The sequence below is a fragment of the Tenrec ecaudatus genome, chromosome 2, assembly GCF_050624435.1.
Source record: "Tenrec ecaudatus isolate mTenEca1 chromosome 2, mTenEca1.hap1, whole genome shotgun sequence".
NCBI lineage: Eukaryota > Metazoa > Chordata > Mammalia > Afrosoricida > Tenrecidae > Tenrec > Tenrec ecaudatus.
Window position 1 is genome coordinate 229742860 of NC_134531.1, and position 72089 is coordinate 229814948.

The following is a 72089-nucleotide window of genomic DNA, read 5'->3' on the forward strand; positions in this document are numbered from 1 at the left end:
ATATCCTTTGCCCATTTTGAGATTTAATGTCTGCACTCAGGTTTACACGTGAAAAGTTCTGTCATGAAATATGTTTATACGCAAATAGAAAACATGTATGTATTTTGCATATTAAATTATTTTTGAAAAGGTAAAATTAGTAATGTCTGTGAAAAAAAGGATGAACTCTGATGCATACTGATTAAGCTTTGGGTTTTTAGCCAAAAGGTGAGCAGTTCTAAATCAACAGTCCTCTCTACAGGAGAAAGATGAGGCTTTCTACTCCAGTAAAGTATTAAAGTCTTGGAAACCTACAGGGGCAGTTTAATCCTGTCCTTTAGGCTCATTGAGTTGGAGTCAAGTTGATGGCAGTGAGTTAATTTAATGAGTTAATGTATGTAAATAAAGTATCATAATGAGTGATTGACACTGCATACTGGTAACAAATATGCTTGCAATGAAGAAGTAAAATCCTAAATATGCAAAGCACTCCTACACATCTCTGAGAAAAAGACAAATAACTCAACACAAAATATATAATCTGTATAAACACACATTTCAATGAATAGTTCATAGCTGTATGAAAGGAATCTCAACATCTTTTGTAATTAGCAAAATTCCAATTAAAACCACAATGAGATATCATTTCACACCCACCAGTTGGGCAAAAATTAATAAGTCCACAAACAAGAAGTTTTGGCAAGGATGCAGAATAAAGGGAACTCATAAAAAATGGATAGATTGTGACCTATTGCAAAATTTTTGAAAACAACTTGACATTCCCTAATAAAGTTGAGAATGTGAACACTCAACAATTCTTAATTACATTCCTAAGAATAAATCTTGGACACTTTGACTATGTCCCGCCAAAGTTATATAATTTATAATGTATATCAAAGCAATAGCAGGGTTTTTACTTGTAAAACAAAGTGAGTCAAGCAGACAAAAAGACTAAACCACAATTTGCATTGGGAGGAAGAAAAGTGAATAGAATGTATACCAATATGGTGTTTTTAGGGGTCAATAATTTGGTTGCAATTCACAGCTAACCTATGTACAACAGAGGGAAACACTGTCCAACCCTGTACTAGTCTCACAATCCTCTCTGTCCAAGGCCGTTATTGCAACCACTCTGCCAACCATGTCCTTGAGGATATTCCTGTCTTTGGCTGACTATCTACTTTACCATGCATGATGCCTTTCTACAGAGACTACCCCTCCGAAACCACAACTTGTCAGACAGTTTGCCAGACTCTAGTGCTTGGGAGTTGTGATGATTCTGGTATCGATGTCACTGGTATTTCAAATGCCAGCAGTGTCACCCAGTGTGAAGAGAATTCAGTGGAGCTTCCAGACTAAGAGCAGACAATGGGCTAAGAGCAGACTTGTCTTCATATGGAACATATATGAACATTAATGGCTGAAGACTTGATGAGCTGTGCGAGGACATTAAGACCATCAATCATGAAGAAAGCTAAAGGTCATTCAAAAGATGGGTAAGAAAGAATCAAAGTTTATGTCAGAGGAGGTTAATACGTGCTCTTAATGTTGGTAAATAAGGCACATGGAAGAAATGATTATGTCAATGAGCTGAATTCAAAATTTCAAAGGGCAATTAAAGAAGACAAAGACAAATATTATAAGGAAATGTATGAAACCTAGAATTCGAGAACCAAAAGGGAAGAACACACTCAGCATATCTTAAACTGAAAGACCTCAAGAACAAACTCAAGCAGCCTCGAGTTGAAATCTTAAAGGTTGCTATGGCAATATTACTGAATGATGCAGAGAAAGAATACACAGTCACTGTTCCATAAACAGTCTACTATTTCAGGCGGTAGCATATGAACAAAAATCAGTGGTACTAAAGGAAGACATTCAAGCAACCCTGAGTGCATTAATGAAAAATAAGTTTCCAGGAATTGATGGAATATCAATTGAAACATTTCAACAAGTGGATGAAGCACTATGAGCACACATTCATCTATGCCAGGGAATTTGGAAGACCAACTGAATGGAAGGGATCCATATTTGTTCCCATTCCAAAGAATGTTGACCCAAAGAATGCTCAAACCATAGAACAATATCATTGATATTATATGCAAAATTTTGCTGAAGGTCCTCCAACAATGATTGCAGCAGTATCTTGACAGGGAGCTGCCCGAGGCTCAGGCTGACTTTAGAAGAGGATGTGGAACAAGGAATATCATTGCTCATGTCAGATGGATCTTGCGTGAAAGAAGAATATACAAGAAAGATGTTGACTTGTGTTTTATTAACAATGCCAAGGTATTCAACTGTGCGGACCATAATACACCACGGATAACCGCGAAAAGAATGAGAATTTCAAAATATCCCATTGTATTCCTGCAGAACGTGTACATGGATCATGAAGCAGTGAGAACAGAACAAAGGAATATTACATAGATTAAAATCAGGAAAGATGTGCATCAAAGTTATATCCTCTCATCAAATTCGTTCAATCTGTATGTTGAGCAAATCATTAGAGATGCTGAATTATATGAAGAAAATTAGACATCAGGATTGGAGGAAGGCTTATTTATAACATGCAGTATGCAAATGACAAAACCTTGCTTGCTGAAAGTGAGGAGGACTTGAAGCCCGTGCTGATGAAGATTAAACATTGCAGCCTTCAGTATGGATTGCAATCCAATGTAAAGACTAACATTCTCACAACTGGACAATAGGTAATTGGATGATACATAGAGAAAAGATTGAAGTTGTCAAGGATTTTGTTATACTTGGATCCACAATCAATACTCATGGAAGAAGCCATGAGACAAAGAGACAAAAAGGTTTCATTGCTTTAGGCAAATGTCCTGCTCAAGACATTTTAGAGTATTGCAAAGCAAGGACAATACTTTGAGTGCTCAAGTGCACCTCACTCCAAGCCATGGCGTTTTCATTAACTTCGTATGCATCTGAATGTTGAACTTTGAATAAGGTAGACAGAAGCAAAATCTATGTGTCTGAGTGGTGTTGCTGCGGAAAATAATGAAAATACCATGGACTGCTGAAAGGACAAATCGATCTGTCTTGGAAAAAGGACAGCCGAGTGCTTCTTGGAGGCAAGGGTGTCAAGACTGTTTCACATCGTGTGTGCATACTGTCAGGCAAGAGCATCCCCTGGAGGAGTCTATCTTCCACTGTGAAGTAGAGGGGCAATGTAGAAGGCCCTCTCCTCTCTTCAAGGAGAGCAGTTCACATTGTGGCTGCGACAATGGGATTACGCACAGGGGCAATTGTGAGGATGGCAAAGGACTGTGCAGTGTTTCGTTGTGTGGTGCATAGGGTTACTATGGTTCATGGCTGACTGTGCGGCACCTAATAACAACAGCCCTTTGTTATGTTTGGCAACATTACCATAGAATGTGGAATAAAGTCTCCCATCTTCCTCTCCAAGGAACACTCTGGTTGTAATTCTTCCACTAAAGATTTGTTAAATCTTCTGAAAGATTGTGGTGCATTAGTCTTTGTGAATATCATCATTTTAAATACCAACTATTTTTTGCTTTCTTAATTCATTGTTCAACTTTTGCATGCATATAAAGAGAGGGAAAATGTTATGGCTTATGTCAGAAGCATCCTCGCTTTCAAAGTAACATCTTTGCTTTATACGACTTTGAAATCTTTTGTGTAAATTTTCACTGTTAGATTCTTCCCTAGTTCTTTCATGAGTGCTGATGGTTGTTGTTTTTAGGTGCTATGTAGTCAATTCTGACTCATAGCGACCTATGTACCGCGAAACACAACCCAGTCCTGTACCAACCTCACAATCATTCTTTTGTTTGAGCCCTTTGACCCAGCCACTCTATTGATCCACCTTGTCCAAGGTCTTCCTCCTTTGTGATGAACCACTAACTATTGTCTTTTTTCCAAGCATGATAACTAAACGCAATGTCCTTCACCAGGGACTAGTCTTTCCTGACAACATTTGAAAAATATAGGAGACTAAGTCTCACCAAACTTGCCTCTAAGGAGCCTCTGGATGTACTTCTCCCGTGACTAACCTGTTTCTCCTTTTGGCAGCCCGTGGTACTTTCAATATTCTTGCCAGAACCATAATTTAATGTCATCCATTTTTCATTGGTCTACCTTATTCAATGACTAGCATTTCACATAGATATGAGATAACTGAGCATATCATTGTTTCGTACAGGTGCACATTAATCCTTAAAATACAATCCTTGCTTTTCAACATTCTAAAGAGGTCTTGAGCAGCAGATTTACCCAACACAATGCCTCTTTTAATCTCCCAACTGCTCGTTCAATGAACACTGATTGAAAGACCAATCCATAACAATTTTAATTTTTTTCTCTTTTACCTTATGTTAGCTACTGGTCCAGTTGTGAGGTTTTTGTTTTGTTTTACATTGAATTGTAATCCACACTGAAGGCTACAATCCTTGCTTTTCATCAGTAAGCACTTCAAGTCCTCTCACTTTCAACAAGGAAGGTTGCGTCATTTAAGCCCTCCTCCTATCCTGGTGTAATATTCTTCATATAATCCAGCTTCTCTGATTATTTTCTCAGCATACAGAACGAACACATGTGGTGAGAGGGTGCAATCCTGACACACACCGTTCCTGATTTTAGACCATGCAGGACTTCCTTATTCCACTCAATCCACTTCCTCTTGAACCATGTACAGGTTCCTCATGAGTCCCATGAAGTGTTCAGGAGTTACCATTCTTCTCAAGATTACCCGTAGCTTATTCTGGCCCATGCAGATGAATGCCTTAGCATAGTCAATAAAGCACAAGAAAATATCTTTCTGAAGCTAAGATCAATTTGATTTTAGCAGCAATATCCTGGTTTCACATCCTCTTCTGAATGTAGCCTGTAACTGGCAGCTCCCCTTTAAACATTCTGCTAAAACTGTTAATGGCTGATCTCCATTAAAATTTTACTTTTATGTGATATTTATGATGTCATTCTATAATTTGAACAATTTCCTGGCACATAAGAGTGAGTGCTTTCAGTGCTTCATAAGCTCATTAAAACATTTCAATTCTTGGATCCTTTTTATTTGGCTAGCGCTTTCAGTTCAGCTTAGCTTTCTGCCTTTAGTACCATAAGCAACTTCTTGAAATGATGAAATGTTGATCAGTTCTTTTTGGTACAGTGACTCTGTGAATTCTTTCCATCTTATTTCGTGGCTTTTTGCATCCTTTAATAATTGACCTATATAATCTTTCAAGATTGAAACTTGAGGCTTGATTTATTTCCTTTATTCATTTGTTTACAATATGCTGAGCATTTTTCCCTTGGTTTCTAACTCTAGACCTTTGCACATTTCATTATACCATTTCACTTTGTCGTTCCCAGCTGCCCTTTGACACCTCTTGTTCAGTTCTCTGACTTCATTAGCTCTTCTTGACCCTTAGCTACTCTCCTATGAAGACCAAGTGTTTAGTTTCTTCTGACATCCACTTTGAATTTTTGTTTCATTTTAGTATTTTTAATGACCCTTTGCTTTCTTCATGCATGATATTCTTGATATTGCCGCTTATCAGGTTTTCTGTCAATAGTTTGCAATGCATCAAATTTGATTTTGAGATATTCTCAAAATTTAGGTAGGATCTACTTAAATTTATTTATTTAGACTCTGTGAACTTCAACTTAGCCTTACATATAAATAATTGGTGGTCTGTTTTAGTCAGATCCAGAACTAGATTTATCTGCTGATATTGAACTTCTCCATTTTCTCTTCCCAGTGAGTTAGTCGATTTGATTTTGACATATTTCATCTGGAAATGTTCATGTGTTTTGTGTTGTTGAAAAAATGTCTACTATTAACAAGTTGGTGGTCTTGCAAAATTTTATCATTCTATCTCCAACTTTCTTTCTATAATTAAGAGTAGCCATTCCAACTACTGTTCCTTCTTTGTGTTTCCAACATTTGCGTTCCAATCAGTAATGATTATCAATGCATCTTGAATGACAGTTTAATCCATTTCATACTGAAGATATTGGCTGAATTCTTAAACTTCGCCATTGCTAGCTTTAGTGGTTGATGCATAAATTTGAATAATAGTTGTATTAATTGGATTTGCTTAAATTCAGATAAAGTCTATCTCAGACTTCAGCATAGATCTTGAGATGTCCTTTATGATGACGAACGCAAAGCCATTCCTCTTGATGCCGTGATTCCCACATAGTAAAATAAAAAGAGTTTGTGATTCAAAAATGGCTAATACCAATCCATGTCTGCCCACTGATGCCCACAACACTGATCTTCCTGCATTCGTTTAACTTTTGACAACTTCTCGTTTTGCTATATGTATATTTCCTACATTCCAATTTCTGAATATTAGTAGATTTTTGCAGCTGTTTCTTCTCATTTTGAGGTGCAACTTATCAGTAAATGAAAGTCCCAAAGATTTTACTAACACAGGCCTTACATCAGAAGGTCTCCTCCACTTTGAGAAGACAGCTATGCCTCAGTCTTAATTCCGATGACTCCTGCCTTTGGGCACTTTCTCTGACAATATTCTGCTTCTTTTCATTAAGCTTCAGTATATGACACTCTTTAGAGCAATTCATAAGGTTTTCAGTGACTAGTTCCTCTGAAGTTTACAAACTATGCCTTCCTCTTCACCTATTCTTCGTCTACAAACTTTGCTGAAACCTGCTCATTTTGGGTGGCCCACGGGCATTTGGAATACCAATGAATAGATGTGAGCATCATAGTAGCACACAGGAGGACAGCAAGACAGACAAGTGGTGGCTGACAGACAAGTGATGAACTGACAGATGAGTGTTGGTTGAGAGTGAAGTATATATATGCTACCCGTTAAAATCATTGTACTCTATTCCATGCATTTTCTATCTCTAAGTATATTTTTATATTCTTCATACCTCTCGTGCAAATATTCTTCCAGCCTGTCACCAGAATAATTCCAAGTTGCTCTTTAATCTTTGAATCAAAAGTAAGAAGGTTTTCCTGAGAGCTGCTTTTCTCAGGTAAATTTGTAACACTGTCCTTCTGTTGTCTACTAATGTGATATCCCAAAGGTAGTTGCTATTGACTCGGCTCCTGATGTATCATGACTCCATATGTGTCAAAGTGGACCATTGCTTCCTATGGTTCTGAATGGCTATGAGCTAACAGAAGTTATCAGTAGACTTTTGTTCCCAGGCACCTCTGACTGGATTTGTCCCTCCTCCATCATTTAGTGTACTAGTGGATGGCATGAACTGTTGGTGTCATTCAAGTAGTCCTGGTACGTTATCAAATATTATTTATCATTTCCACTAAGTTCAGAGTTCATTGAGAATTCTTCTTATATACCCAAGGTACAGTCAGCCAAATATATGTTCATTAAATATTCACTGAAAAAACTTAGAGTTAAATGAATGATCTTAATGGAATAGTATGTTTGTCATTTTAGTCCTCATTCTCAATTCCTACCCTTTAGTTACTCTTATTTTAAGACTTATAATCAGTATCATTTTCTTTCAGTGGCATTTTCAATACTATTATAGAGACGTGTGTTAATGTGAATATTCTTTTATGTGTTGGTAATAAATGTTTTGTAGTAAATTGTTTACTTAATTTTATTTTAAACATATGCTAATCATTTGTTACAGCGATATTTTTCAAGGACAAACAGATACATAACAGATACATAAATATATGTAATTATTGATTTATAATAATATTTTCCCAAACTTAGTCACTTCTGAAGCTGAATCTACACATCTAAAACATTAAATTGTTATAGACATGGTTAGCAGAAAATCTTCTGATAATACCTTGAAAAAATTACTGAAATTAAATTTGAAAGTTGTCAAATTTGACCCAGGGAGAAAATAAAATATGTCAGATATATTCCAAATGATATTTATTTTCACAAAGAGGGAATAAAAAATGATAGAGTAGTTTTAACTTGGTATACGTTAAACAATAATTCTCAAAATGAGATGTACATTAGAATGTCTGGACATTTCGCAAATGCTCTATCTAACCCTATCCCGAAATAACCTGATTGTCATGGTCTCAACTTGTGTCTTGGTGAAGCACTATCACATGGTATCTGTCTTTCCATGGATTATTTTTAAAAGCCTCCCAATTTGGTGGTCAGAGTTTGGAGTCAAACGTAAAGCTTACATGACTGTATTAGCTGACATTTTGTTCATTCAGGCTGATTCTTAAGTTTCCCAGATTATTCTGATGAAATATATCACAAGATAAACTTTTGAAAAATTCTGAAGTGACTATTTTTGAATACTTTATTGACACTTATGGAAGAAAGATGAGGCTTTCTACTTCTCTAAAAAGTTACAGTCTCTGATACCCACAGAGGCAGGTCTACCCTGTCCTATAAGATCCCCAGGAAGTGAAATCCACTCTGTAACAGTTAATTTTGATTTTGTTTTGACCCATTATAGGATATAATGATAAAGGATAAGTGTAAAAATGTATTTCTATTAGAATAAAAATTCACATGTAAATTGTTGTATTCCCAACCAAAAGAATTTAAACGTATCTCTTTGATCAGTTAATATTAGCTGACAAAGTCTATCAGTAATCCACTTGTCTAATTATTATTTCAGTGCCTTCGAACAAGACCCAATCAAAATAGTGGCTTCTGGTGAGATCTGCTAGGCTGGATAAATGCCAGAAATAAAAGATCGGCTCAGGAGCTTATAACACTGTTTCTGTTCTTTCAGTTCCAAAGGGATAATTGTAAAAGATTTTCTCAAAATACCTAGAACAATCTATGGGGATTATTATGAATATTTTAAGAAAATTGAAAACTGCCTGATGAGACGTCACCAAATATTATGCCAAGAGAAACAACAACACCAAAAAACGTTTTCCCCATCACAACCATGCAGCTGCTCATTCTTTGTTATTGAGGTCTGTCCTGCAGGAATTTCCTTAAGAAACCTTGCCACATCCACTCTAAATCTCTGATCTTGGCTCCTGCACTTCTTTATTCTCCACCATTTCAAACAATGTTCTGAAGATAATAGATTCCAGTCCCTTGAGGATGGCAAAACTGCCATTTTACATGGGGTACATTGAAGAAGACAGAATGATTCAGAGAATAGTGAGAAAAAAATGCCTTTGAAAGTGCATAGATCTAAAATGAAGGGCATGTTGGGAAATTATATCTTTAGATTTTACATTTTTATTTAATAAAGGCTTCCATGATTTTGTAATATTTTACACCCACCCTCATTCCATGTTAACAGTAATTGTATGATAATATAAAAATTAGAACATTGCATTCACAGAGCACTCACTAGGAGTCATTCAATAGAAATGATTTGGTTTCCTTAGTTATAAACCACTCAGCCCTTTATGTCTGGTTTTATGTAATGCCTTCATTTCTCTTCCTTTTAACTATGTGGTTGAGAATTAGAGATTAAGCAGAGTTATTATGGCTATACTGACCTCGCATATCCTTTGAGGGTATCTTATTTTATACCACCATATAGTCTGTATTCAACTTCAGTTAGCTATGGTAGATTTATTCCGAGCCATAACTACAAGTAATTGAAGCCATTGTGAAATGTACATATTCATTGAGATTGGCTCTGGAATCCTAATATCTGTGTTAACATCATAAATAATAGCACACCCTTCTGGTTCTAAGAAATTTTTTTAATAGTTTGACTTTTTAAGACAGGATATCCATAAACCATGATCATGAGTACTGACTAATAGATTTGTGATTCATGAGCTTCTTTATGTTAAAAATAAGTGAATCTCACATGATCAATACTTTTCCAGATTGTTCAATGCCAATAAAATTATAAGCTATTATTTTACTTTGTGAGTAGAATTAATTCAATTGTTCCTTTGATTAATTAAAATGTTATATATATATATTTAAAAGGAAACTCAGCAAACACAAATAACTCAGCAAACACAATGTAGCAAAAAAAAGAATTTAATGGACATTCTTTTCTAAAAATATTAATTAATTTAAATGTTTCCAGCTTGAAATATTATCAAAGGTTCAGGAAATGAATGTTGATATTTAGCTAGATTTTTGTTATTCAAATCAATTGTTACAAGTATCTGAGATACGTCAGGTTTCAACCTCTAGAAAATAATATTTTATCATTTCGTTCAGCTCTATTGGACAACTTCACTTATAGCTCTGGTTTAAAAAAATGATAATTAATTGTTCAAGCCCTCCTACCTTTGTAGAATCAGAGATTTTATTTGAGCTTTTCTTGTCCCTAGGTTCACAACAGAATATGCTAGTGGGTTGAAGTCTTTGCTACGGTTGGCACCTTTATTTCACCCTCATTCTGTGGAACTGCGTAATTGCCTCTTTCAGCTCAGAAAGGCTGTTCAAATCAGAGCCACTGCTTAGAAATCAATTTGTGATACCCCAACAGGCAGCTGTGCAAACCAACTAACCATTTCCAGAGCTGGAAGCCTCTGTTTCGACAGGCCTGTCTAAGCTCACTCCTACCTTCTCAATTTTGGCAGCTTAAAAATGGAGTAATACATGTCATGATTTCTCATGTGGATGGAATTCCTGTGATCACTGCCCTGTTCTGACCTCTGTGATCCATGCCCCAACCTGTCAGATTTGACCAGAGTTCACCTCTGCCCCCTGTGGCCCTGGGAAGAAAACTCCACTCTCCCTCCCCCCCCCCCCCATTCTGCCATAGAGCTCTCCTTTGTCCAGTTCTTGGCTGGCCACCAGCCCGACTGGCCTCTGGAGCTAAGTTTCTTGGCTTGGTTATTCTGGTGGTTGTATCAGCTCTAGTACTGATATTGAAAGAAGGAGAATTCTGGAATATTTCAATTTTCTGTTTGACTGTAAAATGCCATAGATGATCATCAGTTATTAGAGTATTGTAGACACTTTATTCCCTTATCACTAGGGAAAAGAGTGAGGGGTTTAATTCATAGAAGTTAGCATCAGTTCATCAAGGTTCAAATCCCCGCTCTTTTGGTTTGTACTATAAGATACTGGCAAGGTTCCTTTATCTCTCTATATGCCTAGTTTCCTTCTTTGTGAAATAAAATAGTAGGGGTTATATCATTGATGAAATAGATATAACGCAGTCAATCTATGTAAAGAACTTATAACTCTACTAGCAAAGTTAAGTGTCACATTTAATTTTGATTTTCACTGTTACTTTTTATGCATTTTTTCTATTTAGAATTGCTAATGATATCTTTTGCACACTGCATCAAATAGGCACTTTCATAACAGTAGTGAAGTTCAATTGTGCATGGTGAGTACCCATATGCTTTCTCTGCCAAGTGTTCACACACAGTATAGAATTTTGTAAAATTCAAAAGACTTTCACATATATACTTTGAGGAACAAACGTCTTCTCCATCATCTTTTTGTTTTCCTTTTTTTAAAAAAAGTACAATAAAAAATTTCAGACAACAACAACTTGCCTTTGGTAGCTGCACAGCAGTCAAGATGGCTGAAATGAAGCCTCCAGGATGAGAGTCTTGCTTCTAAGAGACTTGTGATCTGAGGAGATCCATTTAATTCAGCGCATTGGGGACTGGAAGTAAACAATACATGACTTTTTCAGTCAAGAACCAGGGTCTGATTTGCATTTTGTATATTCTTCTCAGAGATAAAATTGAAGATGATCAGAATCCCTGAGGCAAAAACAAACTCACTGGCATGGAGTGAAATCTGACCTACTATGACCCTATATGACAAAGCAGAACTGCCCTGGTAGAAGTCTGATACTGTGAATGGTTGTGGAGTAAAAAGCCTCCTTTTTCTCTGTTCTGGTGGCTGGTGGATTCCTATAGCTGACCTCACCGTAAGGTAGGAAACATTTTTTTTTTGTAATTGACATGAAACAATGACAGCTAGAAATAAGACAGGAAGTATGTCTGGCAGGAGTAATAATGAGGGAATGGGATCTAAAGATTTAGTCACTGATTTTCTTTCCCATGTTTGAAATGAACTTGTATGTCTTAAATACACTGAATCAACTTCAGTTATACTGTTCCTCCTTTTTTAGCCACTCAGACCAATATTAGATCTTAGGGGCAAGAAATCTGGAAGGTGTTTCCATTTTAATTTAAGTTTTATTGTGAAACACTCCTTTGTATTTTGGTCCCTGGTCCCCTTCCCTCCCCTGACACTGATCCCAGATTGTATGCTATTGCCAGGGATAGATGATAATGAGACTGTATCACTAAAATGGAGTTGAGGATCGCTCCTGGGTATGGAAGGAGTAGGGACAGTACTGAAAAGTTACTGCTCCGGCCTAAGTGGAGAGCAAATGGTTTGAGAATGATGAGGGCAATAAATGTACAAATGTGCTTTACACGATGGATGTATGTGTGGATTACGATGAGTTGTATGAGCCCCTCTGAAGACTGAGATGCACTGTGGCTATTTGGAGGCCAATGGGAAGACTTTGGGTTCAAGTCTCAGAAGTAGGCCAATCAGGAACTTTTCAAGATGAGCTGATTCCAAAAGCCCAAGTGGAAAGCACATATTTTGAGAATGATGAGGACAAGGAATTTTTAAGTGTGCTTTTCACAATTGACGTATGTATGGATTGTGATAAAGGTTGTATAAACCCCCAAGCAAAGGATTGAAAAAATATATATAATCGTTACAATGATCAGGCTGAGACAAAGCAGTTGGAAAAGACATGGGGATAGAGATTCCTTAGCATATTGAGGAAATATTGCAACAAGTGGCCAAATGAACATTTGACACAATCGTCCACCCTTGATCAGAAAGGATGAGACAAAGGTTAGGCATGACTACATTCAGATGAGTTTAAAGGCAAAACCTTGAACTTTAATCCCTGATTGTTTCTGAGGGTGTTGCACGAGCCTTTTTCTGTACCTCCTTTTTCAATACTTGAAATCTGAATAATCCACATGAAATTGAGGGATAAATTCTATTACAATTGAAGACAAGAGTTTTTCTCTTTCTCTGGATTTTCTTTAGAAGTAGCACTGTGACCTCTAAATAAACTTAAAATTAGAGTCTAGCTGTGTCATTGAGGCTCTATTTATGATTAGTTCTTTCTTTGGGGAATTTATGGTATTTCAAACATATGGTGATTGTTCACAGGGATTTCTTGACAGCCTCAACTTAGTCCCCCGATGCCATGAATGGAACTCCAAGTGTGCTAGTTATGTAATCTCCTGTCATCTTGCAAAGTGGTAGAGTCAAGCCTGTCAATTGGCTCATAACTAATAATGCCTCTGTGTGGGTATGGCCTTCTCTTGAGGATTCTGGTAATGCCTGTTTTCCTCCCTGGAAGCTGCTTTATATTCCTGATGACAAGACATATGGAGCTACGCTAGAGCCATGGAGCTGGAGAAGCTATGTGGAGAGCCAGAGCTGAGATGTTTATACTGCCACTGGATCCACAAGACTTCCCACTCACTGGCCTGTGATCTTCCTGCATTTGGGGTCATTGTACGTGTTTTGTGAGTCTGAAGAGGAATTTATAGATTGCTATCAGACATATGGGCTAATATCAGACTTACGGACTTGAGCTGGACTGGGCAAGGATGTTTTCTCAGCATCCAATTGCTCTTGTCTATGAAGCTCTTTCTTATATACATGTGAACGTTTCTGGATTTGTTTCTTTAGGCTACCCAGACTAACATACCAAATTAGCTGCTTACCTGAGGTCATGGGACTGATGAGCATTCTAGGGAAAACCACTGCCTATGATCACTGAAGGACCAACAGGGGCAGAGAGAAGACAGCAGAACACTCCCTGCATTATCTTGTCACTGGGGGAATGGATCCGCAGATATGAACTGCGAGGTCTGATACAGCCACCTTGTCCACATTGTTTAGTCACTCTTTAGGATTAAATGTCTACTCTCTTAATATTTCTTAAACATTTGAAGAAGCTGGAGTACTGTTTTGCAATCATATCACTTTGAAAAAGAAATAACCGCCATCTTTCATTGTTATTTTCTTTTTTACTAGACAAAACATCACTGAATGTTAAGATAAATGTTCTGCCTTAAATAATATACACATAAGAAGATCACTCGGATTATATATAAAGAAATGATTGGTTCCAATAAAACACTTTATAATTTAAGTATCTTTTGAGATCATAAAATGTGATAAATTAGGTTTATAATCTTTTCCCAATCTTTTCTAGGTATTTAAGACTGGCATCTAAACTTTACTTATCTGAGTTGCAATTATTTTAAAGTACAATGGAATTTTTACAATGATCTAATTTGTGACCTTGTTGTGAAAGATTAAATGTAAACCACTGAGAATAATACCTAAAAATAGTAAGCATTCAACAAATATTGGCTCTCAGTATTTTGAGGGATATTTTTGTCTACTAAATATAAAGTAACTTCCCATCTTCTAATTATTATTTGCTACTATTTTAGAGTCATTATTAATTGGAATTTATTTAGCAGCAGTGTGTTTTGAAATACACATATACTCTTTTAGATGGGAAAAATAATTCTAGCATTCAAGACTGATTTTTCTACATGTTCCTTATTTTTGCAGTGACCAAAACATTTCTATAATCATTATCCCTCTCAGCTATCCATTTGTAAATGTTGAATGATTCAGGACCACATTTAAATCTGTTTGGAAAGAGAGCTAGGAAAAAAATGGGATGATCTTTAAACATGGAGAATATATTTCTGAATCTCCATAGACAGGCATTTGCTTCTCTTCCTATTGAAATTCATAGAAAAACCTTGACTCTTGAGACTTTCTGTACAGAGCTGAATGTTATACTGCCGAGGGCTGGAGGATTCCTGGGCAAAGAGAGAAAAGGACACACAAGAAAGACTGTTGGAATCAATTGTACTGTTTAATGTCTGGTAATTATGCATAATTAGATGCTTCTTATTGCCCATAAATCCTCTCGTAGTGATGTCATGATTGGCTTTTAAAAACTAGGAATAAATTTGAAGTTATTTTTTGAAAGATGAAAAGGGAATTCCCAGATTCCAATGCAATTTGAGGAGACAATTATTAATAGAGGTCTTGTTTGGAAGAGCATCAGAGGAATAGAAGTTATGCAAAAACAACATAGACCATACATATTCCATGGGATGAATACATGAATAATTAATAATAAAAAACTAAACCAAGAGATGAGCCAGTCGCAGTGCGGTATAACAATGATGAAACACTTGACTTTCTTCTAGTTGTCTGGTGCTTCCTTATCCCCACTATCATGACCTCAATTCAACTTTAAAAATCAGATTAGACCAGAACATGCACACTACTACAGATAAGAACACGCAATATGCAACACAGGAAATCCAGGATAGATAAACCCCTCAGGGCCAACAAGCAGAGTAGAGATACCAGGAGGATTAGAGGAAGGTTGGGGGGAAAAGGTAGAATGGATCACCAGGATCAATCTAGAACTTCCTCCCAGGATGATGAATAACATAAAAGTGGATGAGGGGTGATGGAGCACGATGTAAGATATGGAAAAAATAATCTATAACTTATCAAGGGTTCATGATGGAGGGTAGGCAGGAGGGGAAAGGAGAGTGAAGAAATGAGGAACTGATATAAGGGGCTCAAGTGAGAAGAGAATGCTTTGCAAATGATGATGGCAGCTTATGTGCAAATGTGCTTGACACACTGGATGAATGTATGAATTGTGGTAAGATATGTAAGAGCCCCTAGTAAAAGTATTTAAAAAACAAACAAAAACTAAACCAAACAAAGTTCAACTGGCAGAAGTACACCCTAGGCTTAAAGCGTTATTAACTGTACATATAACTGATATATCACATTATTGTTCTACTTTTTATTTTTCTTATAGATCAGATTCTTCTTAAACTGATTGTGATTCCTGTTTTACAAATGTTTCATCATCATTCGATGCTAAATCTGACTTGTTCTCCAGATTAATGAAGAACGGGAGGGCAGGCCATTGATAATTGCTCTCCGTGTCATCAACGAATACTGACGTGGACACTGATGTCATCAAAGTAAACAAGAAGTGGACATTGAACAGGGAAAGGCGGAGCAGACTTGATGTTGCTTATTTATTAATTCCCCCCAAAATAATTTTGCATACTGGTACTGTCCTGGCAGCTCATATTGGATTGTATATATTTAAATTATTGGCTGAAAAAGATATTTGGGGAAGTAAAAGCACAAAATTCACTCAATTTTTCACAGTAATAAGATCATTGAGTAATTTTGACTTAAAAATTAGCCATCAATTATACTTTTAATCAAAATCATTGTAATTGATAAGTATATTGGAATAAAGTGCACATCATATCAACTTTGAGAATAATCTACAAAAATTATGTTCTTTTTCAATTTATATAACTAAAGAATTCATCTAAAGAAAATAGAACACAACAACAATTAAACAATAAATATCCTTGGCAATTAGTTCCTTGTCCCCTCAAATTGATGGAGACATAATTTGCATACACATATATGAACTAGTCATTAAACTTATAATTAGGTTTTTTAAAAGTAATTTTGTTGGCATATAATTCATATGCCATATGATTTAATCATTTAATCATATTAAGAAGAGTTGTGCAATCATCACCACAGTCAGTTTCAGAACATTTCTTCTTGTTTTAGACTCATTGTTGTTGTTAGTTTCTGCCATGTCCCGAGAGAGCTATGAATCCACTAGTGCCCCTTCAGATTTATCTGTACAGCATTTCATATACAGAAAGTCTGTGGGATACAAGAAGACTTCTCCAGCTTGCGTCCCACAAATATATATGTTAGACCTAGGACATGGCTTGCAACTAATGGTAAATGATTGTCAAGTTATCTCCATGAAGACTACAGCCATCCTGAGCAAGCAGACACCATTGTTTCTCCCACAATAGGTGGGGCTCACTCTGCTGTTAGGACAGTGGATTGCTTCCCCTGAATGCTTAGGCTAAATAATGTCTCCAGCTCTAGGGCAATCAAGTTTAGGCGGACATTCTTAATCTAGGGTCTGCCCATCTTGTCACATGTGTATCCTTAATCCCTCCTCTTCCTATTGCGTGTATACCCCCAGGTTGTCCCCCTCCCATTACTGTATTACCTATAGCAAAATTGCTTCCTGTGATGTATGTCTTTACCTGTAATTAGGGGGCTTGCACTCCCCCCAAAGGTATATAAGCCTCTGTTAGCAATAAAGCGCTCTCTCTCTACTGGTCCTCTCTCCCCTCTTGTCCTCCTTCCCCTCCCTCTCTGTCCTGCCCTGTACCATCAAGAGGAGCTGAGGTGAGCATGATACCATGAAATGTGTCTGACTCCTTTATTTCAATCGCTCTTCTATCTCACACATTCTTTATGACTTTACTATAATCTTTACTTATTGTCGCTGTACAATTGTGCCTACTGGACCCATGATGATTTGTTAGGGGCTGGCTACCCTGACAAAAGTCACACAAAACACAAATAAAGAACAGGCAAAAATCACAATAATGGCAAAGAAAACAGAGGGAAAACTTCAGTTGAAAAGATACCAAAAAGTATTAAAAACTAAAACTACTTTAAAATGGGTCAAAAGAAAAATCAAATGGTAAACTGTCATATTTTTAACATAACTATGTATGCCATAATAGAGTTTGCAATTTTCTCTGTCTGAGAGGAGGGCTAACCGTCACTGAACAATGGTCAGAAAAAATTCACAGGAAACTTAATCCATGTGAGGACCCCACAAATGAAGTTTGGACTTTCACTGTCCAAAAAAAGCCTTCTGTAAACCAAGTGTTAAGAAGGTAAACTGTGTTACTCTCCCTTCCTCTGGATTTGGATCTTACTGTTTACAGTCCTTGGATCTCACCAGTGGGTGTCTTTATTCCATATTTGTTAAATTCTCACTTAGTTGGCTGCTTATTTGAAGACAGTGCTTTAAGATCCAAGATGGTATTGTTTCTGATAGCAGGCACCATCTGATTTCTTCACCACACCCATTAAAGATAGCACCCATATCTTCAGCGATCTCTTCATGCGGGCAAGTAGGGAGTGGAGTCACAAGAAGTAACTGTTCTTAGAGAAGGACTGTGACTAATTGTAAACCTGAAGTAATTAGAAGCTTTTGATAAATATACTTTTGTCACCACAAACCTGTGCAAACATTCCCATCAACTCCAATGGTTCAGTTGCCTCATTTCCATCAATCCCATTCTAAGCTTCAGGTAAATATCTGTTCCCTGGCCCTATGGATTATATTTGTTTTAAAATCATTTACATTCTTCATATTTATAATTATTGATGAATGATAAGGAAGTATAATATTTAGGTATGTCATATGTGTTGGGTGTCTAACCGTAAGGTCAGCAGTTCAAAACCACCAGCCAAGCTATGGAAGAAAAATGAAGCTTCTTTCTTCATACTTCTATGAAGACTTACAGTCTGGGGAACTCAAAGGGGCAGTTTGACTCCTAAGGGGTCACTATGAATCAGAATCTACCCTATTGGAGGGAGTTTGGTGTTTGAATAAAACTGACTTATTAAGTCTGTGGCATAACTGTAGCACAACCATTATAAAAGGTGAAGCAGTGATTTTATTTAGGTAAATCTCCAAGAAAGGCCATGCTATACCTCTAACCTGTGATTGGTTCAAATTTAGTCATGAAAAAATATGTACAAGTGGGAATTAGAGACTATTAAAGGAAAGAAAATTTAAAACAACAGATGCACTATTTAGACTGAGCCCAAATTTAAAGTCATTAAAACCTCACCCCATTACATCCAGATAATAATAAGAAACGCTTCAATAATAATAATATGCATTACAGAGAGTAAGTTGAAGGTTGTAGTTGATTCTGAGGCAATGTGAAATGTTTTTAACCCAAGATTGCTAATTTCTAATTGCAGCCATTTAAATAACTTGAAATATATTAGCTTCTTAGCTGAAACAATCATGGCCATGATTTATTATTCTATTATCCTGTGATGCTAGAATTTCATATAGTTCAAAGATTGTAACTAATTTATCAGGCTATTGTCACCATTTAATTATTGTAATAATATGATAAACCGATGTTGATTAAATTTCACACACATTGATATTATTAATAATACTAGCCCCATCCTTGCAGTTACTGAAGACTTAGAACCTTATAAAAGCCTTCCAGGGTAATTGTGCACTTCAAAATGCTATCCCTGTTGCTCTCAAGATGAGAAAACTAAAACTTTGAAAACCCATCAGATTGTGTGTATGTGCTTATTCCAGGTCATTTGACGCTACCGTTAGCAGGCTTTCACAAATTTACCTACAAGACCTTATGCTCCTCTCATTTCCTAGTACTGCATTTCTAGTCTATGGAGGGGTCTCCAATATTCCATTTGTTCAAACAATGTAAAAGTTGTGAAGTACTTTTTAATCCAAGCCATGTGCAGGACCATTAACCCATGATTTTTGAGGTATCGGAGGAGGGTACCAGGAAATGCTGTGGCTCACTTCCAGGAAGAGGAAAGGTTAACTCACTCCATAGGTAAAATTCCATTTGCACAAAAAGGGGGGAAATGCTCTAGAATTGACCATAGTGATGGTTGCATAACTCTTTTTAATATTCCCAAATTATTATAGTATATTGTATGTGAATTGTATGACATTAAAACTATTTAAAATTACCATTTGGATGTATAACTATAGCATTATAATTATATAAGGTGGAAAATTAATTTCAATTAGAGGGGAGATACACAAGCTAAGTTTAGCTGTTTTATATTTGTCTATGTAAGAAAATGTGTGTTAAAATTTCATGTATTATTCTGGAACATTGTTTCCAGTATATCGAAAATAAGACTGTGTGTGTGTGTGTGTGTGTGTGTGTGTGTGTGTGTGAATGTAAAACCAAGTCAACATTTTATTCTTATCACTAAGGCACTGACATAGTTAAAATTTCTCAAGTACCAATAAGTATATTACAACTAAATCTATTCAGAGAGCACCTCTACTATGTTATAATTTATGTCTTTCTTTAAAATACTTTTAGTGTAGATTTCATTATGTGTACATCATTTTGTCATTTAAATGATCATTAGTAGGTTTATTACCATTATATGACTAATTTTTCATAGAGTTCTGATGGCTCTAAACAATGGCTTTGCATTGAACTTTCCAAAAACTTCATTTTAAATTACAATTCTTTAAGGATTAGGTAATTGAGAATAAACTCATAGCATGGACATTCGCCAAGAACTAACAATACTTACATTAATGAATTATGTTACCAAGTAACAAAAGCAACAGCAGCATTTCCATAACATTGTAATAACATTTTCAAATTGTCTAAGAACTCTGTTAACCAAATATATGCCAAAAATATCTATGCGTCTTGTATAAGAATCCCTGTAAAATATGTACTTTTGTATTTTCATATTATATATTTTTAACTAAGTATTCCAGTTTTATTTCTAATCCTATAAACTTATGCTGTTCAACAGCACACATTCCAAGTAGGAGATGCTGGGACAATCAAAAAGATCAAATGGTAATTTTACTAGTGAATGTTTCAATTTTAGAAACAAACATATTGAACAGCTTAATATACATAGAAGAGGGAAGGATAGGTGAACTTTATGATTGTTTTCTATTGTGAAAAATAGCAAGAAAAATAGTTTAAAATCATAAATGGAGTCTTAGGTATTTTCTAGATAATCTCATTAGTGTGACATATTTATGTGGGATTGAAATCACAGGAGAGAGGTAATTGAGCATAAAAAGAAGCAATGCATGAATAGTTTCTAAATTTGGTGAAATATACATGTATTCCTATGTAAAACATTCAAAAACACCAAGCAGAATAGTTAAAACAGCATTTGAATAATATTCAATGATCATCACATTAAAATGATTGAAAGCCAATATAAATAGCACATTATGTAAGCAACAATGCAAAATAAACAAGCAAGAAACAAACAAACAAAAACTTATACACAGGGACAGAATATCTAAATAATGGAAGACCTCATCAGACTAGATGGAGAAAAAATGAGATTGAAACACCATCTTTAATGTGCTTAAAAATAAATAGATACTTCAATCTGGATTCTGGTAGTTTTTATAAGACATTCAAAGAGGAGTAACACAAGCTTTATACAAACTCTTTCAGAAAAATAGAACAAGAGGAGGGATTTTTCAAATAATTTGCTTTGTCTATTGATACTAAAGAATACTAACAATACTTGAGAAAATAAAAGTGTAGGTAAAAACCCCTCAAAATATAGGCCATAGTTCTTATAAAAATGTTAATAAGTTGCATACATAAAATCTTTAATACATCATGCCATAATGTGTTTGAGTAGGAGTGTACATTTGACTTACAATACGAAAATTAATAATATAACAGAAACTATTAGGAAAATATATTCGAATCACTATGTGCTTTCTCTTAATAGATGGTAAAACTATTTGATGAATTTTATGATCTTTTCAATTGATAGTCCATCAATTCCCAGAGCCATTTTATTGGGGGGGAGGTGCTTTTAGTGAAGCTCACACTTCTCACTTCAGTATCCTTGGTTCTTGCCACAGGCTACCTCCTGAAATGGTGGAATGTCCACCAGCTATTTTGAGTACATTGATTCTGTGTATTCAGTAAAGGTTATGTCATGGTTATATCCTCTCACCACCACTACTCAATTTGTATGCTCAGAAAATCATCAGAGAATCTGAACTATATGAAGAAGAATATGGCATAGTACTGGAGGAAGGCTTAATAACAATATGCAATATACAGATGACACAACCTTGCTCGCTGAAAGCGAGGACAACTTTAAGCACTTGCTGATGAAGATCAAGGATTGCAGCCTTCAGTATAGATTACAACTCAATGTAAAGAAGACCCAAATCCTCACAATTGAATCAATATGTTACATCATGATACATGGAGGAAAGATTGAAGTTGTCAATGATTTTGTCTTGCCTAGGATCACAATCAATGGTCATGGAAGCTGCAGTCAAGTATTAGGCAAATTGGCTGCACGGTAAACTCTTTTTTCCCCCCGTTTTATTGGCAAGTAATTTACATACCATAAAATTGAATAGTTCAATCATTCAATCATATCATGGAGAATTGTACAATCAGCCTCATATCAATTTTAGGGCATCCCCCTCTCATAGTTAAATCACATTTCAGATGATTTATTTGATCACAATCCATTTTAGTGCTCCCTCCTGCCTCACATCTTTATTAGTTACCCTCTAAATCCACTTTCCATCCCTAACACCCCACCAAACGCTGTGTTCCCTATATCCTCTTGTATCTGTTATTATCGATATGCATCCACTCCTCCTGTGCTTCCCAGCTGGGAGACTCAACAGAAAACAATAAAAAATAAAATTGTGCTAAGGTGGTAAGAATAAAACATAAAAGTATACAGATGGAAACATAGTAATTCTTTAAGAGTGTTGAAAAGCAGGGAGGACCTAGATGCGCTTGACCCAAGCTAAGATATTTTCAATTGCTTCATATGCATGTGAAATTTGGACATTGCATAAGGAAGAGCAAAGATTCAATGCATTTGGATTGTGTGGCTGGAGAAGATTCTTGAAAGTACTATGGAATTCCAGAAAGACAAACACATCTTTCTTGGAATAATCATGCTAGAGTGCTTCTTATAAGCCAGAATGCAAGAGCTTTGTCTTAAATACTTTGGACATGTTATCCGGGGAGACCATTCACTAGAAAGGACATCATGCTTGGTAAATTGGAGAGGCAGCGAAAATGAAGACAGCCCTCAAGGAGATAGAGTTAAATAGTGGCTGCAACAAAATGGGTTCAAGCACAGGAAGTGAAGATGGAGAAAGACCAGACAGTATTTCATTCTGCTGTGCCTCAGATTGCTATGGGCCAGAACTGACTCACTGACATCTAACAACAACAGCAACAACAATAACAACAACAACAAAACATAGTGTGCAATTCAAGCTCACCAGCTGCACCATGGAAGAGAGGTAGAGCATTCTTGTTCCTTTAAAGATGTACAGTCTTGAAAACTCTTTGGGGGGAGTTCTTTTATGTACTGCCGGGTTTCTGTAAGTTGAGATTGATCAGATGACTGGGTTTCCATTTGAGAAAGGTGAGCTGAGATCAACTACTCTTGCAAAGATTTACCATGGAAGCTTTATGGAGTTGGTATAGGGAACAGGCCACTCAATGGTCATGGATTTGTTTTCTAGTGTTAAGGAATTAGAGAGGTCATCATACTGTTGGAGAAAAGATAAGCTCTTTTTTTTCACTTTATTCCTTAAAGTAGTAGTAGTGTAGAACTCAAATATATGTAGCTTAAATATTTATACAAATGATTCACAGTAATACAGCAATTCCCTCCCTCACTGCTTTTTAAAACAAATCTTCTATATCTACTATGAGAAATCAGAAAAAAATGAAAATCCTAATAATTCTGGCTATCAAAAGAGGATTTTAATCAGGACATGCGTAACAAAGTAGAAATATTTTCTATTTATCCACCTCAAAGCCTTATGGGAACATAATGTATGCTGAAGATAGATTAAGGAAAATGTTTTCAGTAGAAACTCAATGTTTCTTTTGATCCAGAATATGAGGATATTACATGAAACTGCAAACCACTGACCAGAACACTGCTTAATTATACTTCATAGGGTAAAAGAAGTCAGAATTGTGTCATAATATGTTCATATCATGATATACCAAGCACATATTTTTATTTATTTTTAAAATCATATTATTGGGGGCTCGTACAATTCTTATCATAATCCATATACACATCCATTGTGTCAAGCACATTTGTACATTTGTTGTCGTCATCATTCTCAAAATATTTACCTTCTACTTGGGCCCTTAATATCAGCTGTTCATTTTCCCTCTCCCTCCCCCTCCTCTCTCCCTCATGAACCCTTCATAATTCATAAATTATTATTTTGTCATATCTTACACTGTCCAACGTCTCCCCTTGCCCACTTCTCTGTTGTCCATCCCCCAGGGGGGAGGTTATATGTAGATTCTTGTAATTGGTTCCCCTTTGCCACCCCACTTTCCCTCCACCCTCCAGGCATTGCCACTCTCACCACTGGTCCTGAAGGGATCATCTGTCCTGGTTTCCCTGTATTTCCAGTTGCTATCTGTACCAATGTATATCCTCTGATATAGCCAGATTTGTAAGGTAGAATTGGGATCATGATAGTGGGATGGGTGGGGAGAAGCATTTAAGAACTAGAGGAAAGTTATATGTTTCATCATTGCTACCCTACACCTGACTGGCTCATCTCTTCCCCACAACCCTTCAGTAAGGGGGTGTCCAGTTGCCTACCGATGGGCTTTGAGTATCCACTCTGCACTCACCCTTATTTACAAGGATATGATTTTTTGTTCTTTGATGCCTGACACCTGAGCCTTTCAACACTTTGTGGTCATACAGACTGCTGTACTTCCATGTGGGCTTTGTTGCTTCTGAGCTAGGTGGCCGCTTGTTTATCTTCAAGACTTTAAGACCCCAGATTCTATATCTTTTGATAACCAGGCACCATCAGCTTTCGCTTTCTTCACCACATTTGCTTATGCACACGTTTGTTTTCAGTGGTCATAGCAGGAAGGTGGGCACCCACTGATATGATTTTTTGTTCTTTGATATATGATACCTGGCCCCTTCTGCACCTCGTTAGACTGGAGTGCTTCTTCCATGTGGGCTTTGATGCTTCTGAGCTTGATGGCTGCTTGTTTATCTTCAAACCTTTAAGGCCCCACGCACTATATCTTTTGATAGCTGGGCACCATCAGCATTTTCTTATGCACACATTTGTTTTTAGCAATCGTGTAGGGAAGGTGTGCATCATGCAATGCCAATTTAATAGAACAATATGTTCTTTCACTGAGTAAGTACTTAATGGCTTTTAAATGCCTTCCATATACTGCATAATTATCTGAGTCCTTTTCACAAGGGTGCCTTGGTCCAATTTGACAATGGTTACCATTAGATTCTCCTGTGCTAAGCTAATAATTTAACCTTAGCTTGTTGAATCTCTTTCTTTTTTAATACTCAATGTCTGGTGTTCATTTGGATATGTAAGTCTGCCATCTGTTTTGGGGACAGAGAGGGAGAGATTCTGCATGATAGGTTCTGATATCAGACTGTAGTGTTGAAAGCTTTATAAAGCTATTTAGATTCATAAAACTATTGTACCTCACCAATTCAGATCTAGCCAGAATACTAAAGACCTATATGTAAAATAAAACATGAAAGAGTACAGTGGTTTGCAATCATAATTTCTTTTCCTTGCTCACTGTGTAACCCCATTTGTCATTTTATTTTTAAAAATGTTATTCCAGAGTACTATGTGCTTAGAATGAGTTTGACTGGATAATGTACACTTTACCTGAAGATGATACCTCAAACTCTTGTTTGTGTAGCTAATTGATGCAAAATCAGTAGGGAAAATATTCAGCTGAATACTTATTGAATGTCAATCCCAACATTCTTCTCTTTCTCTGATGCTATTACGTTGAGTCTTTAAAAGTAAAGGTCCTCGGTGACATTTGAGTACAGCATCTTCAAAATTGTCAACTTTGCCCAATCTAATATAAAGTGAGATCTTGTTTGTTTTCGCTTGCATTTTTAGAATGAGTTATATATAAGTGAAATCATGTAGTTTCTTGTAGAGCTAGGGAATAATTACTGTTGACATAGTTACAGATGTTTTTAATATTCCTCAAAATGACACTGAATTAATAATTTGAAATTCAGTAAGGCCATTTTCTGTCAATTTGTGTGTGTTCCTTGGTTGGATGCTAAATATGTTGGCCAAATCAGTATACTATTTTAATGTGCAGTCCTAGATTGACTGCTTAGTCTTTCTTCCAAGAATACTTCAACAAAAAGAAATTGTCAAAAAAAAACACCTTTTCATAGCTTAACTTTAAAAAATAGATTGAGTAATATAAATTCAGTACAATACCAGAGATAAATGTTATGTGTACCGAAGTACCACACCAATCCCTTAAATTTGGTTTATATTACAAAGACCTATGTATCCTAATGACGATTAAAAAAAAAACACTATACCTAAAGTCAGCCTTATAATTAAACTAACACACTCATATCAGATGATGATCTATAGGACAGAGTAGAACTTCCCTAGTGGATTTCCAGGCAATAGCTCTTTGTGGGAGGAGAAAGCCCTGTCTTTCTTCTGGGGAGCATCTGTGGTTTCCAGAGCTGACCATGCAGTTCACAGTTTGACTCATAACAGCTAGGACACCAGTGTGCCTAGATCAGCCTTGGTAGAAGGCAAAAATAGCAGTAGTACCTGGGCTCCTCAATAATATTATTTTACTTCAATTCATATACAAATATTTATTGTCTGCTGATATTAGTAATTCTACTTTCAGGGTTTTCATTAAAGATCATTCCTCAAAATTTTTCATAAGTATCTTGTTGTGGTAGTTACATAATCTGGTGTCAATTTGTGTCTTGAGAGGATTAAGAGTGAAGGGGTGGAGTCTAATCTATCAATTGGGTCATAGCCAATGAGGCCTCTGTATGGGTATGGCCTTCCTCTGAGAATTCCTGGAATGCCTGAATTTCTTTCTTGGAGCAGGGAGAGACTCTCTCTGCTCACTCCCTGAGAGACATTCTACTGACAAGACACATGGCACTATCCTAATAGACCCAGTGCCCTGGAAGTTGGAGGAGTAACATGGACATCTCTGCCTGCTCTGAAATGCTTATAACGCCACTGGATCCAATGACTTTTTACCCACTGGCCTATGATCGTCCTGCACTCTGCATTATTGCATATATTTTGTGAGTCTCAAGAGGACTTTATAGATTGGTATCAGACTTATGGGCTTGGACTTGACGGGGTTGGGTTGCTTTCTTTATGTGCAGTTACCCTTCATATAAAACTCTCTCTTCTACACATATGCGTGTTTATGAATTTGTTTAAACCCAGAATAACACACTTGTCAAATAGATGAACCTTGATTTTAATTCCTCTCATTTAAATTTGAAGAGGAAAAAAATCTAAGGATAATATTTATATAGACAGTTAGATGCTGTTGTTGTTAGAGTAAGTTTCAACTCATAGCCACCCTGTCTATAACAATACCACTCAGTCGTGCGCCAAGCTCAGAATTGTTCCTATTTTTGATACCATTGTTGCAGCCCTGAGTCAATTCATTGTGTTGAGGTTCTTTCTCTTTTTCAATACCCCTCTTCTTACCAAGCACGACACATTTCAGAGCGACTGGTCTCTCCTGGTAACTTGTCCAAAGTTCATGACACAAATGTTTCTGAGCAGCATTCTGGCTTTAATTTTTCAAAGCTAGACTTGATTGTTCTGTTGGTAGTTCCTGCTGTATTCAATATTCTTCACTATAATTCAAATGCAACAATTCTTCCTTGATCATCCTTATTCAATGCCCTTATTCAACTTTCACATATCTATGAAACAATTGACAATACCGTGGTTTGGGTCAGGTGCACCTTAGTCCTCAAAGTAACGTCTTAATTTCAGTCCTTTAAAGAGGTCTTGTGATGCTTCCATGAACATGGACCTTCCATCCAAGCAAGAAGAAATCTTTGACAACTTCACTCTTTTCTCCTTTTATCATAAAGTTACCTCTTGATTCAATTATGAGCATTTTGATTTTCTTTACTTTGAGCTGTAATCTGTGCAGACAGCGGCAATCCTTGATTTTCATCTAGTGCCTCAAATCCTCCTCACTAGCATCAAACAAGTTGTGTCATCTGCATGGTGTAGGCTGTTAATAAGCCTGGCTCCAAGGCTGAAACTGCACCCTCTATATAATCCAGTTTTCCAAACAGTAAAATAATAATTTCAAAAAATTACTAGACATTAATATTTTTATACTGGCATGTTGTAGGGCCACTTAATGGGATTTTTATATTATTCATCATTATAATAAACCAGGGATAAAACACATGTATATTATTAGTGTATATACACAAACACACACAAGTTGGATCTGACCATGAAGGGAACACTGTAGTCAGGTGTAACACAATTAAAAATGCTCTTTTACTGGGTGCTTACAGAATGACAGGAGAAACTGTGATAGGTCAACTGGTGATTTATTATTTTTTATTTCTATCCCTTCCTTTTTCTAGAATCCACTAGGATAGGACTCATATAATCTTATTCATGGGTGTGAATTGGGATAAATTAAGGAATTCATTTCTGTGTAAATTTTATACGAGGTGGACAAGATGCTACCCTCTCCAAAGAAAACAACTTTTTTACAAAGTTATATATTTAATTACTTTCTACAAAACAACCCTATCACCTTCAAAGCACAATCCATTACACTTAATACACATATCAAACCTGTGATCCCATTCTTGGAAACATTTTTCAAACTCATCTGTTTGGATCACTGACAGCATCTCCCTCATTTTTTTCTTCACCTATTCTGTGTCCTCAAATCACTGTCCTTTCAGTCTCTGCACTCATGGAAATAAAAAGGATTTGCAAGTCAAAAGAAGAGCGAGGTTAGTTGATTAAGGTGTATGGGGCAAGAAAGGCAAGCTGGTCACACACTGGTGCACTGAGATGGCTGTGTGAGCAGATGCATTGTCTTGGTGGCAAAACCAGTCCCCAGTCTGCCACAAATCAGGCCTTTTTGTTATACACTGTTAGGCAATGTTTTCAGAACTTCTAAATAGAAAGTTTGATTAACAGTGTGAGCTGGTGGAATGAATTCCAAACGCACTTTGAGTTGATGTTTTTATCCAGACATGACAGACATCAAAATCAACTTTTTTAAAACGAGAACACCACACATGCACGTGAGTTTTCCCCACAGCACTGTCCTTGTAAGTCGTGTTCAACATCACAATAGTTTCTACAGTATTTTTCCTGTTCAGGAAACAAAATTTCTCAGCCACATACTGTTCTCTTAAATCAGCCATCACAAAAAATGAGGTTTGAGCAAAACTGCTTTTATAAAAGAAATCACTGTGGCCAGAAAGAACCATTGCAGGTGAGCCCCTGGCTGTACTCACTCAGAGAGAGTTGCTGCCCTGTTTCCCTGAAAATAAGACAATGCCTTATATTAATTTTGCTCCCAAAGATGCACTAGGTCTTATTTTCAGAGGATGTCTTATTTTTCCATGAAGAACAATACGGTATACATTTATTGTTGAACAACAAAAAAGAAAATGTATTACCTGTATATGGTATGGTAGTAGTTGTCATCACAAACCAGCATAACCAGACAAACTGTGAATCCTACAGTATCAAGAATTTCTTATTACTGCCATTATTTCCATGTACAACAATCTATGATACATTTACTCATTTATTCAATAACAGTCATGTCATCATCTTCTGGAACATCATTATAACAATCAAATACCTTATTTTCAGGGAGGTCTTATTTTCGCAGGGAATGCTTTATATTTCAGTGAGAGGCAAAACTGCAAGTAGGTCTTATTTTGGGGGTGTCCTACTTTCAGGGAAACAGGGTAGATACTTGCCTAGTGGGAAAAATGGATACTGTAAAAGCTCCTCCCTGCGGAATTTTTTTCTGTTTGTTTGTATTTCTTGTAGGGGTACCCCCTCATATGTATTAAATTTGTATAGTAAAATAGATTATTTTTATAATATAGGCAATCAGCTTATTGAATACAATTTTTTAATCTTATTTATGTCTTCAGTTTATACACACACGCACGCACGCGTGTGGTGCATGTGCATGGCTTAGTCAATAAACTAATATGCTTGACTAATACTTATAGATATATAATTAAGAATATATTTTCTCAAGGTGGCAAAAGTTAATGCAACTTTTAGAATACATACTTTAAAAAGCTGTATTTACCCCTGGATGAGTTGTATTTTATATTTTTACAGTGTGTACAGAATGGACAGTGAAATAAATGAAGACCCTTGACACGATGGATTGACACAGTGACTGCAAAAATGGTCTCTGGAATGAAAATGGCCCCTGGAATATGTGATGTTTGAGGGCCACTCCCTTCTCTCTCTATATCAGTACATACATAAATGTGTGACAAACTAAAAATGTAGGTTTCTCTTTATCTATTGAATATGGAGCATATTCATATTCGATAGATGTTTAAGTCAACTTGCACTACTTACATAAATAGGTGAAATACAATATATGGGTAGAATATTTGAGAAATATGGAAAATATTAGTGAAGGTCAAAAGAGCTAAAATATAAAATAATATAATTGAATATAATAAATACATGTGATGGTTTAGACCTTCATGTAGTTATTTAATGAAATAGATTTAGTGTGAAAAGTAGGGTCACCAGTGGCACAAATGATTAAAGGCTCGATTACGTAGCACAAGGTTGACACTTCAAACCCACCCAGAGAGGCTTCAAACAGGTCTCGTGCTCTGCTCTCAATGGTCATAACTTTGAAAAGCCAGTAGAACATAGTTCTGCTCTCTACACACTTAGTAGCCATGAATTAGAGTCAACTCTGTGACAGCTGCCTACAAGAATAGGGCAGAAAGAGTAAGACCTCTCCTTGTTTGACATTCTCTGGTTACTGCAGGAGAGCTTCTTTCTCCAGCTGATACTAGCTTCAGGAGTACCAAGAATCTATGTGAAGAAGAGAGAACGTAACTGCCAATGGTGAGCGAGCAAGAGAGGAAACGAGGGAGGACAATGAGAGATAAGAGTAGCATGGTAGTCTCTATATTGCAGATTGTAGGCTCCAATCTCAAACACACTCCAGTCATGCCCTTGTTGATCCCTGATTGAATACTGAGATGTTTTGGTTAATGCCACTGGATGGTTGACTTCAATTTAATTTCCTGAAGCCATTACTGGCAAGAAAACATAGCATCTCTTTAAGATAAATAAAAGCAGATACATGAAATAAGCAGTGGTCAACCTTTCCAGAAGTACCTGAAATTGTCAGCAGGCATAATAATATATGATTTTGAGTCTTCAGTCTAGTTAGCATTTAAAAAAATCTAACTTAACATCAATATACATTGTTAATTTTGTAAGTGGAATAACTGATGGCTATGCTATGTGATTTGTTCTCTGATAAATACGAATGTACAGTTTTTATTCTAAAAAATGAGTTTCTTGCAAAAGGGGTGCCTTTGTGTGTTCTCAAATCGTATGCTAAATGACTTTAATTACAATATCTCATTTATTCCTCATGTAATCCCATTTGTGGTAGATGGTATTAGTAGTCTAGATAGAAAAATGCAAAATCTATCTGGATAGAAATATGAATGTGGACATAGATATAATTAATTGTATAAATTGATCATTTAAGATATGGCTAGATTAACTGTTATGTGTGTAGGTGTGTGCATGTGATATTCTACTCAAATTAAGCTGAATTTTTAAAGTATTCTTATTTATTTATTTGTTAATTATCCTTTTTTACTCCACATAAATGTTCTGGATTCCATTAATTTAATTTATAAAAATGTAATCTTCAAGAAAACATCTTTTAAAGCTGTAAGATATTCCTTGGGCTTGAATTTGTTTCACTTTAGGTCCATCTGCGTATACTGTGATCTTGGATACTGTTGTGGTCATGACTCACAGTGTCTAAGTGTTGGCCATGTCATGTTGGAAACTTCTGAATCTGTATTTTGTGATGCCTCATGTGATATTGCCCAGGTTTCCTGTGTGGTCCAGACAGTGGTCAGAGCAAAGATCATTTTGTTAAGAGTTATTCTATAACCAGTATTATGTAAATGTTTCTTATTTGGAAAACATATGTGATTTCTCAGGAAACCTCTTTTAAATGTGTTTATGTTCAGTGATCATCTTAATATGTTAAATACTGTGTATTTAGTAAGAAAACATATTTCTTGGATAGTAATGCATATTTGACATTGCCAACTTATTCATTTCAATTTTTAGACAAAAAATCATTTAATTGTAACTCTGATCATTCGTTTGAGTAGCTCATAATGCTCAAATATGATTAAAAATATGTAACATAGAATAACATGTGCTGTCTTGAAAATTATTTGTCATGCTATATTGTTTAGTTCTATTTAGGTATATTTTTATTTTTACTAATAAAGGTTCTGTGAGAAGACCTAAGATTAAGAAACCCAGCTATTGACTGAAAACAAAAATCTATATTTGATATAGTGCATTTAACCTATAATTTATTTATTATAAACTCACTTAAGCAATTTCTTATCAGGGTATCTCAGCTAGTGACATCATAGTACATATAAAGATGTCATTAATGTCTTCCAAGGGAAAATAAAAACAAAGCTAAGAACAACAAATCATTCTTTGTACTCTTGTGTAAAAGATTTTCAGAGAGAGGGAAAATTAAAATGACATAAAATTAATTACATTTGAGTGTGTTTGTTTTTGTTATGTTTACAGCTAGGTGATTTTAATTATTCAATATGATTTTTTAACCAAGGGATTAAGACATTCTTCTTCCTTGAACTGACTCTCTATTGTTAGGAATTTCCATTTACCTGAAATCATGGGAGATGGTGACGGAAATCCCTGAACACAATCATGGTCTCACATCCTACCTCCTTTTGCCAGGGGAATACCAGGAAGAAACAGCTACTTACTCATTTTCCAGGAGCATACTCCTTTCTCTGGAATTCTCTATTCTGTGGACACCCTTTTATTAGAATAGGAGGGGTACAGACAGAGTAGTATAGTGGAATATATGCCAGCCAAGAAGAATATTAGTATTCAAGAGAGAGATGTTGCCAGCCTAGAATTAAAATAGGGTCAAATGCTGGAAACTGGCGAGACACTGAAAGTCCTGGTATTTTCAAACGGAGTTCTATAATGATCTTTTTAAAAAAAATAATAGACAATATAAAAACATAGACTTCCAGACTGAAGAAAAGTGCAGAAATGAAGCTTAATTCATTAATATGACTGACTCTAGAGAATGCAGGGTATGATGTTTTAACTTTCCTTGATTTTCTTTCTGCAAACTAAAAATGCTCACATAATTCAACTAGAAGAAATAATTATTCTTTATCCACAAGCAATTCCATAGATATTCCTGTCCATTATGGAGTTCCGGGCTGCTGTAACATGTTTCCTCTTTGAAGTTGTTGTATTTTTCCTGTCTCCTATTGTTCTCCTTGATTAGAAAGGGTTTTTTGATGACGCTTTTGTGCTGTGGCATATACGTATCTATTTTGTCACACACCAATAATGACTACATAATATTATTCCTTTACCTTGAGATACACTGAGAAGGTTTGAGTATATAAGATTGGAATAATTTGCTCTCATAATTTATGTGATAAAGTGTCTGAGATTCATAGATTTATTTTCCTCCTGTTATTTCCTATGAAATAACCTGGCACTTAATGTGCCCAATATCCAGTGGCAATTAGTCATTGCTGTCTTAATTACCTGGAAGGAACATTCAAGTTTCGGCAAGTTTTAGTCTTCCTACTGTAATATTTTTAATCTATTGACAAAGGCTCGGAACATTTGTTCATCTGGCTTGTATACTTCATCTGCTATTTCTGAGAATTTGAATGTGATTGTAAGATGTATTCCTTTGCTACTTTGGAATAATTAGATATCATTGTTAATAAATTAAGTCTGAAAGTATGTAGTCATACATCACCTGCATAAAATGCTTAAGGTTATATATTTTAAATTACTGTGTTAAAATAACTTAATCTGCACACATTGGATATAGGTAGTCTTAATAATTTCACTTTAAAGACAATTATTTCTGATAGAATGCTTTTACTACATTATCCTTCAATTATCTACCCTATGCAATGTATTTCTGGATAGACACCTTGTCTGTTTTGTGTATAATTTCTTCTGGTCTAGAGCAACCACTCCTCAGAGATCTCATTTGTACTTAGAACTGATTAGAAATATATATTGAATCTTGAGATAGCCCAATCTTGAGAACTGGCTCAATGATGTTTTAATAAGTAAACACTTTGGGGAAGGTTTAGCAAAAGGGAAAATATCTGTATGTGGAATATATAATGGACTGTGGTCAGAGGGAAGACTGCAATCCCTATAAAATATGGACAGGCATTCTTTGACACTCTTTAATTGAGTGGTGGGACCTTATCGTCTTCCCTTGACTCTGGGCAAAGTGACTGCCACAGCTGATCAAATAGAGTACAACACGCTGGTTGACTCCCTAGGCTATATCACTAAGTTCTATGCAGGTTCTCCCTTACACCACAGAACAGTTGCTTTTGGAGCTGTGTGTTCCTATAGAGGAGGTAAACAACGTTGAGGCTGACATGGTAGCAGAAGTCATATGGAGCTTGTAAAAGCATCCCTAGGGTAACTGTGTGACTGTGTGAGCATGAATCAATTGCCTCAGCTGAGCCTTGCCTTCAAATCCTCTCAACTCAGTTGTCAGATATGTAAATGAAGAAGCCTCCTCTGCACTTCCTGTAATGTGTCTGACATGCTTTCACTCAGATCTCTGACATAAAAAACAAATAAATCATCTAGCTGTCATAATATGAAGATTTTTTTACATGTTAATATTACCCATTTAAGAGAAAAAAAGTATTGGTGGCCCCCAACAAGATTCAAACATAGTAATATCAGTCATTTCCATTATTTTTAATGGTTACACATACACCCAGCCTCGTGTACTTTACCTCTTAATTTAAAATAAGGTCTTTATTTTTCATTATTAGTGCTTGGACATTCTATATTTTATATTGTATTTCAATATATTATACTGTGTTGTATCATATCATATTGTATTGCATTGTATCACATCATATTGTATTATGTTAAATTACATTAAATTCTCCTAGAGCAAAGGGTTCCACATTTTTTTGGCCTACTGTGCCCCTTTTCAGGAAAAAAAACACAGAAAACAAAAACATGACTCAGTGCCGCAATAGTTATTAAAAACTTTTGCATAGCAGCCCTCAGTGCAGAACAAGTTGTAAGGGCCTACGTTTAGAGAGCCCTTAAATGCTTCCAGCCCCACCCAGGGGTAGCAGTGACCACTTTGGTGAACATTGTCTTGTTGGGTGCCATCAAGTCGATGACTTCGGAGCCGTAGGGACCCTGTGTGGCTGAATGAAATGGCCCAGTCCTGTGCCATCCTCACCATCGTTCCTACGCCTGGGCCCATGATTACAGTCACCGTGTCCATGCATCTTGTCCAAAGCCTTCCCTTTCTCACTGTGTCTCAAGTTACCAAGCGCAATGCCTTTTTCCCAGAGACTAGTCTCGCCTACTATTATGTCCACTTCACATGAGACAAAGGTTCACCATCTTTGCCTTACAAGACAAATGTACGAGGATTAAATGGAACAAACCATTCATTTTTACCATTTACTTTTTGTAAATGGTGTAAGAAATTTTTGCTAGCAGGATGTTTTAATTTGACTAGAAATTAGTGGTTGTCAACTTTGTTAGTCATACATAGAACTGTATTTAATTAGCAGAGTTTGAGTATTTAAACCCACTAAATTTATGGACAGAGAAGGAAGGAATCAAAATTGCTCAATGTTGTTTAATTTTCCTCAGAATTTGAATTGTTGACATGAATATAAATGAAACACTTTTGCAATATTAAATTGTAATACTCATACATCACTTTTAATTATTATTATGAAAGATACCTCAATAATCCAAAACTATGCTCCCAAGTAAATCTCTGTATCTCACCATTAGTAAATTTTATGGTCTAAAGTCAATTTTACTTTCCTGAAAATATTGTTTTGAAAACTATTGGTTTATTTTTTTTCCTCCTCTTTCCCAATGAGAATAGTGTTATAATTATAACTCCCAAAGTTTCCCCAAAGAAATTTTACTTTTCCTATGGAATACAGGATAGCCTGAGGTAACTGAATGCCATAGGATTGTCTTGAATTCCAGGACTTCAAGTTTTCTGTCTTTCATGGGTACAGCCTTACCAAATTTTAATTGCTGTTTTAGTGTAAAGTATATGAATTTTCCTTCGCTGATAGATTATAATCTTATACAAATTCTGGCTTCCGTGGATTTTACTGTTGTAGCGTAATTACATTAATAATGAAAGCCATTAAAGAAGTCAGAAAAAAAGAGATCAAGAGAGGAATGAAGCTGGAAAGAAGATGTTATTTTTCAAAATGTACTTGGGATTCCTACTGTCTTGGTCTTCGAGGTGTTTCTGATGCGTGGCGGCCCTCTAGGTCAGAGTATTGCTTCACTGTAAAGTTCCCAGGTTGCAATCTTCAGGAGAGGGATTCTCTAACTAACAACCTTTCTATCAGCATATGAATCATTTTCTGGTTGCATTACTGGGGCTCCACAGGTCGCATTACTGTACCACAGGTCTAAATCACTATCATGCTTTGATATCTGTCATGGATTAAATTGTGTTTTCTAAGAAGGTGGCCTGTGAATCTCCCGAATCTATGGTTATAATCCTACTTGGGGAAATATCTTTTTGCTATGCTAACATAGGATTAGTAAACAGTGCTTCTTACATTTGACATTTTTGAGATATGAAACAGAATAATCAAGGACGTAAGAAAAGCAGAGATGGGGAAAGAGATGACAAGCCACCGCTAATCATGAAGGAACAGAAGCCTGAGTAGGTAGTGTGCTCTGCCCAGAGGCCAGAGAGAAAGAGAGCCTTCTCCTAGAGCAAGCACCCTGAATATGGATGTATAGCCTCTTAAAAATAATACACTCTTGTTACAGTTAGGCACATATAGTGTTATGGTTATAGCGGCACTAGATAGCTTACTGTAAAGAAAACAAAAATCTTCACAGCTGAGCCAATAGGTAATGACATCTTAAGTGGAGGAAAGACTGAAGTTGTTAAGGATTTCATCTTGCTTGTACCTACAATCAATGCTCATGGAAACAGCAATTAAGAAATCAAAGGAATGGGTAAACCCCTGCACAAGACCTCTTTAAAATGTTAAGGAAAGGATATTACTCTGAGGACTAAGATACACCTTATCCAAGCCATGGCATTTTCAGTCATGTCATATACATGTAAAAGTAGGACCTTGGATAAGAATCACCAAAGAAGAATGTATGCGTTTGAATTGAGTTACTGATAACATATTGAAAGTAGCATGACTCCCAACAGAATAAACAAATCTGTCTTGAAAAAAAATATTGCCAGAATGCTGTGTAAGACCAAGAATAATGAGAATGCTCTAATACTTCGGACATGTTAGGAGAGATGAGTCCTTGGAAAAAGACATCATGCTCAGTAAAGTGGAGGCGCAGCATAAAAGAGGAAGACTCTGCAAGATGGAATGAAACAGTAGCTACAACATGGGCTAGAACATGACAACAATTGTGAGGATGGCGTAGGATAGGATAGTGTTTTGTTCTTGTCTGTGAAGGGTTGCAATAAGTAGCGCTGACCCAAGGGTACCTAACAAGAACAGGTACAGCAGCTTTAGATCAGAGCAACCAGCTCTAATGGAGAGCATGGCTGTCTCAAAGATTGATTTTGAGTGTCCGGAGGACCACTTCCTATTCGTTTCCCTCCAAGCAGAAGGATAATTGCGATGAACTCTCCCTGTGCTTGTTTGTGTTACATTTAATTTATTCATTGGTTGCTTTGAGGCTATATATGAAACTCCTGAAACTCTGTGCAATGCAATAGCATCTCACTCTCTTACTTCCTAGAACTGTTGTAAATATACATCATTTTAAAATGGAATCTCTCTTCATTTCACAGAATATTAGGAGGAAAGGAGGTGAATTCTTCTGCCCAATCTGCCACCCTCCAGGAGTAATCTAATTATTATTTCTGTAAAATGATTTCCTGAATATTCAATATAGTCAACAAATACTGCTATATAAACTGTCCTATAAAGTTTTCCCTTGGAAATTTAAATTGAGAAAAAGTAATTGGGAAAATTAACCCATAATTAATGCATTTCCAATTTATTAAATATTTAAAATGTCCTTGAGACAAGGGCAGGCCTTTTTAAATTTCCAGAAAACCATTATAATCAACTTATTCCCTGAAACACTTGAGTACTCTAAGTTTTACTTAGAGCAATTGCAGTTGAATTAAAGGGATTTTTTTTAGCTTTGAGTGATTTATCTTCTAAGTGACACAGCAGTGGATTTAAAAATTTTGATAGAAACCAGCTCCCTATTTAATTTTCTTTCAAATTTTTAGGAAAAATAAGCTAGACCAGAAATATAGCTGCAACAATAAACGGAAACATATTGATAATTGAAGATGTCATATGACAGGCTTCACTCTGTTCAACATTCAAGAGGAGTTGGAGTTAACCCAATGGCAGTTAATAACAAGAGAAAAAGAAATTTCACTTGGTGCTATAGTTAATAAATAGTTAGTAATTATATGGGTACAATGATCTATATGCCAAGTGAGTTCTCTTAGAAAACTACTGTGTAAGATCATTGCTAGTTTTACTATTACAACAAAGAATATTTTGCAGCTTGACCCTAGTAGATTCTTAATCGTATTTGTTGTTTTTTAAATCAACTTTATAAACAATTTGAGTATTTAGTTAGTTGTTTTGTTTAAAAGATACTTGTACATTCAACTGAAAATTCATGCATGGTTTTTATTCAGATAACATGGAGGAAGGAGGATTGATGAGCAGCTTGAACTGCTGAATGCAGGATGAATGGTCTTAAATGCAACCCCATACACATGCCACTTAATTCACAATAAAAATTCCTTTATAAAAATATCAGACATTCTATTAATTATTTTTTCATTTATTTTCTGGATTGCTTTATAAACAGATGCTACCACTTTGAGGAATAAAGCATCTGATAGAAGTTATAGTATTTTCTATCTCCTCACACACATAAGAAAGTTGAACAAAGGAGGAGGAAGACAGATCATTGCCTTAGATTATGAGGTTGGCAGAGCATATTGGACATACCATAAACTTTCAGAAGAAAAAAATGATTATGTCTTGGAAAAACTATAGTCATAATGCTTCTTAGAATTGGGGATGGTGGTACTTCACCATATACCTTTAGGACATGTCGACAATAGAGGCTGGTCTCTGATAAAGAACACCTACTTGGTAATGTAGTGGGTCAGCAAAAAGCACAGTACCTACAGTGATGCATTGACACTGTAGCTACAAAAATGTGTTCAAACAAAGCAGAAATTATGAAGTTCAGTCCTATAAAACATTTAGTTTTGTTGTATACACTGTCACTGTGAGTCAGGATTGACTGCATGGTGTCTAACAACAATAAAACAAGATATATCACACTACGTTGGCTCCTGGGCTTTTCTGGCTGTGAGAAAGAAAATAAAATCTCATACATTTAGTCAGTATGTATAAGGAAAACATTTTTATGGCAGGTAAATATATACCATGACTCTTAAATATCCCCAGGTGTATGGCCTTATTCCAAGTTATGTTAAAATGATTGTGGCATTAATGACAGTTCAGCTGTGTAAGCAGGAATAGTTTTCCCTTAAAGACTGGTTCTATTTTGACCCGTATTCTTTATCTAAATCAGACCTTTTGGCATGTATGAGAAAAACTGATGGTATCTGGTATAAAGCTGGCACAATATCCCATAATGTGAATAGAAATAGACCATTCATTTTCAATTTCTGTTTGCAATATTATTGCTGCATTGGCAAGTTTCTTAATCTCTCTAAACTGTGGGTTCCTCATCGATAATAAAATCCATTCATTGTGTGTATGTGGGGCAGAGAGCGACAGACAGAAAGGGAAACAGGGAGAAAGGAAGGGAGAGAGAAAGAGAATTAGACTTTGTAAATAATTCAGCCTATTGTCAGACAGAGCATAAGCACCTTACAGATGGCGTCACTGTTCTTAGCCTTGTTTTTATTTTATTTTCTTTACCCACCATCTAATGTTAAAAACAAAAACAAACTAAAATTCCAACTATTTAACTCTTAATTTGAAATCTTCCTGCATTGAAAGAATTTAAGGTTAGTTTTCAAATATACTGCATGTGAACCTATATATTTAGTAGAAATAAGTGAGTGTTCTTTGATAAAGCTAAGCTGTCCTGTGATCTTAGAATAAGTCATAGTCAATGAAAGTCCACAGGATGAAAACATTGATGTGTTTCCTTTGTTGAAACCTTAGTGCATTACTTTTCTGGGACAGCTAAAACAAACTATGACAAACTGGGCAGCTTAAAACAATGTTTTTATTTTCTGTCACAGTTAGAGACCAGTACTCTGTAATGATGAGGGTGGCCATTAGGTTTCTTCCGGGAGCTCAGAGCACTAGCCAATGCCATGGTGGCCTGCTACTTGTGGTGTGCCTTGGATTCTAGCTATATCACTCGACACCCATCTTCTGTCTTCATCTGGATGTTTCTCTGTAACTCTCTGTGTTAAATATCCCTCTTTTTCTCTCCTAGAAGGACAGCAATTTTAGCCTCTCAACGTAATTATATGTGAAAAGACTCTCATTTCAAATAAGTTTCTTTGGGGGCCCACTATGCAAATCAATATAGCCCAACTTTTGTTGTTGTCAGGAGTTGCTACTGAATTGAGTTCTGACTCATGGCAAACCCATGTACGCAGCTAGAACTGCTCCATTAGGTTTTCCATGTGGTGGCCTCTTGGAAGCAAACCCCTGCTTTTGAAGGCACTTCTGGAGGGTTGTGAGCCACCAAATTCTCTTATCACAATGGAATTCTTAATTATTTGCACCAATCAGCCACCCAAACTGCACTTTAGCCCCTTTCCCCCATTTATATGTCTATCCCATATATAAGTATTTATTCACACTTTGCAAATTCTGGAGCATTTTACTTGTTCCTTCATCACCTCTAAATTTTAAAGACTATCATCTAAGTATCATCATGTCAAAAAGCAAATTTTGTCATTTAAATCAGATATTAGAGTCTCTGGTTGGCACAAATGGTTAAGTTCTTCACTACTAGCCAAAATGTGTAGAATTGAAACCACTTAGAGGAGCCTTCGAAGACAGTTTTAGTGATCAAAGAGCACAGTCTTCAAAAGTATAAGAATCCTTGAGATCTAAAAAGTTCACCATGAATCAGAATCAATCCAATAGCAACTAACAACCCCAGGATGATAGCAACTAACAACACCAGGATGACAGCAACTAACAACACCAGGATGACAGCAACTAACAACACCAGGATGACAAATCATATATGGATGCAATGGCCACTCTTGTCCATCCAAGGGGCAAATTTTCTGTCTCGTTGTAGAACTGTAAACCCAGAAAACAGATTATCTGACTCTAAAATGCACTGGTGTTACAAGCAGAGGATAACCTTTCCATTTCAAAGCACAAAATGAAGAAATAAGGGGGATTTCTGGTTCTAACCGCATTTGAAATCTACCAGTGCAAACACTTGCCGTGTCCCCTTCTGTTGTGAAGAGTGTTGCTATGGGCCATAACTGACTCAGTGCTACCTAAGAAAAACAACTAGCATTCACTTTCCAGAAACTCCTATATTCCTCTGTTGGAATTTATTCTTCAGTTTAGAAGATCCACCTTTCAGTATCCTTGTCAGAAATAATACATGAAAAATAAAATTTGAGCCTTTGTATGTTTAAAAAAACTTTTACATTCATTCTGTATTAATCATTTGAATTGTTTTCCATTGCTGTTATGGATTTGGTTATTACAAAAATGACTTTATATTTTGGATATAAATTGTTTTCTTCCTTGAATGTTTTAAGTTACTCTTTCAAGTAGTTGATATAGATAGCAATCTATACAGGTAAGTAAAAAGCGAATATTGCTAAAAAGTCATCGAAATTTTTTTCAACAAAATTTTCAAAATATAAAGTTATTTTTTCCTCAAAATATTCCTCATGTAGCTCTATAAATTCTGAAAACATCATTTCCATCTGCCTAACATTTCTCTGAAAAATTCTGCTCACTTTGCTTTACCTAATTACAAAATGGTACTTCTGGAATCCTCAAGGGACTTAAATTATGTTTCCATTGAACTGTTATTCCCAAGGAAAAATTTTTGGATAGTTCTTGATACCCTCAAACGTTGAGTTGGGGTGTTTGCCCTTATGGAAAAAAAATTCCTTGGTACAACTCTTCTGGACTTTTTCTCATCAATGATGTCTTCATTTGGTTAAAATTTGTTTATCATATGCCTCCACGTGATCATTATTTGTCCTTCAAAATCTCCCTCTTTGAAATCCCCGAATGATCATCATGACCATCTGAGCTGCTAAGGCACCCAAGGAGACTAAGATAAGTTCATTGTTGAGAGAATGAGAGAGCTTGTCTTCAGCCACTCACTGATCACTGATACATATTTTAACATGTTTTGCTTGAAATAATCCTATATACATAATCCAGCTGGAAACCTAGAAGCAATTTTGTTTTACTCACTCTTCTATTTATGTCCATTTTTCTCGGAGGTTAATTAAACCTTTTAAGGTAAAGACCTATATCATCTATCTCCTTTCCTTTTTTGGAAAAATTCCTGTAAGATGTTCTTTGAGAGATTTCTCTCTTCCATTTCTTTTAGGTTCTTTGTAAACCACTTCCCCTGATTTTCTTTCCTGATATCAACAATCCTCTCTTTCCAGTAACTTTTCCTCTCAAAACAATATTCTTCTCTCTTCTGATAAGAGGAACAGTGTAGTGATATGACTCCACAGGCCCTGGGTGAAATGGATTGAACTTGGAGACATAGAGGACCCGGGAGGGGCTAAGGATGGCCTGAGATTCTTTTACACGGGGCCAGAAAGAATCTGAAGCTGTTTTATTTCCTGGAGTTGGACTTTTAGGTAGCAAAATGCAGTGTTCATATGCATTATTTTATTATACTGAGAAAATCTTGATGCTTAGCTACAAAAGGGCTTTTAAATTTACTAGAACCATGAAATGGAAAGACCATTTTTACAGCCCCCTTGGGCACGTATCTGGACATACATATCCAACTTTATATATAATTAAATCAAATCCACATATTCATGTTACATAGACATATGACTTTACTTATTTCTGTGGTTCTCAACCAAGGACACTTTTGTCAGCCATGAAAAAAACTGGCTATCACAACTCAGTAGAGGTGTAACTAATGTCCAATAAGTGTTGCTGATATTCCTATGTGCACTGAACAGATAATAAAACAAAACGGGTGTTGTTGTTTGGTGCCATCTAATTGGTTCTGACCCATAGTGCCATTATGCACAAAGACAATGAAGTAGCCAGTCCAAAATCTCAGTAATGCTTAGTTTGAGAAACTCAGCTCTGGGAAGTTCTCTGATGATAATGAGATTCCTGGGATTTATTGTAACCTTAAATAAGATTTTTCTTTTGTGTGGTGTCATTCTATCATTTGCACATTTTTCTTTGGAATGGAAACAAATATAGATCTCTCCAGTCAGTTGGTCAGGTAGCAACTCCAGGCTTAATTTCTATTTTTCCTTCAGTTCTTTCAGTTTAAGACACATAGAAGACAATTTATCTTCCATTTTGATAGTAGTTGTGCTAGTAACTATTTTATATACGAATGGTGTGAGAATATAACAACATGAATGGTGTGAGAATATAATAATATAATGGTGTTAGAATATGGTTTGTCGGAGTAGTTCAAAAAGAAAGTAAAACAAAACCAAACCCCTCAAATACATACTCTTCACAAAAATCCACTTCAATTATAAAGACTTAGAAGAGTTAAGACTGAAGAAATGTAGAAAAATATACTTGTAAATAATCTAAATAAAGCTGAAGTAGTTAAATAGTTACTGATAAAGTAGACTTCAAAAGAAGAAAAATATTTTAGAGAGAAAAGTGGGTATTATACAGTGATAGCAAAAGAAACAAGAATATAAATGTATTTAATACCTACAATGGATGTGGCACCACTAAGAGTCTGTCAGTGTGTCATCCTGGGTGGCTTGTGTGTTGTCGTGATGCTGGAGCTATGTTACTGATATTTCACATACCAGTAGGGTCGCCTATGCACAGGTTTAAGCAGAGCCTCCGGACCAAGAACAGACTAAGTGAAAGGAATAGACAGTCTACTTCAGAAGTAGCTGCTCAAAACCCAATGGATTATCTTTGAAACATTGCCAGATACCGAAAACCTCAGGTACAGAAACAGAATATTGTAAGAGATAGTGCCAGAAGATGGGCCCCTTACGTCAGAGAGCACTCAAAATATGACTATGGAAGAGCTGTCTTCTCAAAATAATGTCAACAATTATGAGATGGATTTGGGGACCTTCGTTTGGTGATGAGGGTATGACGCAAACTGAGAAGAAACAGCTGCAAACATATATGAATAACTGGAATTTGAAATGTAGGAAATGTGAATATAGGAAAATTGAAAGTTGTCAAAAATGAAGTGAAATATGTAAAGATTAATAATCTAGGTTCTGGTGAGCTGAAACGGATTGTTTTGGCCATTTGGAATTGGTAATCATACGGGGAACTTGCCAAGAAGGTCAGACTCAATAGGATCTCCTCCCATTCATTGTCTAAAGACATGTCAAGCTCTAGCTTGAAGTAAATGCTAGCTGTGATAAGATTTTATACAAGGAAGTACAGTTAATAAAACTATAATCCAATAAATAAAATTACCATTGATACATTTTTATGAACCAACTACAAAAGCTAGTGATGCAAAACTTGAGAAATGTTGCCAGTCTTTTCCATTTGAAATTGATCAAGCATGCAAGCAAAATGCATGGTTAATTATTGTCAATTGAAATGTTGTAATTAATAAGGAAGGAACAGTGATTGGTAACCATGGTCTCTGTTGTAGAAAAGAAGCTGGAGATCACGTAGAACATCTCAAGATCAATGACTTCTTGATTGCAAATACTGTTTGTTTTCAATAACACAAAATATCACTATATCTATTGACTTCTCTAGATGGAATGTTCAGAAATCATATTGGCTACATCTATGGGAATATACACTAAAGAAGCACAATATAGAAGCTGGAATTAAGTCATATGCTGATTAAGGAAGAAACCATCAATTGCTGATAGGTAAGTTCAAATAGATGCTGAAGAAAACTCAAATAAGTCCAGAAGAGGCAAACTGAAATTTTGAATATGATGCACTGGAATAGTGAGAACATCTCAAGGATAGATTGGATGGATTGAGAACAAATGATGGAAGACCTGATGAACTGTGGGCTGACCTCACAAACATCATATATGAAGAAACCAAAAGGTCATTTAAAAGACAAGAGAGAAAGAAAAGATTAAGTGGATGTCAGTTGAAATTTGATCTTAAACTTATATTAGTGAAAGCAAATAGAATCAATAATTAAATAAAATAGCTGAACAGAAAATAATAAAGAGAAATTCAAAAGATAGTTATAATTAAAGTACAATTATAATTAAAAGGGCAAAGACCTAGAAAAAAATTTTTTTAATGTAGAGCATTTTCATCATATCTAAAGCTGGGAGAACTGAAAAGAAATTCACCACTTTAGTTGCAATATTGAAAGACTCTACTGGCAAACATTGAACAACGCAGGAAGCATCAAAAGTAGATGAAAATAACACACATAACCTGTACTGAAAAGAGCTGGTCTGGATTCAACCGCTTCCAGAGGTAGCGTATGATCAGTAACTAATTGCTCTAAGGAAGAAGTTCAACTGTGTCAAAGCATTATCCAGAGACATGAAGCATGGGTTTGAAGAATGCCAATCGAAATGTTATAGCCAACTGAGGAAGCACGGAAAGCACTAATTCATTGATGCAAATGGTTTGAAAGAAAATAACGGGATAAGAAAAAATAAGATGAACTATTTGAACCCATGACAAAGAAAGATGACCTAACCGAATGTGAAATTATGAAAGAGTATCATTTGCCTCACATGTAAACAAATGTTGCTGAAGATCATTCAGCAACAGTAGTAGCAGGGCATTGACAGGAAGTGACACATTAAAGCCGGCTTCAGAAGAGGACTTGGAATGAAAGAAATAATTGCTGACATTAGATTTATCCTGGCTGAAAGCAGAGAATAACAGATATATGTTTAGTTGAATTTATTGACTATACAAAAATGTTTGGCTCAGAGGATCATAACAAACTATTGGTAGCATTGAGAAGAATGAGAATTACAGAAAATTCGATTTTACTTCTGCAGAAACCGTACCTGGATCAAGAGTCAGCTTTTTAGAACAAAACGACATGTTGTGTGGTTTAAAATTATGAAAGGCTTGTATACTTTCATTATATTTAATTCAGTCTGTATATTGAGCAAATCATTTGAGAATTAGTATTAGAGAAGGCTTATTAGACAATTTTGCATTGGGATAGCAAGAAAGATTTGAAGGACTGGGTGATAAAGATCAGCAACCACAGACTTCATATGTATGCAACTCCATGTCAAGGAAACAACATCCTCATAACTAGACCAATAGAAACCATCGTGATATATGGAGAAAAGATTAACTTAGTCAAGGATTTCATTTCACTTGGAAGCATTGTCAATGCTCATGAAAGTAGAAATTTTTAAAATTGAAAGAAGTATTTTACTGGATAAATCTATGGCACAAGATCTCTTTTAAGTGTATGAGAGCAAGGATGTCATTTTGAGGGTTATTTTGTATCTAACCCAAGTCATGAAATTTTCTTTCTTTCTTTTAAATCATTTTATTGGGGGCTCCTATAATTCATCACAATCCATATATACATCAATTGTGTCAAGCACATTTTTACATTCGTTGTCCTCATCATTCTCAAAATATTTGCTCTCACTTAAGCCCTTAGCCTTTAGCCCTTAGTAGCTCCTCATTTTCCCCCTCCCTTTCTGCCCCCCCCTCATTCATGAATCCTTGATAATTTGTAAATTATTATTATTTTGTCATGTCTTATACTGTCCAATGTCTCCCTTCACTCACTTTTCTGTTGTCCCTCCTTTATGGAGTAGGTTATATGTAGATTCTTATGATCAGTTCCCCTTTGATATTTTCAATTGCTTTGTATTAATTTGAAAGATAGATAATGAATAAAGAAAATGTAACATATTTGAATTATGGTGCTGGTAAAGAATACTGAAATTTCATATTGGATATTGAAAGATTGAATTCAATATTGAAATAATATTGTCTTGGAAGTTGTACAGCAAGTATACTTCTTAGATGTAGGGATGAGACTTTGTCATATGTATTTTGGTCAAATTATCAAGAGAGACAAAACCCTGGAAAAGTATATCATGTTTGATAAAGTAGAAGGCTAGCTAAAAAAAAACCCCCCAAAAAACAATAGGAAGACTGATAGAAATGGATTGACACAATTCAAAATCACCTAAAATTTCTGTGGGAAAAAGATCTGACAGTCTACTTAATAAAAATTATAGTCTAGAAAACTCTATGGATCAGTTTTATTCAATCACGAGTTAATCGAGGGTCAAACTTAACCTGACACCCAGTCCCAACAGAGACATCTTCTGATTGTGCTTATATGGGAAAAGAGAATAAGAGAATGACATACCTTCCATATTACTATCAAATTTGGAGATAAGTTAAAAAGACATATCTAGATAAGATCTAAAGACTTATCTACCACCACCATCAATTACTCTGTGTTCTTCCCTGTAAACCACACAGAGACTAAGCTTATGCAGTCAGTGATATGTCACATTTTGATCTTTATTGCATTTACCAATTCAAATAATGTGACCACATTTATGTAAAAAAGAAACTGGTTCCAAATTAGTTGTCTATTTTAGTCAAACTGAATATATAATAGAAATCTAAGATTTAAAACATTGGGTGTGAAATACCCTGTTTCTGTTGAGTCTAACCTGCTTATCTCTGCGGATCACATCCATTTAAAAAATCCTCTTTAGATCACTGTAACTACGTATGTAGGAAGGGATATTCTGCACCCCTCAGCTGAGGCTGGATCTACACGCACTGAAACTCTGTATCTAGCTGCCAATCGGATACAATCATGGATTCACCGAATATCCTTGAGGCAGAACATACATGCCTTGATTTTACCATGCCTTCATACAAACCTCATTTTGTAAAGTCCCAAAGTTGGTTTCAGCAGGAAGTCTTTGAAACAACCCAGAGTTTCATAATCATAAAATTTTCCTCTCCTATTTTTTCTGTTTTCATTTCGACAGACCGAAGTGAGTTAATATATTTGTACATTCCCAGAGCCCAGCACGTTAGAAAGCATAGATACTGGAAGTGGGTTGATACAATTTAGAAAATAACCTGAATTTTACTTCTAGTCTGCCTCATATTGGAAACCTATTGAATGTTGAAATGGTTTGGGGGTATTCTACAATTTCTTTTTTTTTTTTAATTATTATTTTTTTAAATTTTTTTTTATTTTGCTTTTTCTTTTTTTTTTTAAAAAAACATTTTATTAGGGACTCATACAACTCTTATTACAATCCATACATATACATACATCATTGTATAAAGCACATCTGTACATTCTTTTTTTTTTTTTAACAATTTATTGGGGCTGATACAATTCTTTTCACAGTTCATATATATACATACATCAATTGTATAAAGCACATCTGTACAGTCTTTGCCCTAATCATTTTTTTCTCTTTTCTTCTTTTATATTTTATTAGGGACTCCAACAACTCTTACCACAATCCATACATATACATACATCAATTGTATAAAGCACATCCATACATTCCCTGCCCCAATCATTCTCAAGGCATTTGCTCTCCACTTAAGCCCCTTGCATCAGGTCCTCTTTTCCCCCCCCCCTCCCTCCCCTTTCCCCCCTCCCTCATATGCCCTTGGTAATTTATACCTCGTTATCTTGTCATATCTTGCCCTATTCGGGGTCTCCCTTCCCCCCTTCTCTGCTGTCCCTCTCCCAGGGAAGAGGTCACATGTGGCTCCTTGTAATCAGTTCTCTACAATTTCTTAATATAAACTTCCATTTAATAATATTTCCATCCCACAGTTACTGTGAACTTTATATATATTTATTGCTTTGATTTACCATTTATGCTGGTTCAGACTATGTATTTTGTCTTGAACAAATTAGAGGAATTTGAGTTACTTCAACTTGACATGGTTCCTGAACAGTAAGATTTTTCAATATGTGATGATTGTGGAAAATATTTAAAATAAGGCAAACAAACAAAATAATGTAAGCCATTCTGGAACTAATTGAATGTTTTCACAATTGCTATATTTTTATAACCTGGGATTTCCTTTCCCTTTTTTCCCCATTGATATTGCTATTTAAATGGAAAATGAGTCAATGAATAGCCAATGAGTCTTCCATTTAAATGAGTGCCAAATACTAAGCAATGGTTAGAAAAATCAAACATGTCCCAGCAATCTTTACCACAAAAGGAAGAATATGAGTTCTATCACACCCTTAAGTAAACGCACCTGAGACTTAAGTTCACTTTCGCAAAGCACTATCATTTGAGAGTTTACACAGCTCTCCCTTCTTTGTGCTAGGGTAATTCGCAAAAGCTATGCATGCCTGGGATATTTCAAAGCCACAATGAACTCCAAGTTTTATGAAAGCAATTATTAGAGAAGCATTTTGATTTGTTTGTTGTTTTTCTTTGTCTTTTTATGAAAATATATTCTAAGAGGTATGCACATCATATAAATTTCCACAATATAGAATAGACAGAGATTCACCAAGAATTCAAATCCCTTAGTAGAGGCCATGAAAAGTTTATCCAAGTGAAATCTTTTGGATTTGCCAGAAACACTGTTACCTTCGCGGAATGATCACTGAGAAGGAAACACTCCCTGGACACTTCAAAGAACTGTGAAAAGATATTTTTCCTCGGAAAATTTCTTTGACTTCTGAAGCAGAAAATCAAGCAAACCACACTACCTCACACACCCTACCAGGAACTGCGTTGCAGCCAATAGTTACACCCTTTTCCCCGGACACTGAGGTTTGGGAACTGAATTCCAAGTCTACAACTACGTTGGATCTCTTCTTCAAAAATAAAAAAGTCAATTTCTCCCTTCCTATGGGTATATCATGTATCTACAAAACAATAGAAGATGGAAAACAACTCCATTTTCTGAATATCAATTTTAAAATGTATCCAAGTGCCAGATGACTGCAGAAAGATGATGCTTCAACCATGACCAGAGCAAATCCATCTGGCACTTGACGTGGTTTATGGGGTGGCCATCAGCTAAAGTTCACATCATGAGCTATGGAAAAGTGCAAACCTGTTCCAGGGCTTCTGTAACTGTTTTTAGCTGATATTTCTGAAAATTACAAAAAATGCACTTTTTCCCCAAATGGCATTAATACCAACTGGGACCTGATATTTAACTACTGCAGGATATTTTATAGAGAATTTTATGTTAAAAAGTGAAATAATCCATGTAAATAGTAACAACATAAACTATAAAGTGTGATATGAACATTAGAGGAAGTTACATTTTGCTAGGTCTACTCAAGATAGGGACATTTACTTCTTTCCAATGGGATCCTGTTGATGACAGGGTGATGGGACAATAATGAGCATGAAGTACATTGTCGCAAATAATGAGAATGGCTCCAGTAAGACTTCTGCAGTGACAAATTAGGACTCTATTAAGCAGAAGTAGCAAGTGTTCTGTGAAAGGTACCAGAGATGTTGTAACTGGAGGTAATGCATCTATGCATATTGTGTCTCTAAATGAGCCTGATATAGCTTATTCTCAGTCTTTGTCCTAATTGATTTTGACAAGTGGAAATCTGTAATTATAGTTTATTAGTATAATCTTACTTTAAAGAATGACCAGACATAGAGAGCTGCACTTGTATATTCCCACCATACAGCCATCCGTTCAGTGCAATAAATAGCTGATATATAAGTACATAGTGTAGCAGTTAGGTTTTCTGTAAACTTGACTGGGCCAAGATTCTCAGTAGTTTGGCAAGTGAGGTCTCCCTCATGATATAACAGGTCATCAAATTTATTATTAAATCCCCTATAAGCAGTTGTGGAAATATCACAACTCAGATGATGCTTCCTCAGGGGTGTGGACTACTCACATTGGGAGACACTGTGAAGAGCTGCTTAGTTTCTTGGTGGTCTGGATCCTGCATCTGGCTCATTAACAGCCAATTCTTTGGACTCGAGCCAACAGTCCATGATACTGCTCGCCATCCCTGAGAGCCATCAAAGCCTGCCATCCAATCTGTCATCTGGCCTACAGACCTTCCATGCATTGACCTCTGTATCTAATAGCTGTGTTCTTCTTACTTAACCTTCTGCTACCTAGTCTATAGTTCTCATTCTGGTACATCAGCCTTACAACTAGGCAAGTCAGAAAAAGCCTCTAGCTTTACAGTGGACCCACAGATTGAATTGGACTAACTTACCCACTTCTATAGCTGTGTGAGCCTCTTTCTTGATATATCTAAGTTACTCTCCAGTTGTTTTAACTCAGAGTGATTTCATATACCAGAGTAGAACTTATCCTAAGGATTTTCTTGACTGATGAACTCTGGTACTGGAGTGGTTATGAACTGGACTGGGATCTGCTTGGTCAGCAGTTCAAAGCCACTGCAGTGACTCAGGAGAAACACTGAATTTTCTATTCTCATGAGCAGTTTCAATATTGGAAACTCCGAGGAGGTTTCTATGAGTCCACATTGACTGGATGCAATGAATTTGTTTGTTGGTTTAGAATGTTCCTGGGGGCAGATTACTGGGTCTTTTATCCACAAAGATACTAGGCATGTTAGCAGTTCAGTATATAACCTTACATAATTAATAGATCTGTGCCAAAAAATTAAGCTGGATTGAAGTGACAATTGAGTAGGTGGTGCATACTTACATAATTTACATTAGCCTGGAAGGATAGTGCTCTGAGGAAATGACAAGTACACAAAAGCTGAAAAACGTCAACAAGTCTGACATGTGTTGATTGGAGTATATTCATCCCAGAAGATCCTAGATATAGAATGAACTATCCTTGTTAGATCAACAGGCAGTACACAACAGAGACAGGGACAGATGTCAGAGTTCTCTTTCAAAATAGACATTGAAAACTGGTAGGAACCACAGGTTTCTTACTAAGACACACTTAATGATATGCAACCCATTAATCATTACTGCAGCAACCATAACAACAAAAGCAACAACAACTTATGTCTACTCTTGAAATTCATGGAATGAATTAAAAAATGTAAACCACTATGTAAAAATGAAAAGAAAATAAATAAGATTTTGTGGAGGAAGATCAAAATCTATATATTGATTTGAACTGATCAGAAATTTTAATGAAGCACTATCTTATTCATTCTTATTTCAAAATGATAAAATAAAAACAAAAGACTGACCACTTCCAATTGAGCCCCGAGAGTATCTGCATCCTGTTAAGTTGAACCCGAATCAGGCTTCAGATCTGATTCTTTACAGAAACCGTTACAGTTTACTAAGAGTTGAATAGACTCCAAGGTGCTGAATACTTTTAATCATGTCTACAAATTATCTTTTAATACACACGCACTCCAGTTCTAGTTGGGAATCCGTGTCAGCATTTTAATGGTAGAATACTGTGCAAAAGGATATCTGTAAGGGAAGACATTCTCTAAACATGATCTGTAGCAATAAGTGCCCTCTCTGATTGTCAAGTTAAGTTTCACCTATAGCCATGTCTAGAGAACTTTGAATACCAGGTGACTTGGTAGACATTAATGAAACAGGTTGGCGAAGAGATTGACAGATTCTTACCTGAAAAAACCATTTCACATTTCTTTAACTTTCTCCGTCACTTGGTCCTTGGTTTATTCCAGGCAAGTAGTATCTTGTTATATTTGTTGAAAGGCATGGGCTTTAAAAGAAATTATTGAACTTTTTAACTTTCCAGAACCTTGAATACTCCTGAAAAAAACAACCTATCTTTTCTTCTGTGCATTTGTGGGGGGAAATTAAATTAAATTTTCCACATAATTGAAAGCATCATATTGCAGTTTTATGTTTAAGGCATTAGAAATACTTTTCAATGACTAATTCTAGTCACTGTAATACAGCTCCCCTTTGATTCTTTTTATCTGTAATGCTTTGTTTTAAATGCTTTAGAATCTAGTGATTTCTTTTTGGTAACACCTAAGAAGTTGATTTTTTTTTTTTTTTACTGTCTCTTCACTTACTTGTATACCCTTTAACTGAGTGCATTCCCTTATTAAAGGGTCAATCCTCACAAATCATTACATGTGTCCTCAGTTTTTAGTCATGTCATTTCCTGTTTATAAAATGCCCGTTGGACTCCACAATTATTAATAAACTTTTAAACTTTACTGTTATTTGTGTCGTGGGTGTGCAAATGGTTAAACTTTGCTCTTTAAAGCTGATAGTTCAAACCCATCCAGAATGGACTGGAAAGACAGACCTGGTAGTCTGCTTCCAGAAGGTAACAGCCTTTGATCCCTTTGGGGCAGTTTCACTTTGCACACTTGGGACCTCCATGAGTCATAATTAACTCCATGGCAACTAACAACAAGGGCTTATGTTGGGTTTCTGGCTCCAATTACTCAAATGTTTCAAATAATTGGAGGATTCGGGAATGTTATAGGAAACAATGGCCTTACACATATTTCTGTGTTCAAAGTTTGTGAATATATTATATTCTATGGAAGAAGAAATTTGCTAGATCTATTAAAATAAGGGGTTTAAAATAGGGGTTTTACAAACCGTCTATTTAAAAAATAAACTGAGTATACTAGTTTTCCCAACCATGCCTGATGTAGATACACAAATCCTTAAAAATAAAGAACTTTTTCTGACTGGAAATAAAGGCAACTCAAAAGGACATCAAGTATTAAACTCGCTACAGGTAGTGATGTTGCAGATGAGATGTAGGACTCCAAACATTGATGCCCGAGGGAAGGCCTCTGGGAGTTAAAATCAGTCCTTAGCTGAAAGCCATCCCATGAAACTGTCACCTCAAATCTATAACTGCAAGACTGGGTTCTTCCAGAAAAGCCTGCATGAGTTTAATCTTCCTTCAGAATCTCTGGATTCCTAATCAACTAATACCTTGTTTTTGAATTCCTGATCAGCTAACACCTTGTTTTTGACCCTATGAGATTGGGAAAAATTGGAACCAACCAAGCCCACCCAGATCTCTGACCTTGAGGACTGAAATATTAAGGGGGATGAAGGATGAGAGGTTATTTTTAAATACTATGTTGGTGGTTATGTGTATGGAAGCAATAGAAAAACAATACAATAGGTTAGCTGGAGATCAGGGACAGGAGAGGTAGTAGTTATAGGCACTGGTGCCAAATGGAAGTGTTCTGTCATTTGTATTCCCGAAGAGCACAAAGGAAGGTGAGGGTGGAGAGGGGCAGCAATATTTTTTAAAACCTGGTTATATCCAGATCAAGTGCATAGAGAAGTGTCCACATCTAGATTACTTCTAAAGTATGGTTATATTAAATAGGGTGGTTTCTTTGCTCTAGAAAAATATTGACTATGGATGAACTGCTCTGTGACACTGTGTGCTAAGTGTGCTGCTAACTTCAAGGTCAGTATTTCAAATCCACAAGGCACTCTCTGGGAGCACACTTGTAGTCCCTGCCTTAAGTGTCAGAGGCACCAGAGCCTATTCCATGCTGAGAGCAGAGGTACCTGAGTAAACAGTACAGCCTATGAGACTGTGAGTAAGAGCAGCAGGTGGGCTTTCTGGCCCCTGGAACAAGGAAGAGGCTAAGGGACCATGTAGTTGAAATGATGAGCACCAGAGAGGCTACTGGCTGTAAACAAACAAACAAAATTGTATCCATCTTATTTATTGTCCTTAATTGTGGTAACCTGTTAACATCCCTAAGAATGCTCCCAATCGTGTGTGCATTCCATGTGGTCTTGGAAATGCACTATGGTCTACACACAGAAGTAGAGTGCCATAGGAGGAAGGGTTGGTGCCAGAATGGGAAAAAGAAGAATGAAGGATTGGAAACCTGTCTCACCTCTGCCCTATGTCAATTGGCCTTGACCTGCTGAGGCGACGGCTTCTTCTTCTTCCTTGTCTAGTCAGAGAAGGTCATACATGGCTTTCAAGACATTTTTTCTTACTATTAGACTGAACTAGCTTGATGGCAATGGATTTCAGTTTGGCCAGATAAAAACTAATCCTGTAGTCCCAAGCTAAAAGCAAGCATCTGCTAAGCAAAATTTGGTGGTACAAAGACACCACCTATTGTGTGGAAGATAGATAAAGCAGGCTGCTTTCTTTTTTATTATAGTCTTCAAAACTCAATGGACAGTTCTACCTGTCTTACAAGGGCGCTGTGAGTTGAAATTAACCTGAAGGCAGCGGGTTTGGTTTTCGGTTGACCAGAAGGACCAACAAATCTATCTGGGAAAACATATAGCCAAAACGCTCCATAGGAATGAGGATATTTACATTTTTGTCCCAAGTACTTCAGATATATGATCAGGCCAGAACAGTCACTGAAGAACGACATCAACCTGGATGAACCAGAGTGTCTACTAAAAACAGGAATTCCTTAAGGAGCTAGGACTGACTCAGTAGGTCCAGCACTGGGTTAAAGCATAGCTAAGATTATGAGGATGACACAGAGTCAGACAATGTTTCATTCTATTGTACACAGATAGGATCACTATGAGTAAGAATCCACTCCATCACACCTAACAACAATAGTTAGAAACAATTGTGGAATGCTCATGTAACGTACACATTTACCTTGGGCGGCTATTATTTTTAATGAATGAGTTATTGTGAATGGATCCCAATACTTAAATTCCAAAAGGAAAAATATGCTAAATACTAAGTAGACAAGCATCATTTTTCAAAGGGAAAGAGGAACCAAATGCTTTTTATTTCAACTTAAATATCCTATTACAACTAGCTGGAGTTTTTTCCCTCAAGATGATTGAAAATTATATAAAGTAAAAAATAAACATATTTTGTAGACCTTTTCCTTACTATGTTCACACTTGTTTCAGTTTTGTCAGCTTCTATGTGAGGATACATTCTTAATTTGTCATCACTTTGTATCCCCATTGATGCCACAGAAATTGAGTAAACCTTGCGAAAAGTCAGCTGAGTGAATGTTAAATAATTTTAAATGTTAAGGTAACATTTTAAAGCTAAGTAAAAAGATTTAGTAAAATGTTTTTGGTATTATGTCAACAACTCATTCACCTTCTCCCCAGTGCAAGTTTTTTTTTTCATTCTATTCAGTTTTCAAAAATTATCTATTTCCATTAGGCAATAACTTCTGCATACCTTTTTGTCAAGTAATATTCTCTCCTCTTGCCATGTTTCTGTTTCAGTATATATCACTCAAAAGCACTAATTAGTGTTAGATAATTCTTGGAGGTAGCGCCATATGTAGAACTAGACTCATGCAATTGTTAAATCCTATAGACACTCGAGATTATTACAAGGTATGTTTAAATTGTAGGTAGCTAAAGGTAAATATATATTTTTTCTTATGTAGACCTAGTCTTTTTCAATTAACAGAAAAAGGCTCTTATGTCTGTCAATTTGTCATATGATGGTGGCTTGTGTGCTGTTCTGATGTGAAAATCCATGTCACAGTATTTCAAATTCTAGTAAGGTCACCCATGAATAGGCTTCAGTGAAATTTCTAACCTCAGGCAGACTCAAAAGGGAGAAATTAGGTGGTGAAATATCTATGAATCACAGCGCAATATTGTCCAAGATGATGCTGAAAGAAGAACACCTCGGGTTCTAGTCACTGCCATGGAGTCAATGCTGACCCACAGCAGCTTCCTCTGGGTTTCTGAGACTGTAACTATTCATGGGAGTAGAAACCCAACCGTTTTCCTGAGGTGGTTGTGAACTGCTGACCATGCAGCTCTTAGGCCAAGGATTAATCATTACACCAGCAAGGCACTTCAAATACACAGTGACTGCAACAATGTATTTTAGTACAGCTAATAATCTTGAAGATGGCCTAGAAGTAGGTTAATGTTATATTCTGTTGTAAAGGGGATTGGAAAGTATTGGAGTCAACTCAATGTCAACTCACACAAAAATGCATATGGAATAAAATGATGCACGTTTGTATTTTTAATAATTATCTTGAACTTTACTCTTTTATTTAATGAGTTTTAGTTGAGAATCTACTATATACTAGCCATTATTATCAATTTTAGTAATAAGTATATATATTTAGTGAGTGCATACATATATTTCTATATAGTTTATTTAAATTTAATTTATTGAGATTTTTGTATTTTACTCTCAGAAAATGAAATCATCATCCCATCTCTTTTTTTAAAATTTATTGGTGAGGTTTTATTTTAAAGCAAAGCAATATCAACAAGAACAAAACATGCATATGTATGGATTTCAATGAGTTGTATGAGCCCCCAATAAAATTATTTTAAAATAATAATAAATTTTAAAAAATAATTTATAGGATGGTTGTAATAACCCTCTTAACTTGAAGAGCAAATATTATTTTTTCCGTTAAAGCTGAAAAATTAGAAACAGACAAATGTTAGGTAATTTTTCTGAGGTCACTCACTCCGTGAGCCCCAGTAGAATCTGGGCTCTAACTCAGAAGTTCCTGATCCCTGCGGTTGGGCCACAAGTTCATAGCCGCTGGCTCACAGCAGCTTCCGGAAGAGAGCAGTTTTCCTGTAAGCCCTAGAGAGGGGTAGGATGTTACATTGACACTAATGCCTTCAAAAACTAGGTTATAAGGAAGAAGAGCAACTTGGAGTTCTCAAAGCTTAAACTATTCAGCCCACATTGAGGAAATTCACCTCCAGTTAAGAGCTGCCAATGTAGAGAAGCAAGTAAGATCTAGAAAAATATCATAGCGTAATGTCCATGGATACAGACCCATATTTAGCAATGCCTTGGAAACGTTTTTTTTTTCTGCAGTAGAACTTGTGGCATTAAGTTTAAGATTCTGAGAAATATTTTTTTCCCTTTTCACACATATTAAAATGAGGAAACATGTATTTCAAGTTCATATGAGACCAGTGGATTTCAGACGTAGGATTTCATTGTGCCTTATCCATAATCACTTATGCCTGGGAATTTGAAGACACATCAACTTGGATTCAGGTACAGCTAAATCAATTTCAAGTCCTCTGGCCCACAAACTATAGTGTATTCTCCGCCTTGATGGATTTTATATATAGCACAGGTAGGTGAGTTAAGAAGTTGTGAGAGGGAAAACAAAGTTAAAGGATTTTTCTTAATTGATGTAAGCAGCTGGATTGCTTACATTTAAAACATGACAATCACTTACCTTACCGAAAAGAAAAGTCGAAATGTTCTATGTACTCAAAAACATCACAGTGAGAACACTGGATCCTGCTGAGAAAACAGACTTAGCATTGAAATTGCTAAAACTCTCCTGTCTCATCAAAAGCAAAAGAGCATAAAGTTCTTATGAGATACGTGAGTCTTTTATCTGTGTTCCTTCTCTCCTACAAAGTCCATTATGAACTTACATATGTAACACAAAGAAACTCATTGAATACATGGATAATCAGCATTTAAACCAGGTGCTGTTAAGTTTCTGCTGACTCATGGTGACCTTCTGTGTGTCAGAGTAGAACTCATCCAAAGGTTTTCCAGTGGCTGATTTTTTCAAAAATGGATCGCCAGGTCTTTCTTCCAAGCACCTCTTGGTGAACTAGTACCTCCAAAGATTCAGTTAGCAGCTCAGACGTTTTCATCACCCAAAGACTTCTTTAATATTTAAAAGATGTGTAAATATTTAAATATTTCAATTTAAAATGTATCTCCCACATATCTATCTCAGTCTTGTGAGAAAAAGAGTAACACAAAGCAAAACAAAACAAAACAAAAAGAACAAGAAGAGATCTCAGTGATGTTTCCAGAATCTCTCTCTTTTTTTCAAATACCAATTCAGAGTTGGTAATTGTCTTATAGGAAGTATTGGGGAAGTTTTCTTAAATTCATAACATATAATGACTTCAATGCTGTACCTACCTGCAGATTTAGTTAGCATCGTTATACATAAAGGTTACTGATGGTTAATATGGAAAAAGAAGTTCTTAAAATCATTGAATTAATTCTGGGAAGATGCGGACCACGGAACCTGCATACACCGAGAGCTCTTCCGAACAAAGCGGGTTTGGTGTTCCAGGCAGCTGAGTGGTAGGAGTTTGGTGAGTGAAATATCCCACACCCCACACATTTTTCCTTAGCAGGGGCCTTGGCAATACAGAACCCAATTCGTAGGACATCTCGGGTCACTAGGCTGCTGCCATCGTGGCTGCAACTAACTATAGCCCCACTCCATCCCCAGACCAGGACCCCATCCCAGAGTCATTTGCCTGCCCTGCCGAGACAAGCGCAGCAGTTGCACAATCCCCGCCAGCAGCTGCCCACTTGTGGGACCCCACTAGGAGAGAAGCTTCCCTTTCCCACAGTTCCCATTACCCCACATGGCAACGACCTGCCCTTGGGCCTGCGGCCCTGCCTCCATTCGTCCAAGACCTGGGTAACTGACCTTCAGGCCACTGGGGGATTTCTGGGCAAGCCCTACGGGGGACCGTCCACCCCCACTCCCATTGCTGCCTGGGACCTCTCCACCTGCACCCCGTTTGCCCAGCTGCCTGCCCCTGTCAACTTAGTGCCCACTCCTCTCCGGTCTCAGAAGTGTTGCTGCCTGCACTTCCCACCGGTGCTAGTCTGCAGCCAGAACCCATCCTGCTTCTAGTCCCGACACTGTGTTTCCACTGCTGGAGCCACTTCAGGCTGGCCTGTGCGACCACGGAGCCCTGTGCCTTTGGCCCGTAGTACTAGACCTGCCTGCCGCGGTCCCCCTTCCAGCGCCAACAGCGCCCAGCGGAACAGTGGGCTTTGCATTCCTAAGGGAGCAGCCTTGCCCTCCCCGGTGCACTGCAGGAATTCCAGTAGCCGGTGGCTCCGAGCTCTGAGCCTGCTGTGACACATTCCTTCTACAGTGGAGAACAAGCGTCATTGCCTGCTGTTTCCCGCCAGAGCCACACTGTCTGATCTGGCTCAGATCACGTCACTGCAGAGCCTGTGCTGCTCACAGGGTCGGCGGCTTAAGTGATAAACCTGCATGCCTGCTAGAGAGCCTAGGACATGGCTTTGCTGTCCCTGCTGGAGCTGTCTGTGCACCCCAGCTGGCTCTCAACAAAACGGTGTCCATCAGGGTCATCAGTGCCAGCGTGTAAGCCAGACCCAGTCGTCCCCAACTGGCATAGAAGGCAGGCACTGTGGCCTGTCCCTCTCTCAGCATCCCTTGCGAACCCAGCATTTTCTGGCTGGTGCAGAATGCCCGCTGCTGGGGGGCTGCTACCACCTGCATAGCCTCTCCCCACAGGCTCAACTCTACAGGACTGCAGGGACCTGGGAGGGCTTGCTGATCTGAAGATCATTTTCCCCCCACATAGCACGACTCTGGAGCCCAGATCAGCACCACGTCCTGTGGCCTTGCCCACCTCCACCTTATATTAGGCATAACTAGAACTTGGAGGGAAAAGAAGGGGGAAATTTTATTTATTTAGATAGATAGATAGAGATAGAGATATACACACACAGATCTTTTATCTCACTCTGGTTTTTCTCTTTTCTTTCTTTTACATTCTATGTTGTCTTTTCTCTCTTCTTTCTTCCTCCTTTTTCCATTATTGCTAGTACTTCTCTTCTGCCCCTTTACTATAGGTTTTCCTTCTATAACTTTTTTCTTCTTCCACTTCTACTATTATCACTTCTTTTCTCTCCTTTTTAATATCCTCACCTTCTTCCCCCTATTCATATTTTTCTTTTTCCTCCCAAAATTTAGTTAAAAATATTTTTTTAATTTTTAACCTTTAAAATTATTTTTTTATTACTAAACAACAAAAAAAGCGTTGCTAAGGGTACCCTGACAAACCAGGTTAAAGCAGCCTGAGGACACTCACTCAGGCTCAAGCCCACACTCCAGTTGCTGAAACATCTCATTACTGCTGGTCACTAAGTCTACGGGGCACTCTGCCGACACAGCAGTCTGACCCATCCTTATAGTAGATCATAGGCTATCGCCAGAAATAATCCTTAACACTAACACAGATAAGATTATCCTGGCCTCCCAGAAGCATAGTGCCTATGAAAGGATCAAGGAAAAATCAACAGACCACATCACTCCCAACAAAAAAAAACCCCAGAGATATGAAACATTGTAGCAGAGCTAGGGTCTCTCATAGAAGAAACATATACAGATCTGCACAGAAGGAAATCTTCAGAAGTCTGTCTTGCAGTAATACAGGTGCAGAAGGAAGCAATCCAGAATAAGGATGAAATGATAGAGGAGATGAAGTCCACAATAGAGGGGATGAAGTCCACAATAGAGGGGATGAAGTCCACAATAGAGGGGATGAAATCCACCCAACACAGGGAACTGCAGGAGCTAACACACAGAGGCAGTAGCAGAAGTCACACACAATGTCACAGAATTATGATTAGGCTTGAGGAGGCAGAGAACCACATCATTGATCTCAAGGACACTCAAACAGACATAAGCAAGCAAGAAAGACAGTCAGATAGGAAAATTAAAGAAACAGAAGATAGCCTGAGATCAATGACACGTGCTATGAAGAGGAATAATATTCAAATAATTGTTCTACTGGAGCACAACACAACACACAGCTCGACAGCCAAACTAGCAAAGGAATTTCTGGAAGAAAAATTTCCCACCCTAACAAGGGAGAACCAGGTACTCCTACAGGAAGCAGAAAGGACGCCAACTAGACTAGATCCCAAGAAGAACGTGGCAAGATATCTAACAGTAAAAATATACAAATTAGAGGAAAAAGAGAAACTTATGGGACTCTGCGAAGGCAGTTATCAGGGCTAGCTTGACACCATTAAATGCATATATGAAAAAAGAAGAAAGGCATATGACAGATATATTAACACAAAACCTCCAACAACTAGAAGAGTGTCAGCAGAACAACCCCTCCAATAGCAAAAGAAATAATAAAAATCATGGTGGAGTTAAACTAGTGGGAAGACAAGACAAGAGAACAATGCAAAAGATAAATGCAGCTAAAAGCTGGTTCTACGAAAGAATTAACAAAATGGACAGTCATCTGGCAAAGTTTACCAACGATAGAAAGGAGCAAACATCAATGGACAGGATGAGGGATGAATCAGGGGAAATAACAACAGACCCCAATGAGATTAAAAGGATAATCACAAAGTACTATGAAGATCTGAATTCTAATGAATTCAGAAACATGGAAAACATGGAAAAATATTTGGAAAAAACAGTCTCTCCCTATATTATATCAGACAGAGATTAAGATCCTCAACAAACCCATAGTGAAAGAAGAAATAGAGAGGGTTATCAAAAACCTACCAACAAAAAAGTCCCAAGGCCAGATGGTTTCGCAGCAGAATTCTACCAAGCATTCAGGGAAGAGTTGACACCAATCCTCCACAAAGTATTCCATAACATAGAAGAGGTTGGCAAACTCTCAAACTCATTTTACGTAACCATGATCACTTTGATACCCAAACAGGGCAAAGATCCCACAGGTATAGAGAATTACAGACCAATATCTCTAATGAACATAGATGCAAAATCCTTAACAAGATGTTGGCCAATAGAATACAAAAAGTATATGAAACATATCATCCACCACTACAAGGTAGGATTCATCCCAGCGATGCAAGGATGGTTTAAGATTTGAAAACGCATCAATATTATACATCACATCGAGAAGAAAAAGTATAAAAACCATATGATAACATCCATAGATGCAGAAAGAGCATTTGACAACATCCAGCACCCATTCCTAATCAAGACACTCATGAAGATAAGATTAGAAGGTAAATTCCTCAATCTGATACAAACTATCTATGAAAGACCAACGGCCAACATCATAGTCAACGGAGAAAAGACAAAAACAATCCCACTGAAAAGGGGTATAAGACAAGTTTTCCCCTGTCCCCACTACTATTTAATATCCTTTTGGAGGTTCTGGCTAACAATATAAGACAGCAGACGGACATTAAAGGATCCAAATGTGAGAAGAGGCAGTGAAACTATCGCTATTTTAAAAAATCATTTTATTAGGGGCTCATACAACTCCAATCACAATCCATAGATACACCAATTGTGTAAAGCACATTTGTACTTTCGTTGTCCTCATTATTCTCAAAACACTTGCTTTCCACGCAAGCCGCTGACATCAGGTCCTCATTTTCCCCCTCCATCCCCACTCCCCCTCCCTCATGAACCCCTAATAATTTTTAAACTATTATCTTGTCATGTCTTGCTCTGTCCTACGTCTCCCTTCCCCCATTTTTCTGTTGTATGTCCCACAAGGGAGAGGTCACATGTAGGTCCTTGAAATAGTTTCCCCCTTTCAAACCCACCCTCCTTATACCCTCCCAGTATCGCCACTCACACCACTGGTCCTGAGGGAATCAACCACACTGGCTTCCCTGTGTTTCCAATTCCCATCTGTACCAGTGTACATCCTCTGACCTAGTTATACTTGCAAGATAGGATTCAGGATTTGACAGTGGGGGGAAAGGGAAAGCATTTAGGAACTAGTGGAAAGTTGCATTTCTCATCGTTGCTATATTGTACCCTGACTGTCTCATCTCCTCCCAAGTCCCTTCTGTAAGGGGATGTCCAGTGGCCTACAAATGGGCTTTGGGTCTCCACTCCTCACTCCCCTTCTCTTTCACTGTGGTAAGATTTTTGTTCTGATGATTCATGATCCCTTGACACCTTGTGATCACACAGGCTGGTGTACTTCTTCATGTGGACTTTGTTGCTTCTGAGCTAGATAGCCATTGTTTACTTTCAAGCCTTTAAGACCCCAGGCCCTATATCTTTGGGGAAATAGATCTATGTGCATATATTTATAAGGTTAGTATTATTAAGGTTGCAGAATGACATTTGGCCTCCCTCAAGTACTCTCTCAATGCAAGAACACTTTCTTCTATTACATTGGCATTTTATGATGTTCACCATCCCGACACAAGAGCCGAAAACAAAGTGGGTAAACAACTAAAAGTGGTAAAAAAAAAAGCTGATGGTGCACAGTTATCAAAAGAAACTATCGCTATTTGCAGATGACATGATCCTCTACATTGAAAACTCCCAATGCTTCACAGCTGAAGTACTTACAGTAATAGAGGGATATGAAAGACTAGCAGGATACAAGATCAATAAACAGAAGTCGGTAGGTTTTCTATACACATCGGATAGGACCATGGAAGAGGGGATTAAGAAGGAAGTACCCTTCACAGTAGCTATGAACAAACTGAAATATCTAGGAATGTGTTTAACAAAAAATACTAAAGACCTATGCAAGGATAGCTATAAGCCCCTAGTACAGTAAACCAAAAGTGACCTCCACAAATGGAAGAACATCTCCTGCTCATGGATTGGAAGGCTCAACATAGTAAAGATGACAGTCCTACCTAAAGCACTTTACAAGTTCAATGCTATTCCAATCCAAATACCATTAACCTTCTTCAAAGAACTGGAAAAACTGACCACCAATTTCATACGGAGAAGGAAGAAATCCAGAATTAGCAGATAACTCCTCAAGAAGAAAGACACACTTGGAGGACTCACCTTACCCGATTTTAGTGCCAATTACACAGCTACAGTGGTTAAAACAGTGTGGTACGGGCACAACCACAGGCACTCAGACCTGTGGAAAAGAATAGAAATCCCAAGAATAAAACCATCAGCATAGAGACAACTGATCTTCGACTAGAGTCACAAAACCATCAAGTGGGAAGTGGATGTCCTTTTTAACAAGTTGTTCTGGAAACAATGGATATCCACATACAGAAAGATGAAGCAGGATGTTTACCTCACCCCATGCACAAGAATAAACTCAAGGTGGATCACAAACCTAGAAGTTACACTCCAAACCATCAGGACCTTCAAGGAGGGAATTTGGATTAACCTCAGAGCACTGGCCCAGGTAACTCATAGGCTTACTGCAATAGGGAAGGGTACACACACAGGTGAACTGGATATTGATAAATGGGATTTAATAAGAATAAAGCACCTGTGCACCTTGAAAGACCAGCAAGAGGGTGACAAGACAACCCACAGACTGGGAGAAGATTTTTAGTAGTGACACATTGAACAAAGAGTTCATTAGTAAAATCTACAACACTATTATGACCTGCAAAAGGAAGAAAACAGTCAACCCCCTAAGGAAATGGGGAAAAGAACTGAAAAGAATTTTCACTAGGGACGAGACTCATATGGCCAATAAGCATATGAGAAAGTGTTCCAGGTCATTAGCCATAAGAGAAATGCAAATCAAAACAACCATGAAATACCACCTAACACCCCTGAGGCTAGCCCAAATCAGCAAGTCAGAGAGCAACAAGTGTTGGAAGGGCTGTGGTGAAGTAGGAACCTTCCTCCACTGCTGGTGGTCGTGTAGCTTTGTACAGCCACTGTGGAAAGCAATCTGGCAATACTTAAAGAAAATGGAAATTGATCTAGCTTATGACCTAGCCACCCCTCTCCTGGACATATTCCCAGTTAAAGCAACAAATAAAACACAACCAGTCATCTGTGCTCCAATGTTTATTGAGGCACAATTCACAGTCTCAAAGACTTGGAAAGCATCTAAGCTTACATTGATAGATGAGTGGATTAGTAAACTCTGGCACATACAAACAAAGGAGTACTATGCAGGACCGGAAAGGCAAGGATAATCACATGAAAGACGTCATTTCATGGGAAGGAATCATGTTAAGCGAGGTAAGCCAAACTCAAAAGGACAGGTATAACATGAGTCCCCTGAGGTAAGTGCAATCAGCATGCCAGGAATAGAAGAATAAACACCTATCTCACAATAAGTGGGTGGAAGCATAGGTAGTTGGAGGGAGGGCAGTCGAACATAAAGAAGGGGAAGTGGGGCAGGTGGAGGGAGAAGCGGAGTGGGGAGAAACTGAGTAGATGGCATGGGAGGGAACAGGGCACCAATCCACCCAGGGGGAGAGTATTGGTTGTGTACCCACAGAACTGGAACATGCATACGGGCCCCACCATGACACGCCAAACCAAGAGGGCAAGGTAACACGTGGAGGAATCCACAAAGAGCCTGGACCATATGCTGGCCCAATCCAGAATTAGCCCGACCCCCACCATCGAAGGGAGTACCACAGAAAATGAAAATAGATCATCTGGTGTGGGAAAGGAACTGACCTCCCACACCACACACAGAAGGAAGCTGAAGCAAAGGAAGGAGGAAGAACGGAGTAGAGCACACTTGGGCCTACCAAGCTCAGAGGACAATAGCCCCCCGGCTCAAAGAGCCCAATGTACAGAGAGGATCATATAGCTGGCCCCATGGCAAGATGCGACATTCTGTACTGACCCATGGCCCTACATGGGATAGCACCAGAGACATAGTGGGAGGTGTGCAACTGAGCTGACCCCACCACACTGAGGCAAAACACTGGGGGCGTGCAAGGGAGGTGTGGGGGGAAGCAGAGCAAGGAGGTACTGAGGGAGTATAAAGGATGGACTTTGGGGCCAGCACATGGAAATCCTTCAGACTCGTCCGGAAAACACCCCTAAAGGTCAACAAACAGACCTTGAATTACTAACAGCCTTTTTTTCTTTTTTTCTCTTCATTTACATTTTGTATGTCAGTGGCTTTTTGTGTTAGCTGGTTGGTGTTTCTGCCATCAATGCCATTTTCTTAGGTGCCACTTTGTTGCTGTCAAAGCCATCTGCATTTTTATGCACATATTACTATATCTGCAGGTCCACCTAGATAAGATAGGCTGGACAAACAATGCGAGAAGAAAATACCAGGACCAATGATCCCAAAGGGACATGAGCGTGTGGGAGGTAGGGGAAGGGAGGAGGTGCTGGCCAACCCAGGGACAAGAGAAAAACGAGTGGTTCAAAACCAGTAGAGGGAGGGGATGGGAGGACTGGTAGGGAGTGACCAAGGGCAAGGTAACTGAGAGGAATTACTGAAACCAGAATGAAGGCTGAACATGGTAGTGGAACAGGAGGAAAGCATAAGGAAATGGAGGAGAGGAGTAGGAGGCAAAGGACATACACAGAAGCCTAAATACAGCCATGTACATATGCTAATATATTTATAATTATGGGGGAAATAAAACTATGTGCATATATTTACAGGTTCAGTAGTAGGGTAGCAGGTGGACATTGGGCCTCTTTGTGCAATACAAGAGCACCTTGCTCAGCTAAACAGTCATTCCATCATACCCACCTTCCTGACAAGATTGCTGAAGACAGACGTGTGCATAAGCAAACGTGGTGAAGAATGCTGATGATACATGGCTATCAAAAGATATAGCATCTTGGGTCTTAAAAGCTTGAAGGCAAACAAATGGCCATCTAGCTCAGAAGCAACAAAGCTCACAGAGAAGAAGCACACAAGCCTAAGGGAACACGAGTTGATGAAGGGATCAGATAGCCGACACCAAAGAACAAAAGCCATCATTCGTTATCACCTTCCCCACATAAACACTGAAGACGAATGTGTGCATAAGTAAGTGTGGTGAAGAAGGTTGATGGTGTGTGGCTTTGGAGAGACATAGCTTCTGGAGACTTAAAGACTTGAAAGTAAACAAGTGGCCATCTAGCCCAGAATCAACAAAGCCCACGTGGAAGCAGCACGCCACCATGTGTGATCATGAAGGACTGAGGGGACCAAGTTTCAAGCATCAAAGGCGGGGGGAAAATCATATCATTGTGAATGAGGGGAGTGCATGATGGAGACCCAATACCTATCTGTAGACAACTGGACATCCCTTGCAGAGGGGTAGTGGGAGGAGATGAGTCACTCAGGGTTCAGTGTAGCAATAATGAAACTCACAACCTCCTCTACTTCTTAAACGCTTCCTTTCTCCCCACGTACCCCCAACTATCATGATCCCAATTTTACCTTGCAAACCTGGTTAGACCAGAGGATGCACAGCAGTACAGTTGGGATCTGGAAACACAGGGAATCTAAGACAGATGAACCCCTCAGGACCAATGGTGAAAGTGGCGATACCGGGAGGGAAAGGGGGCTAGAAAGAGGGAACTGATCTCGGGGATCTAAATATAACCTCCTCTCTGGGGGATGGGCAACAGAAAAGTGGGTGAAGGAAGACGTCGGGCAGTGTAAGATAAGATAAAATAATAAATTATAAATTATTAAGGGCTCATGAGGGAGGGGAGAGCGGGGAGGGAGGGGAGGGGACAAAAGGAAAATGAGTTGATTCCAGGAACCCAAGCAGAAGGCAAATTTTGAGAGTGATGAGGGCAACAAATGTGAAAGTGTGATTTACACAACTGATGTATGTATGGATTGTGATAAGTGTTGTATGAGCCCCAATAAAATTATTTTAAAAATCATTAAATCTTTCTATGACTTTATCATTGAAAATAGTTGATTTTCAATGTACATTCTTGTCTGGATATACTGAATATATGAGAATATAAATTGCTATATAAATGGTAGGGCAAGACAGATATTTACCAACTGAACCATCTTTGTATCACACAAAAAGGAAACATTTTTGTCTTCAGGACCAGTGGTGTGAGTGGTGATACTGGGGTAGTAGAGGGAGAGTGGGTTGGAAAGAGGGAACCAATTACAAGAATCTACATGTGACCTCCTCCCTGGGGACAGACAACAGAAAAGTAGGTGAAGGGAAATGTCGGACAGGGAAAGATATGACAAAATAATAATTTATAAATTATCAAGGGCTCGTGAGGGAGGGGTAGTGGGGAGGGAGGGGAAAAATGAGGACTTGATGCCAGGGCCTTAAGTGGAGAGCAAATGTTTTGAGAATGATGAGGGCAATGAATGTACAGATGTGCTTTACGCAATTGAAGTATGTATGGATTGTGATAAGAGTTGTATGAGCTTCTAAAAAATGACTAAAAAAAGAAATGTTTAAAGTCATTATTCATTCACTCACCTCCCGAAATTCAGTTATTTAGTATTATAACTATAATATACTCAAGTACTATGATATATTCATTAATGATATATTCATTTATGTTTCTACTTTCTCAGAAATCACCTGTGTTAGGCAGGGTTCTCTAGAGAAACAAAACCAGGACACTTATGATTATATATATAAAAGGATGGGCTTCTATAGTGAGAAGGAAATAATGGCTAATTATTCCACACAGCAGTATGGAGGGCTCAGTTTATCTCACTTTTGTGGGACCATAAATAAACTGAAGGTCCTTCCAACTCACACAAGCCACTGGTCCAAGGTCAAGGAAGCTGGTAGCAAAGGGACTGACAGCAGGTATGGAGTCTGCCCACGGCAATGTAAGCAGAATCCGCCCTCAGGCAGCAGACACTGCAAGGTGGGGACAGCAGCAATAGGAAGATGAGATACAGAGGCGTAACAGGGGCCAGTAGCTCATCAGCATAGTGAACCATGTCCAGATAGAGCCTCAAGACATAACAATGCATGGCACTGCAGTGACTTCATCCACCGTTATCCAGGGATTGGCTCGACCCACAGGTGGTGGGGCAGCACACGGTTGAGACAGAGTAGTTAATTCAGGCAGAATCAAGCTGGTCCAGTGAAGAAGAGGCTGGTCACTTAGAGCCATTTATCTCGGTGGCCCTCCAATCAAGCTGAGAGGAGCCACGTTGGCACAAAAATCCTAATCATCCCATCACCACATATATAGCTTAACTCAAGATGATTGCAAATAGCATCAATTTGCCTTGATTCTTGGCTGTCATCACTTTAGTCGACTGGAGTGAAGTGGAAGTTTCTGAGCTGTTGTAGGGGGAAAGAAAATCAAATAGTGTGGGAAGGAAGAACTGCTGGCAGAGGGTAGCTGATTGGTAGTTTAGATTGTGGAATACAAGGTAAGGATCTGAAATATAATCCCCACCTAAGTAAATTACAATAAAGAAGAATGCAGAGGGGTTAACTAACTAAAATCTGTCTGACCTTAATCTACTAAATGGTGCTTGCCTTTTGCATTAGACACTCGTTGCTTCAGCTGAACACCCTCAGGCACACCCTCCTGGAATCTCTTCCATCATGCTGCTTGCTTCCCTTTCTCTATCCCTCCCTATGATTCATAATCAACTCAATGAAGAGTGAGTTATTTTGGCAATGTCTAGTGAAATTGAAGGCATATATTAAAAAATTACATGCCTTGTGAAAAAAGTAATGTACTTTTTAGAAATGTATCTTACAATTATATACATGTGCTGAATTAATATAAAGTTCCCTGTAACTTTCTTCTTTGATACAACAAAATTCTAATAACAATTATTCATCAAAAGTAACTGCTTAAATAAATTAGTATCACACACAGAATATCATATCTATTAAATTAATCCTATGTATTTCTTAAATAATTAAGTTTGCTTTTTAGATAATGCTTATTTTTCACTAGGGAAATACAAAAATATCTGTCTCTAAGTGTAAGTATGCCCATGGCATACTATAAAATTTGTATTTAATATGTATTGTTAGAAAAAATACAAGAAAAAACTTATAAATCCAGTGTAATTTTATGAGAAATAGAGACATGCAGAGAGCATATTTGAATTTACTTGAATTCTGAGAAAATATATTTTGAAAGACAGTAGGAGAAATGGTAGTTTTACCACTAAAGACGAAAATTGGATCTGATAACAGAGGAGCTCTTTTACTACCTACTATTTTTATGGTATTGTTGATATTTGATGATTTAAAAACATTTTTAAAATGGGTAGTGTTTATAAACACTGCATCACATAAAATGAAAATATTCTTCAATGTTAAACACTAAACATTTTTTTTTCAGTATAATTGTGACCCAAGAGTAGTCCAGTAACTCTTGGGGTTTGGTTCAAATTTCAAAAATTATGTGATCTAGTGTCTGCTGGGAAGGTCTCCAGCCACACGGAGAGGTTTGCAATGTGACTCCACTTTGACAGGATGTGGCAGGCAGTGTGACTGCAGAATTTCCATGCTTTGTGGGCCATTGCACCTCCAAGCGTCTAACCGTGTCCGTGATTATTTCTTAAGGTGGATATTTTATTTTTGGGAGTTGTGGAATACTAAAGACATGCTGGTGCCACAGACAATGCCCAAAGCCCATAATTGTAAGGTAGTTCCAAAAAATAAGTAAATACAATAAAATAAACATAATTAAAGGGTATTTTCAATAAATAAAATTAAAATATCCAGCGACATTATAATAGTGGCTATGGAAAGCAATATAGTTTTGAAAATTCCAGTTTTGTAGATGGATAGAGACATACTTCGAGTTAGAAGAGAAAAGTTATGGAGAAAAATCTGGATTTTAACATAGTTTCCAATTTTTAAGAGACTCAAAGCAAAAGCAAGGCTTCTACTAGATGCTAATAAACAGCATCTAATTATTATTATTTATGTTTCTTTTATTTTACATGTGCAATTTTTGTGTTTTTATCTTTTTTTTAAATTTTCTATTTCATACTAGAGCAATAATCCTACATTTTTAATACCTCTAGCAAACTTCCACAGGAAGTTTTCTTTTCCCTGGTATGATATAAACACTAGGGAGATTTACTGAATGGGAACATAACCACAAAGTTCTACAGTCAGAACTTGAAAACAATTTAATTCACAACAGCTCGATATATGATTTGCATATGATTTATTTTGAATAACTACTCATGTTTAATTGTCTGATTATGGTAGATTTGAATATAGAAATTCATGAGGACAGCAAAATGGGAAATTATATTCTTTTGAATGGAGGGCTTATAGTCACTTTTACTATTTCTGTTAGTCTGGGTAGAGTAGAGAAACAAATCCACAGGCACGCCTATTGTTTAAGAAAGAGCTTTATATGCAAGAGCAGTTGAGTATTGAGAAAACATCCCAGCCCTGTCCAGATCAAGTCCATAAGCCAGATATTAGCCCATATGTCCAATATCAGTCTATAAAGTCCTCTTCAGACTCAGGAAACACAAACAATGATGCCGGATATAGGAAGATCCATAGGCCAGTGAGTGGGAAGTCTTGTGGATCCAAAAGTGTTGTAAACATCTCAGTGCTGGCAGGGCTCGCCACGTGGCTTCTCTGGCTCCAGAGGTCTGGCTCCATCAGCCTCTCTCCACTTGTCTTCTCCACCGGCATGTCTCACAGGGAGTGAGCATGTGCCCCAACTCTGATTGACAGGCTAGACTTCACCCCTTTACTCTTAATCACCAAATTGACACCATATTATGTAACTACCACACTATTGAAAACTTTTTCAGTAGTTACTTGATTTTTTTGCTTGTTTATTGAAATGGAAATAAAAATATTATCAAGTAATATCTAATAATATTCTACCACAAAACCTGTAAACTTTTAAATGAATCTTTCATATAATAT